Source organism: Mytilus californianus, unplaced genomic scaffold (assembly GCF_021869535.1).
Source record: "Mytilus californianus isolate M0D057914Y unplaced genomic scaffold, xbMytCali1.0.p SCAF_4, whole genome shotgun sequence".
NCBI classification, from domain to species: domain Eukaryota; kingdom Metazoa; phylum Mollusca; class Bivalvia; order Mytilida; family Mytilidae; genus Mytilus; species Mytilus californianus.
The window spans coordinates 83507514-83568936 of NW_026262690.1; the positions used below are offsets into that span (position 1 = coordinate 83507514).

A 61423-nucleotide genomic window follows, 5' to 3' on the forward strand; every position below is an offset into this window, starting at 1 on the left:
CTAGCTTGCCTTTTGCGCTCTCTGTTTCAGAAAATGACGTTATTGTAGGAATGAACTGTGTCTCTGTAAAAGACAAAACAGACATACCCGTCATCATTAGATTGGGATTTAATGGGAAAATTATACAGATCTATAAAAATCATGGTAGACAACTACTTACAAGAGATGTTGTACGATGCTGTACAACAACCAATGATGGTGCTATCTGCTACATTGATAGTATTAACAGTAAAGGCTATTTAGGAGATGTAGTATTCATCAGTCGAGATGCAATTATTCAATGGAAATACAGTGGAAACTCCTTAATTAATTCAAATAAACATCCTTTTACTCCTATTGAAGTTGTGACAACAGGGTCTTATAATTTCATAGTTTCTGACGAGAACCAGCATGCTCTCCATTTCCTCAGTACAAAGGGGGGATTACTGACAATCTTAGACTTAACAATGATTGGAGTGGGAGATCCAGGGGTTATGACAATTGATAACAATGGGACTTTATGGATAAGTAGCGAGGAACTAAACAAAACAATACTCAGCCCTGTGAAATTCTTTGGATTCTGACAGAAATGTCAGGTTTTACATATCCTGATAACAAAGTTGACAGTATCATTTTATGAAGAACTTTTCTATTTTTGAAGAGTGAAGTAATTGCAACTGCTAGTAATATAAAACAGATTTTGTTATATAAAAAAATTACTTGTAAAAACTTTATTACCGGTAATTGTTACTGTTAGGCAAATGGATGAATGATAGCATAACGATACAATTATTGTGCAACGGTTAACATTATCTAAACGTTTATGGTGGATGAAATCAAGCTATCAGTTAAAGGGGCATTAGCTACGAATTCGACAAAAAAATGGAATATATTTTATTTTGTTTCAAACATTTATAAAAGCGGAATAAAGAAATTATATTTTGCTATTAGCAGTCAGTTTGGCTCAATTTCGTCAAAATAACCTAAAACACATCTCTGGTGTATTATTGACTTACAACTCAATAATTCAACTCAATTGAATCCGTATTCATGCAACTTTTCAATTTGACCTTTAGATGAGTGGTTGTGCAGGTGTTCACCACGTGGCTCATTCATTAACAAGAAACGAATGTCAACATTGAAAACTGAAACAAGGAAGCGACCAGGAATAACCATTTTGTTGACTGATCCGGCCCACAAAAAAAGTACAGGTACAACGAGGAGTTACATATATGTCAAAGTAATAACATAAAATCAAACGGAGCTTCAGAAATCCGATTGCACGTGCTCGCTCTCTATTTATATTTATATTCATATTGGGTTATATGACCGTCCGCAGTCTTTGGAGGTCATCTCGATGAATAATTAGATGGCATCTTGTCTAAAATACGCAAATGCTGATACATTTTAGCGAGCCTATGCATTGTTAATTGAGAATAATGAAAGTAACTACTGCTCACCATTTATATAATAATTATCAGCACATAAGTCAAAGAATGCCTGAAATTTGTGCAGAAAACTAATTATTTCCAACTTTTTTAAAATTTTCATGTCAAATATTCGTATTCAAGTAAATACTATAACATAAGTGGAATGAGATTGTATATTTTCATGAAATTTTCTGAATTAAAGTAGGCTAATGGGAGTGAAATCAATCGTAACCACAATCCCGTTCTCTTTTCCTCGAATGTGACCTACGGAATAAGATTTATCACCGGATTTGTACTTACATGAGCAACACGTCGGGTGCCACATGTGCAGCAAGATCTGCTTACCCTTCTGGAGTACATGAGATCACCCCCGGTTTTTGGTGGGGCTTGTAATGCTCAGTCTTTAGTTTTCTTTTTTGAATTTTGTGTACTGTTTGTCTTTTCGTCGTTTTTCGTTTTTCGCCATGGCATTGTCAGTTGTTTTCGACTTATGAGTTTGAATATCCTTTTGGTATCATTCGCTTCTCTCTTCTACCGTATAGTATATTAACTTATCTTTGTAAACATCAGACGGTTATCAGTTGTGAAAAAAATACTTCCTAGTTACTGTTTATTCTGTCTCATGATTATGAAATAAATGACTCGAACCTCGGATAAGTTGAACTGTTATGTTTGGTTCACTTGACTTTGACGTATAGAGGTTTCATTCAATCCATTGTATTTACAAGATAACCTAAAAAAAAACATTTTTGCTTGTTTTATCCAAAAGATCTGGTAATAATGGGATTGATTGACATTTAAGAAATTGTGGGTAGGATTGCAGAGCCAAGTCAAACAGGAATTTTCCATTAGAATTTTCTGCTTTTTAGCACAGGAAGAGGTAATTAGAACAATAAACAAAAACACTTTTGTCTGCTTGAATTAAAATATATTAATATGTATGAGTACCATGAATTTTTGCAGAAGACATTCGCCTTGTAAACTAGAATGTTAAAATACTAACCTTATTGGTCTAATATAGAGAAGAGTATGTTTATATCAAACATAAGTGAAGCCTTAATAACAAAATATTCATTTTGATGCAAGCTTGGATTTCCTCCAAAGCAATTTGTTATCAGAGTTTAAATATATTTTTTTTATTCTTGAAAGTTTGTCAATTTTTTAGTAATTCATATGACTTTTTGAAGATGAAGACTGATAAAAAATTTAATATTGTTTTATAAATGTAAGACTTTAACTAAACAAGAAACATGTACTCTAAGAATTTATCAAATTTTTTACTAAAATTTGAACTCGTACCCTACCAATTTACTTTCTTTATAGTATCCACATTTACAATACACACATACATAGATCATTCTATAACAAACATCACTGTTGCTATTCATGTTTAGGTATCTAATTCTATTTTTGAACAATGAAAATTTATTCAGCCTGTTTATCAGAGAAATATTCTAAAATTATTCAACAATAGAACAATAGAATAATTAATAGAAATATTAGTCTTATTCTAAAAATATTCAACAATAGAATAATTAATAGAAATATTAGTCTTCACAGTATTCTTCTTGACAATATACATATAAAATGTGGTATGATTGCCAATGAGACAACTATCCACCAAAGTTCAAATGAAGTGGATGTAAGCAATTATAGGCGACTGAACGGCCTTCAGCAATGGGAAAAACCCATACCGTATTGTCGGCGGTAAAAGGCCCCGACATGAAAAATGTGAAACAATATAACTGAGAAAACTAACGGCCTTATTTATAACAAAACAATTTACGAAGAAAAAAATTGACTGACATGAACCAATGACAACCACTGAAAACATGTTCCTGACTTGGGACTGGCGCATAAAGAATATGGCGGGTTTAAACATACTTGTGAGGGTTCAACCCTCCCCGAACCTTGGACAGTGGTGTTACAGCCCAACATAAGAACAAACAGTTAAAATCAGTTGCAATTGGCTTAACTAAAAAGATCGGTAAGAGGCACAAAAACGAAAGACACAAAGCACCAAAATAAAGAGTACACGCAGTTACTGCAAAAGCTAATTACAACTAATAAATAAATCATGTTTTCTAAAACTTAAGTATCATCATTACAAATCCAACGGATGTAGTGTAAAAGACATCAATAAACAGTCTGAGAAACGCATGACTTTGTGCAATGCCAAAATATAAGTAAACAGTATCGTCAGGATGTAGGATCACGATTTATCATACCTGTACATTTAAAGCGATATATATATGATAAATATTAAGTAATGTTTTAATGTTTCAAAAACAAAATCAATGTTAACACTAATAAAAACAACATTTACTACTGTGTTGAATTTGTAACTTTTAAGGAAAAAAAACTCACGAAGATACCAGGATTGAAATTTTGTACGCCATTCGCGCCAGAGACACTCGTTTAAAAAAAGTTAACAAGGCCAAATAACTGTACAAAGTTGCAGAGCAGTGAGGACCAGAAAGTCCATAAAAGTTTTGCCAAATACAACTAAGGTAATCTATTCGAGGGTAGAACATCCTTAGTATTCGAAAAAATTCAACGTTTTCTAAACAAGTAATTTATGATTATGACCATTACGAATAAGTTTATTCAAAAGACCATTTAGTTTACACGGATCTTTTTTTAAATTTACGGGCTTTATAGACAATATTGCCGTAAAAATTAGGATGTGATATCCCGTTTTTAATAAGAACTCTACAAGTTTGTTTTGTTTATCCAAACCTGACCATTCCACTAGATCACTTATCTTGGAAATATGTTATATTAATATAGTATATAACAAATCTGGACAAAACTGATCAGTATTATCTGAGACGGGTTACAATGGTTTTGACCTGCATTAATTTATTAATTGTAGTACCCTGTGTAAATATAAATAGGGTATGATACCAAAGTTCAGTTCATTGTCTCATTCATTTTTTATTTTTTTGGAAATTTATGGAAAAAGAAAACTGGAGGTTCAGAAAGCTAAGTGGTTAGTTTTTGGTTAGTTTTATCAGTAACTATACATAGATTGTGCTTTGGTTGTGAGGAGTAATCGTTTAGACATATGCTGAATGTCCTATCAAAACATTGTGTTAAGGAAAAATCATCATTCTTAAATTTCGTGTATCCAAAGCCTTTTTCTGAATTTTTCCTTCAAGAACGCTCAAATCCAAAAAAAAGAAAAGCCAATGATGTATAAATACCTGAAAAGGTGAAAAGCTATTTAACCAAACTGGACCTTAAAAGAATAGCCAAAATCAGCTAAAGTAAGCTATGCCTGAGGGAGTTAGATTATCAATGACGCCATAGTGGTTTATTTTTTAACAATAAACCTTACAATTTTAGCAAACTTACTTAATGGGAAGAATAAACTCAATATTGGCAGAAAACGCATTCACAATTAAAAATCGTCATAAATACAAATAATTGTATTCAAAAAAGAAATATATTGCAGTTTCGACCAGGATGAATTTCTACAGGAATAGATTACCTTAGCTGTATTTTGCCAAACTTTTCGGAATTTTTGCTCCTCCCCTTTTTTGGTCAACTGCTTTAATAAGGGTGTCACTGGTGAGTCTTTTGTAGACGAAACGCGTGTCTGGCATACAAAATTACAGGCCTGATATCTTTGATGAGTTTTTAAGCCTTATGTAGTGACATCTAACTGGCACCTATCCCCATATATACTGGTATTCATCATCATCTTGTTGTCTTATTTGTTGTTGCTTTAATCTAATCTAAGCTAATCCAGAAATTTTGATTGAACACATAAAAATTGCCATTTTATTTCAATTCTGTTCTGTTTAAGATAAATGGAAATGCGGGAAACAAAAACCAAGAGAGCGGATCCTAAGCCTAAATCGCTCACCTTTTCCGTAACAAAAATGTTTATGAGAAACGAATTTCTTAATTTCAGATATACAGCTTTTCGTGGTCAAGTTTGTATATCTTGTGTTTCTTATCTGTTTGTCCTTCATAATTTCAGCCTATATAATAGTTTTCTAGTTAACATACAAAACATATTATGATTTTCAAGAAATTAGACGATGCATTTTAAACTCGTGTTTTATTTCTAGCCATGACGCCCATGCTGGTTGATTAAAAGGAACAAAAAACTCAAACTTGAGGATGAAGAGAAGATATTTGAAAAAGTTTTATGACAACAACAATAGGAGTTAAGTGATGGCAATAGATCACCTGGCAAATAGGGTTAGGTGACCTAATCATGGTGAAAACTGTGTAAATAATGGCTTGTGTCAGGGGGAGGAAAATGTATAAAGTGATCACAATATGATTATTCAATTCTGTAAATGCAATTGAACTTCTAGTTTCTGGTTGAAAATATTCACTCGTTTTAGTCTTTTCAACTCAAAGAAAGAATTGCAGTCTTAAATAAAATGGGCGCAGCTTGATATGACCGCAGAGGTCGAACCCTGAACAGTTGGGGCAAGTATGGACACAACATTCAAGCTTGATACAGCACTGAATTTGGATTGTAATTAAATATTTGACACAGCATAGGTTTCTGACACAGAATGAATGTGGTCTAAGAACTCAATTTTTTTTAATTTACCTATTCAAACCATATTATTATTATTTGCTTTTATATATAAATCAGAAATAACCAATTTAAAATGGAAAATTTTAAAGAAAAAAAAGGAAAAAAAATCCCCTCCCCCCCAATTTTTTAAACCCCCTTATGATTCATCACCCCCAAACTCAATACCAGACTTCCCTTTGTGGTATGGTACCTTGCAGTACAATTTCAGAGAGATCCATACACTTTAACACAAGTTATTGTCTGGAAACTGGAAAAATGTTTGTTTTTTGGCCCCTTTTTGGCCCCAAATTCCTAAATGTTTAGGGCAATTACCCCAAACTCAAACTCAGCTTTCCCTTTGTGATATGGAACCTTGTAGTACAATTTCATAAAGATCCATACACTTACACACAAGTTATTGTCCTGAAACTAGAAAAATGCTTGTTTTTTTGCCCCTTTTTGGCCCCTAATTCCTAAAATTTTGAGGAAATTACCCCCAAAATCAATCCCAGCCTTCCCTTTGTGGTATGGTACCTTGCAGTACAATTTCAGAGAGATCCATGCACTTGAACACAAGTTATTGTCTGGAAACTAGAAAAATGCTTATTTTTGGCCCCTTATTCCTAAACGTTTTGGGCAATTACCCCCAAACTCAATTCCAGCTTTCCCTTTGTGATATGGAACCTTGTAGTACAATTTCATAAAGATCCATACACACAAGTTATTGTCCTGAAACTAGAAAAATGCTTGTTTTTTTGCCCCTTTTTGGCCCCTAATTCCTAAAATTTTGAGGAAATTACCCCCAAAATCAATCCCAGCCTTCCCTTTGAGGTATGGTACCTTGCAGTACAATTTCAGAGAGATCCATACACTTGAACACAAGTTATTGTCTGGAAACTAGAAAAATGCTGATTTTTGGCCCCTTATTCCTAAACGTTTTGGGCAATTACCCCCAAACTCAATTCCAGCTTTCCCTTTGTGATATGGAACCTTGTAGTACAATTTCATAAAGATCCATACACTTACACACAAGCTATTGTCATGAAACTAGGAAAATGCTTGTTTTTTGCCCCTTTTTTGGCCCCTAATTCCTAAAATTTGGAGGCAATTACCCCCAAAACCAATCCAAGCATTCCCTTTGTGATATGGAACCTTGTGGTACAATGTCAGAGAGATCCATACACTAACACACATGTTATGTCTGGAAGTTACAAAAATGCTTATTTTTGGCCCCTTTTTCCTTAACTGTTGGTACCATTATCCCCCTCGCTTGCATAAAACATTATAAAGGGACATAACTCAAGAACGGTAAAAGCGACCCAAATTTGTACTTGATCTGAGTTTTGTTTTAATAAGCATTGTGTATAAGTTTTATAACATTTGGTTGAGGCAAACTAAAGTTAGAGAACGGAAACGAAAAATTTAGTAATTTTTCCATTTGTAAAGGGGCATAACTCTAGAACGGTAAAAGTGACGCAACTAAATTTCAAACTTGATATGTGTTTTGTGGTAATAAGCATTGTGTTTAAGTTTCATAAAATTTGGTTGAGGCAAACTAAAGTTAGAGAACAGAAACCAATTTTGGGACGTACGTACGTACAGATGGATGGACAAGGGTAAAACTTAATGCCCCCTCCACTACGGCGGAGCATAAAAAATATCCAAGTATGCAATTTTTAGTTTTTACCTCAAACATGCCAAAATTAAAATTAAATCTTGCAGGTATGTTTTTCTTATCATATTTCGACAGTGCATATCAAAGTATTTTAAGGAAAATGTATCACACTTCCTAAAATTTCCTTCTTTTGTTAACTTGTGTTTTATGAGTTGCTATTTTAATGACATAACACCCAAATCATGAATAAAAGTATACACTTATTCAGAAAATGAACACTTTTAACAGCACTTGTTTTTCCAGCAGATTCATATAGTGCCTGGTTATAGAATGACATAAATAAGAAACAAAAGTTGTTACTATATTTATTTGTACATATCACAGTGATGCCTACTGTACATATATATATTGTGTGTGTGTGTGTAAAACAAGTGAAATAAAGTCATAAACAAAATATACAGTGTACATACACAAACAAAAGTGATATTTTTAAACTATGGCACGCACAGAAAAATCAAAAACATAATTTCTAGCATTTCCTCTTCTTTCTTAACATATACTTATATGAGTGTGTAATTTCATCATTTTATATATGTTTTTCTATTTATCATTTTGCTGTACTGTGATAAAACACCTCCCTGATAACACATCTTTCTATATTGCTCAGTCCTAATACAATTTATAAACTAATGCCTTTCTTTATTCATTAAAATCACTAATAAACAAACTGTTTTCTATCTCCATTTGGTCTATATAACAAATTCAACAGCCTGTTTTTAAAACACAGTGCTTCCTTTCTCTACCTTTTCTTGCTATATACATAAACTTAGACTTACTTCTTTGATATATCTACATAATAAATTGTTCAGAGTATAGGATCAATCTAAATGACCTAAGCTGGACAGTTGAGAAGGTTGATAGTTTGTTACTTGCTTGCTTGTTTAATGTCCAGTGGCAAGTATGTCACCCATAATCAGGATACATTAACAATGTATAAAGGTCAATATCTTAGATCTTCTTTGCTCTGTCTGTATTCTTTTCTGTTAAACACTCTATTTAATTTACTAAGTGATTAATTCAGTACATCACTTGTCAATAATTCATTAACCCCACTTTAAACATTGTACAAGATTGGTATGAGTGACATCTAAAAACAAATTTGTGCTGAATTTATCTACCTATATGATGTACTGGCAGTTGTATTTACTATACATAATGAAGACTACCAAAACACAAAGACTACTGAGTGAATACTGTTTTCCCTTTCAGGAACATTCTCTATAAATCATATATGTGTCTCTATATGTCTTTCTATCAGCACCAGGTGAATTGATGGGATTCTATGAGCACCATTACACAACTTTATCAATGTTGCATCATTGGAGCATTAAGATGTCAATCAGGTAAATATGTGAAGTTTCATGTGCTCCTCTGCTTCCTGAAGACGAAAAAACAGTTTCAAATTACTTTGCTATAGGATTAACACACATTTTGTCAAGAGGTTACTGGTGTAAACTGGTTGATTAACCCAAAAATTGAATAATTGGACTGTTATGTAGTCTAAATCATCCAGGCTACACACAAATTATGAACACATACAACAGAAATAATAAAAAATCTGCTATCAACACCAACTTGTCAATTTAACAAAAAAACATTACAAGTAATATATGACATAAGCCATATTAGTCTTCTAAATTGAATAGTTCAATACTATTTTTAATAGTTTCTTCAGTATGATAAAACATCTAATTTAACTTTTATAAAACTGTCAGAGTGAAAAGGTTTGAGTTCTAAAAAATTGTAAACCTGATCACATGTTCAAGAAGCTTATCATAAACCAGGATTCTGTTGTTAATTGGTTCTTGTTCTTTTTGTTCAACTAACTCCTTAGTTTATTACTATTGAGTTAAATAAGTTAGCATTTTTTTTTTATAATTTGCCCTAAGATGTGGGTGATTGCTCATTGAAGAAAACCAAATAAGGATCAGTAGATGCACACTCTCTGGTCCATTATTCAGTAGACAAAGGTTTCATTTTTATTATCACAACATCTCTACATTTCATTTTTATATACATAAATACAAATGATCTCAATGACATATAATTTTCATATGTATGTGTCAAGAAATCAGTCATTCCAATAATAAAGTATTTTTTCTATCTTACCTGAAGTCCTTCCTTTGTTGATAACCAATCTTTACATCCTCTCCATAGACAACGGAACATTTTTGTGTCAGGTGTCACATGATCAGACATCACATGAGACAATAAATGAGGTTTGATTCCAAAAATATGACAACAGCCTTCAAACTGTAAAAAAATAAACATCACATGTCAGCTAATATCAATAAAAGCCCTTGTCAGTTTAATACAGAAAGGAGTTTTGTATTTATACATCTAAATTGCTGGAACAATAAGACAGGATATTAATTGAAATGCATGTACTGTGGATTCAGTTTTATCATCTGTATCAAATTTCGTGATTGTAGAATAATTTCAAGGGTACCTAATTTCTTGTTATCATAATTTACTCCAATCAAAGAAACTAAAAATTGTATTTCGTCCAGTACCGGTATTTATATATGTCATTTCTATTTATCTATGAAAATTGGTATTCCCAAATTTTAATGAATCCATATAATAATAATAGTTTGTATTCAAACTACCATTTCATTGAGGCATAAGCATTGGTTATAACATAACATAAATCTTGAAGGGTTCTTTTATTTTAATGATTGCAACAGAATCGAAAGGACTTTCTATAGTGATTTTTCTATTATCTCAGTGCTGTTTCAATGCTGTACCTGGGAAAATTGCCTTTTGGCTGTTAGTGGTTTTGACACATGCCAATGTGTGGTATTTTGACTACAATGCTTTCTATTATTCCTGCAGTGTTAAAAACAAACGGGGCACAAAGAACCCTCAACAAACAATATACCTCTTTAATAGCAGTCATATCTTATTTATCAAAACATTATTACTCATCAACAAACATAGACTTGCAAAGCTTTACTAAGTTTTCTATAATACATTTAAAATTCATAAATTCACTAAATTACCTGGCACATTGTTTCTTTATCTCTGTTGACAGGAGTAACTTCTACAATTCCATTTCTGTTACCAGTTATAATCTAAAAGAAAAGATTTACGATAAACATGTATTATAAAACACAAAATAAATATATCCAACTAGGCTATCACAGCTTAATATTCAGGAAAGACATATTATGCAACAGATAATTTTTTTGTAAGATGGTAAAATTTGATTTTGTATTCTTTTAAAACAATAGGTATTTTCTTTCAAAATTGTATTAATCAAATGTGCTACGTTTAAATATTTGGCTTACCTACTGTATCATGTACTAGTTAAACATGTGTGTAAATGCAAACAAACATGAGCATTAACATAGTAAAATGCACTGGTACCTTATCATCTATAACTGTCATCTGTGTAACCAGTCCTCTGTCTGCTCCATAATACAATGCTTTCAACTTGTGGTCCTTAAAACAATACACAATAAAAAATGAATACTGACAATCTTATGTTTTTGAAACATGTATATACAGTCATATTTTAATTTAAAGCAATTTCTTTCCTCATTTTATTGTGTTATTGGATTGCTGTTTCAACGACATATTTTCCATTTGTTCATCAGTTAGTGTTAAAATTAGAATAATTAATCCCAAAGCAACCTCATTCAAACTGCAAAACATATCCATTTTAAATTTGCCTTTAAGTCCAAGATGGTCATGAAAAAACTTATAAAGTATCAAATACTTGTTTTCTTAAAAACTGAATTGATGGGATTTTTTTCTTAATTCAGTGGGCCATGCTTTTTATGCTTCCTTTAACTGAGTAGTATTATCCATGTATCACATTCTTTTCTTGCATCATTTCAAGATGTAACGGTTATTCATATTGATTTTATTCTGTTGCTACTTAACAGACATTCACAAAAGGTTTCGTAGTTTCAGAATGCTAAGGTATAGATTGTATGAGCATAAGTTCCTTATTATTTTACAGAATGAACTTTATTTGATCTTACTTACTGCTGACAGGGAAAATAGGTCATATCCACACAGCTTGTTTTGTTTACATCTCAATGAAATTTTTCAATAAAATAAATGCCTTTAAAAATATGACCTACCTACCCTTTTCTTACAGGGAACCCTAAACAATCATTTTTATTGCTTAATTTTATTACCTGTCGAGTGTAACATCTGATAAATTTGTCAAATGATGCAGAGAACAAAAGATCTTCATACACACAAACAGTGGTGATGATACCTGCAGCCTGGGTATATGTCCAACTCATATCTCCGGTCTAAAAAAGAAGTCTAATAAGCATTTAAAGAATACATACAAAGAGAGTTGATAAAGTCTGGAGAGAAATTTCTAAATTAATTACTACAACTCTGTATCTGATAATTGTCATTTTCATATTGGTAAACCGTTGGAGCTTCTAATTAAATTCCAAAAGAAATCATCAAGAGACAAGAGACATTTTCACTAATTTTTGGATCATTTGGCCTTTGTAGATAGAGATAAAAATTTGTTGTCAGCATTTCCCTCCTCCATGCTCTCTTACTGCTGTAGCAATAGTGAGCATAGAAGTTTGCAGACAGTGATATAAAATTGTTCTCAAGATCTATGAATCATTCATTATTAGTTCTTAATGGTCAAGAATGTCAGAATGGAAAATTTTTGAGAAGTTTATGTAAATAGAGCAGAAAATGAGGATGCACACCAAGGGATGAAATACAACACATTTGCCCTTGTGGCCAGGTGGGCTTATCAAACATATTTTGAAAATAGATCAACAAGTCAATTGTCTAGGTTGCCAGGAATGTAACTTCTTAACCAATGGAGAATCGATTGTCTCTAATGAACATTAAAATAAATGGAAATATAAAAGTCACAAATTTGGGAAATCAACATTAAACAACTCCATAATTGGAGGTGCACACCTTCATCAGCTGTGAACTTACAAGGATCTGGGTTGAACATTGCAGGAGGAGTTTATCCCACAAAGTTGGTAAAATTGAGAATGGAAACGGGGAATGTGTCAAAGAGACAACATCCCGACCAAAGAGCAGAAAACAGCTTAATGCCACCAATGGGTCTTCAACACATCGAAAAAAATCCCGCACGAGGAGGTGGACTTCAGCTGGCCCCTAAATAAATATGTTTACATGTTCAGCAAAAATGGACGTCACACTAAACTCCTAAACATATAAATGAACCAAAATTAAAAAAACATACACAACTAACAAAGGCCAGAGGTTCCTGACTTGGGACAGGGGCAAAAATGCGGCGGGGTTAAAAAGGATATGTGAGATCTCAACCCTCCCCCTATACCTCTAGCCAATGTAGAATAAACAAACACACAGCAACACGCAGAGGAAAACTCATTTTAAAAGAAGTCCGAGTCCGATGTTGAAATAGGTAACAGAAGAAACTAACAGTGTTCCAGCTAGGATTTCAAAAGGGCAGGGAGCTAATCATGAAAAGGGCACTTTAGCACGCTGATTGATAATTCAAAAAGGGCATGTCTAACATTGTCTTTTATTATGTAAACAGCAGGGTTTCAGCTAGGATTTTGAGGGCTTTAGTCATTTTTGCGCGAGATGAAAATCAGCCTTATTTTGGGTAACAGCAAGGGACCAAGGACGTATATTACTAGCTATACATATGCCTAAGTCTTTCAAGGACCAAGATCTTTGAAGGCCTTAGAAATGCTACAAATTAGGCAGTTTTTGCATGATTTTAATGATGTGATGCTTATATATGAAGATTAGAACAAGGAATCACAGCATAAATGAAATTGTAACAACTACTAAGTATTTCACTGCATAATCATTATCCCTGTAAAAACTGACTGTCATGACTGTATATTTTAAATTTATCAAGAATAGATCATGTTTATTTTCGATTTTTAAACTAAATGAAAACTGGAAGTGACAAGAGGATAATTAATTCAGAATGAATCCGGATTCATCTACAGATTGGTTCGTGTTTATCAAAAAGGCAGGAAATTATCATTTTTTAAATGAAGTTGCTCAGTAAGAAATATATTTGTCTTCTTCGTTTAATTTGACACTAAATGATTTCGTATTTTACGTTTTAGTGTCTTTTAAATTTATAAGAATACTTTCATGCATGCGCAGTACATGATAAAAAAAGCACCTGTTTGACTCGTGAAAATATTTTTGAACATTTTGAATAAAGTTTTATTTTAATAATCGAAATTGTTGAAAGATTTTGATGAAAAGTTAAATAAAATGTGACGAAACTACTTCAAACGAGCTACAAATAGTGATCGTTTGAGAAATTTTGAAATTAAAATGCGAACTGTCCGGAGGAAAACATTTTTTTTCAATTGACGAAACTATGAAAACATCTATGGATTAACGAACTGCAAATTGTGGTCGTTTGAGAAATATTGAAATTGAAATGCCGACTGACCGGTTTTAATGGGAAAAACAATTATAATGTCAATTATGAGGTTTATTATAAATTAACGGATTAGTGACCCATCCGATGGCTATAAGCGGATTACCTGTAATCACAATTTATAACACCTGCTGTAAACAGGTAAATGTTAATTAGCTGAGGGTCAAAAACTTGTCAGAGATATGAAGACAGGTAGAAATATAGTATTTCATCAAAATAATACGACATTAAAGGCATGGTCTTGCAAAAAAGGGCAGGGCGTCTTAAAAAGGGCACAGGGCGTCAGTCGGGAAAGGACGGACGGACCGCCCTGTGAAAACGATCAAGCTGGAACACTGACTAAGCAAAATGACAATGATACATAAATTAACAAAGGACTACTAGCAGTTACTGACATGCCAGCTCCGAACCTCAATTAAACACTGATTGAAGAATATGTCTTCATCATATGGTAACATCTTTTGTAAATGTTGCTGAAAAATATCAAGTTTTGAAGCCTGGAAAAGTGGGGGAAATTTTTTTTTTTGCTGAATGTAGCAGTCTATCATATAAAATAGGTTACCACTCCCCTCTGTCCAACAGCATGATCAGCATAAACATTCTTTAATCTGGTTTGTATTTTATGCTACCTGGCCACAAATTTAGTAGCTTATAAAATAAAATTGAGAATGGAAATGGGGAATGTGTCAAAGAGACAACAACCCGACCATAGAACAGACAACAGCAGAAGGTCACCAACAGGTCTTCAATGCAGCGAGAAATTCTATCCCCCCTCAAAGTTTACTTTCAGAAATCAGGTCACCTGGTAGGTATTTTTTACAAAGATAGATTTCAACAATCAAGTTGTTACAAGTATTATCTCAGTCTGGTATATACTTTAAATATATTACAACACTGCAAAAATTTTCTTGATCAAATAATAAGTTCAAGGTAGAATAATATGATTAACTGTGGCATGTTTGAACAATGATTATTTTGACACTTATTTTAAAAGTGTTATCAAAAGGTTGGGCAACATGAAGATATAACTTTAAAAATGGCTCATTCTACATTAGTTAAAAGGTCCCAGATTATTCTAGCTTGTGGATTATGTGAAATAGATACAAAAATAAAAGTGAAATGTATGGACTGTGATCTTTATATGTGCCAAAAATGTACAGATAAAATACATTCCAAGTTTAAGAATGCTGATCTGCATGCCATTGTGGCATTAAAGGACATTCATTCTCATAATGATGAGACTGGTGCAAAGTCTGAATTAAAACCGGTCAAATGTAAAGATCATAGAAAACAACTATGCTGCATGTACTGCTTAACATGTGAACTATTAGTTTGTCCCATGTGCATAACAAAAACTCATCATCTGCATCTAATAGAAGAAATACGAACATTCTGTCAAAATAAAGTTGAAAAAATGAAAAAACAGAAAGATCAAGCTCATACTAAGACACAAAAGTTCATAGAAAAATTAAATTTAATGGCAGAAATTGAAAAATCAAAGTCATATGAGATAGAAAAAAAGATATTAGAAGAGGAAAAAAAAGCAAGGGAAGTTCAGTCACAATGTTTGAGGCTACTTCAAGAACATAAAGAAATCACCAAAAGACATGCTGAACAAATGTCAAAGAAACAATTGGAAATCTTAAAAAAAGAAAAGGATATTGAAATGGTAATGCAAAAAGTAGAAAATATACACAAATCACAAGACACCGAAAAGTTCTTGGAGATTGCATGTTATCTCAATAAAAAATTGGAGTCAATTGAGCATTCAACTTGTCGAAAATCATTTAATATAAAAACACAGCAGTATATTCCTAGATATAAAATCCAAACCAATTTTAAATCACTTGAAATGGAAATTCAAGTTGAAATAAAAGCAAAATATGAAATAAACATGTTAGGCATTACCAGTATCACAAGTGACAAAAATGGCTGCATCTGGATCACTGATGGAACGAAACAAATACAACAACTACAGGTAAAAGAAGAAATTAAAACCTTAAAATCAGTAGAAATGGACCAAAGCCTTGCTGAAATTAGATGTGTGAATAAAGGCGTTCTCATCACATCATCTAGTTTTCCTCAAATCTGTCTTTTGGCCGCTGATAATGAACTAAAAGTTTTCACAGATCTTTCTCCCAGTGAACCTTTTACTCTTCATGTTTCAGACAACGAAATTATAGCGGGACTGGATTGTAGCAGAATAAAAGACAAAACAAACCTTCCAATCATCATGAGATTGGGTTTTAACGGGAAAATCATACAGGTCTACAAAAATCATGGGAGACAACTACTTACAAGAGATGTTGTACGATGCTGTACGACAACCAATGATGGTGATATCTGCTACATTGATAGTATTTACGCTGCAGGCTATTTAGGAGATGTAGTATTCATCAGTCGAGATGGAATTATTCAATGGAAATACAGTGGAAACTCCTTTATCAATTCAAATGAACATCCTTTTACTCCTATTGAAGTCCTGAGTACAGGGTCCTTTAATTTCATAGTTTCTGATACGAATCAACATGCGCTTCATATCCTCACAGCACAGGGTGAACTACTGACAATCTTAAATTTAACATTAATAGGAATAGAAGAGCCAGGGGTTATGACAATTGATGTCAATGGGACTTTATGGATAGATAGCAAGGAACTAAACAAATTTATTCTCAGTTCTGTAAAGTTCTCTGGATTCTGACAGAAAGCATGGCTTTAAATCAAAGCACGAAAGCGCTGTAAAGGCAGTTAATTACAGGTTGTGTGTATTTTAAGTCCAGTTATATCATTATCTTGCATAGTACAGTGTACTTATCAGAGGTGGCTTTCAGTATTTAAGATTTAGAGTTCTCTAATGATATTGAATAAGTTTTATGAATGTCATATTCTGAGCACTATATGAAGGCGATTGTTCTCACTTGTTTATGAACTAGTGCATTATGTCCAGTTTGTACCTTTTTTATCTATGTTTATAGTCAAATTAGTTATCAAAGGTACCAGGATTATAATTTAATACGCCAGACGTGTGTTTCGTCTACATAAGACTCATCAGTGACGTTCAGATCAAAATAGTAACAAAGCCAAACAAGTACAAAGTTGAAGAGCATTGAGGACCCAAAATTCCAAAAAGTTGTGCCAAATACGGCTAAGGTAATCTATTCCTTGGATAAGAAAATCCTTAGTTTTTTCATTGGCAATCATAACACATCTCCTTATTTATATAATGATCCATATTCAACGACCTCAGGTACAAAAAAAATGTATGTAACTAAACTATGATGGGAAACCTTTGACTTCTTTCTTTATATAAACTTTTGATTTGGTACCATAGAACTATGTAGAGTAAATGTACATTGCAACATGTCAACTCTTTCAACTCCAAGCAAAATTATATTTCCAAGCATAAAGTAATTTATGAATGAAATAAAATGCTCCGCTGGGGTGCAGCTTGATACGACCGCAGAGGTCGAACCCTGAACAGTTGGGGCAAGTATGAACACAACATTCAAGCTTGATTCAGCACTGAATTTGGATTGTAATTAAATATTTGACACAGCATAGGTTTCTGACACAGAATGAAAGTGGTCTAAGATACTTAAAAAAATTTAATTTACCTATTCAAACCATATCATTATTATTTGCTTTTATATATAAATCAGAAATAACCAATTTAAAATGGAAAATTTTAAAGAAAAAAAAGGAAAAAGAATCCCCCCCCAAATTTTTTGAACCCCCTTATGATTCATCACCCCAAAACTCAATCCCAGCCTTCCCTTTGTGGTATGGTACCTTGCAGTACAATTTCAGAAAGATCCATACACTTGAACACATGTTATTGTCTGGAAACTAGAAAAATGCTTGTTTTTTGGCCCCTTTTTGGTCCCAAATTCCTAAACGTTTAGGGCAATTACCCCCAAACTCAAACCCAGCTTTCCCTTTGTGATATGGAACCTTGTAGTACAATTTCATAAAGATCCATACACTTACACACAAGTTATTGCCATGAAACTAGAAAAATGCTTGTTTTTTGCCCCTTTTTGGCCCCTAATTCCTAAAATTTGGAGGCAATTACCCCCAAAATCAATCCCAGCATTCCCTTTGTGATATGGAACCATGTGATACAATGTCAGAGAGATCCATAGACTTACACACAAGTTATTGTCATGAAACTAGAAAAATGCTTGTTTTTTGCCCCTTTTTGGCCCCTAATTCCTAAAATTTGGAGGCAATTACCCCCAAAATCAAGCCCAGCATTCCCTTCGTGGTATGGTACCTTGCAGTACAATTTCAGAGAGATCCATACACTTGAGCACAAGTTATTGTCTGGAAACTAGCAAAATGCTTATTTTTGGCCCCTTATTCCTAAACTTTTTGGGCAATTACCCCCAAACTCAATTCCAGCTTTCCCTTTGTGATATGGAACCTTGTAGTACAATTTCATAAAGATCCATACACTTACACACAAGTTATTGCCATGAAACTAGAAAAATGCTTGTTTTTTGCCCCTTTTTGGCCCCTAATTCCTAAAATTTGGAGGCAATTACCCCCAAATTCAATCCCAGCATTCCCTTTGTGATATGGAACCTTGTGATACAATGTCAGAGAGATCCATAGACTTGCACACAAGTTATTGTCATGAAACTAGAAAAATGCTTGTTTTTTGCCCCTTTTTGGCCCCTAATTCCTAAAATTTGGAGGCAATTACCCCCAAAAATCAATCCCAGCATTCCCTTTGTGATATGGAACCTTGTGGTACAATGTCAGAGAGATGCATACACTTACACACAAGTTATGTCTGGAAGTTACAAAAATGCTTATTTTTGGCCCCTAATTCCTTAACTGTTGGTACCATAACCCCCAAAATCAATCCCCACTTTCCCTTTGTGGTATTGAACTTTATTTTAAAATTTCATTGAGATCCATTCACTTAAACTAAAGTTAAAGTGCGAAAACTAATGTGTCTTTGGACGACGACGACGCCAACGTCATACCAATATACGACCACAAAAATTTTTTTGCGGTCGTATAAAAAGGAGTTCCTAATTAAGAAATAAACTGATTCGCTGAGCGCAGCTGGATACACCCGCAGAGGTACTACCCTGAACAGCTGGGGCAAAAATGGACACAATATTCAAGCTTGATACAGGTCTGAATTTGGATTGTAACAAGAAATGAATGTAACAGGATGCTGTTACGAAGTCTCCCAAACGAAGCTCCCATAATTCATAATTCCCAGGGTCGCCTGACATTGGGCAACTTCCAGTGAAAATTGGTTTGGTCCAGTAAAGTTATATGCATTAGTGATGCCTGGGGACTAACCTTGTATATCATTCAAATCATCTTGGCATGACAAACCAGAATATATATGGTTTAGGGGTGGGGATCTCAACCATTTACAAGATATTAGAACATTGGGGGTGGGGGGGGGGGGGGGGGGGGGACCCCTGGGGACTGACCGTATACGTCATTCAAATGTTCGAGACATGACAAATAGGAATATATATGGTTTAGGGGTGGGGATCTCAACCATTTACAAGATATTAGAACTTTCTCAAATGGCAGGGGGTGGGGGTGACCCCTGGGGACTAACCCTGTATATCATTTGATGTGCTTTATCATGACAAACCAGAATATATATGGTTTAGGGGTGGGGATCTCGACCATTTACAAGATATTAGAACTTTCTCAAATGGCAGGGGGTCGGGATGACCCCTGGGGACTAACCCTGTATATCATTCAAACCATCTTAGCATGACAAACCAGAAAATATATGGTTTAGGGGTGGGGATCTTGACCACTTAGAAGATATAAGAACTTTCTCAAATGGCAGGGGGTGGGGGTGACCCCTGGGGACTAACCCTGTATTTCATTTGAAGTGCTTTATCATGACAAACCAGAATATATATGGTTTAGGGGTGGGGATCTCGACCATTTACAAGATATTAGAACTTTCTCAAATGGCAGGGGGTCGGGATGACCCCTGGGGACTAACCCTGTTTATAGTTCAAACCATCTTAGCATGACAAACCAGAATATATATGGTTTAGGGGTGGGGATCTTGACCACTTACAAGATATTAGAACTTTCTTAAATGGCAGGGGGTGGGGGTGACCCTGGGGGCTAACCCTGTATTTCATATGATGTGCTTTATCATGACAAACCAGAATATATATGGTTTAGGGGTGGGGATCTCGACCATTTACAAGATATTAGAACTTTCTCAAATGGCAGGGGGTCGGGATGACCCCTGGGGACTAACCCTGTATATCATTCAAACCATCTTAGCATGACAAACCAGAATATATATGGTTTAGGGGTGGGGATCTTGACCACTTACAAGATATTAGAACTTTCTTAATGGCAGGGGGTGGGGGTGACCCCTGGGGACTAACCCTATATTTCATATGATGTGCTTTATCATGAAAAACCAGAATATATATGGTTTAGGGGTGGGGATCTCGACCATTTACAAGATATTAGAACTTTCTCAAATGGCAGGGGGTCGGGATAACCCCTGGGGACTAACCCTGTATATCATTCAAACCATCTTAGCATGACAAACCAGAATATATATGGTTTAGGGGTGGGGATCTTGACCACTTAGAAGATATTAGAACTTTCTTAAATGGCAGGGGGTGGGGGTGACCCCTGGGGACTAACCCTGTATTTCATTTGATGTGCTTTGTCATGACAAACCAGAATATATATGGTTTAGGGGTGGGGATCTCGACCATTTACAAGATATTAGAACTTTCTCAAATGGCAGGGGGTCGGGGTGACCCCTGGGGACTAACCCTGAATATCATTCAAACCATCTTAGCATAACAAACCAAAATATATATGGTTTAGGGGTGGGGATCTTGACCACTTACAAGGTATTAGAACTTTCTTAAATGGCAGGGGGTGGGGGTGACCCCTGGGGACTTACCCTGTATTTCATTTAATGGGCTTTATCATTTAGAACATTTTCAATTAAAAAGATTGTGTCTATCACAAACGGTTTTCAAATTATAATCATTTGAAAATTTTAAAAAATAAAATCCCATAGGGTTCTATAGTAAAACCCTCTTTTCTTTTTGCCCCTCAAAGTACCCCTTTATAAACCCAATTGCACAAACAAAACCCTGATTGCACCACTAGACATGTTAGTCTAACATATTGTGAAACCCTAAGTTAATCTGACAAGCGGTTTTGGAGAACGGGTGCGGACAAGTTCAAATTTAAAAGCGGCGGAAGAAGAAGAAGAAGAAGAAGAAGAAGAAGAAGAAGAAGAAGAAGAATAAGAAGAAGAAGAAGAAGAAGAATAATAATAATAATAAGAACTGAGCAAAAACAATAAGTCTTCCCAAACTTCGTTTGGGAGACTTAATTAAATATTTGACATATTATAGTTTCTGAATAAATGTAATCAATGAACTTGAAATCGGTTATATGAATTGAATTTATATTCAATTAAAGATTTCTTGCTGTTGTGCAATACACTGTGCTGTTGTGCAATACTTAATAAATCTGTTGCCAGACTATAAACAAATAAAGTTCAATTTCTTCTCAATGTCATATTTGAAATTTATGAAAATCAATAGGGAGATTACATCAATAGCTATAAATAATTCACCAAAGTTTCATGTGAACTGCTTAAAGCATTTTTGAGTTGTTGTCCAAAAACTGGAAAATCCCCCCTTTTTTAATGAATAAAACCCCTTAACTCAGAAATGTAAAATCTAAAATTTATAAAATTCTAAAGGGAGCTTACGGATTGATAATTTAATCTTAGATGTAAGATTTTTTTATTAGTTGTTAGTGGCTTTGAACTAGCTGTCAGTAACTGCGAGTACTCTCAGATTTGTACTTAGTGTCTTTTTGTTGTTTGGATGTACAACTACCTGACCACGTCCACTTGTATTTGTATTTATCCATCTGATGAGTTTAGCCTCTTTCAACTGATTTTTATAGTTCTTTCTTATATTGTACTGTTACACCACTGTCCCAGGTTAGGGGGAGGGTTGGGATCCTGCTAACATGTTTAAGCCCGCCACATTCTGTATGTCAATGTATGTGCCTGTCCCAAGTCAGCAGCCTACAAAAGTGTAATTCAGTGGTTGTCGTTTGTTTATGTGTTGCATATTTGTTATATTTGTTCATTTTTTTACATAAAATAGGCCGTTAGTTTTCTTGTTTGAATTGTTTTACATTGTCATTTCTGGGCCTTTTATAGCTGACTGTGCGGTATGGGCTTTGCTCATTGTTGAAGGCCGTACTGTGACCTATAGCTGTTAATTTCTGTGTCATTTGGTCTCTTGTGCATGTGTGGAGAGTTGTCTCATTGGCAATCATACCACATCTTCTTTTTTATATTTACATCAACAGATATAAAAAATTCACCAAAGTCAAGGTGAGACAACAAAACTTAGTTGTAAGATCTCTGAATTTTTCTCATTGTTGGAGATAGTACGGTGACAGTAACACCTGTAACTGCTTAAACCCATTTCTTATGCACTTTAGTTTGATAAACTCACTGAATATCATACCACATCTCCTTATTTTTATATGCATTACAATTTACATGTGCATGTAATTGTAAATATATATATATCAGAACAAAATTCATTGCGTCACTTTTATTTATGCATCCTTTGGCACAATACAAGTTCTAAAATTACACAACATAAAACAACTAAATGTTATTTCAGATGAAAGTTTTGTTTCAGTTCCATTCATAGGATTTATTAGAATTTTGTATGTTTTGCCAAGTCCAATAATTTGCTCTATGTGACATAGAGACATAGTTGACTAAATCACCAGGTGTCGAACATTCAAGAATTTTCAGTGTTTCTGTTTTTATTTGATGAAAAGGTTGCCTGAGCTCTAGGAGCTTTAGGTTTTATCACAGGATAATCTGTGCTGTCAATAATAATCCAAGTCGTAGGAAACTTTAATTTGAAGTTGGATGGTGAAAAATACCTGACTAAACCACTAGATGGCCAAGTGTTAGCCTCACACCACTGTTTAGACATAAAAACAATCCATGTATACACAATATTCTTAACACTAGATTCAATCTAGAATCTAGACAGTTCAAAGTTGGTTGTATGATGCCTCAATTTCATCAAAGTCATAAAAAAACTGATTTTCAACTGACACCCTATCAATTTGAAATATATGTATCTCAAACAATGTGCTGCTGGACCAAGTGTGGTCAAAACAAATAAAAATTTAGTATACAACTCTAAACCCGTATAAAAATGCATGGCTGTGTCACGTGTCTTCATTTCAAAATTCTCTGCTGAAAACATAGGCATTGATGGTGTTTGCGTAATTCCATCTGTGAAGCTCAACATTAGCTCGGCAGTTGGTGGTGGACAGTCATAAATCCTTTCTGCAGTATGAATGACTTCTTCAGTAAAACCAACTTTACAATCAAAACTTTCCTCTAGATTTCTACTACAATATTCATCAAGTTTAGTTCTTTTGTTTTCACAGGAAACTGCCCTGATTTTTCTTTTTGCGGACGATTCAGTCTCTTGCTTGGTCCAGGAAAATAGGCTGGGAATTGCAGTAGACTCAAGTCTCTGTATGGTGGGTTTGCGCCCTGAAAAAGGTTATAAAACATTAGTTTTTTTATAATTAAATGAACTTCCATTAGCAATGTATACTTTGTACTACCTGGCGAAATATTAACTAGATTTATTCATTACAATCTGGATAAAACTATGTTTGCCTGATTCAATGTATGTTTTGTAAATCCAAAGGACAAACAATGAGAGACTTATGCAACAAATGTACATTGTTTGTACCTAAATAACTATAATATAGATGAGAGCATGTCATTGTTTTGTTCCTGTTAACATTGTCATTGATATTTTTCAAGAAAGTCTATGAGGCATAGCTTATGCATTCCTGTCATTACTACATTAGCATAATTACTGCTAAAATAATTCTCAGTATGATATACCTCTTGTAAGAAATTGTTATAATTGTAGCAATCACCAAAAAATCTCAAACAGATCACATTGAATCGTAATCCAAAAAATTATGACGTTTGAATTACCCACCCCCATTTATTCTAAAACGATAATTGCGGTTGTAAACAGACTTTGGTTTATTCGCATGGCGATTACATATATAACTATATATTTCACAAAGAAAATAGAGTTTTACCATGAATAGTTTCCTGCATAGTCTTTTTCAGTAAAACGTGCCTTGCAAACAACAGCTGATTGAGATGGACTCCACGATATCATCGTGTTCTCGTCCAATCTGCGTATGGGCCATGGCGTTGATCCAACTTTTCCTTCTTTTTAAGTCATTTGGAAATGCATGTCCTCCTCTTAAATGACATCCAGGTACACAACAACAAGTATTTGGCATCGTTAATTAAAAATATAACTGAAATAGTTGCACAGTGCAGAAACCGGAAGAAGAGGAACAGGATCCGCTACCACGGCGCCACCTATTCAGGAACGTTAATTTGCTACTTTATATAACTGCGAAAATAACGTTAGACGGGTTCACGTGCATAAACAGAAATGCGCTTTAAATTGTATAATATAATTCATGTTCAGTCGACCTTTAATTATTATATCAACGACTGAAATGATTTATAAACATCTAGATTGCAGATAACACTCGAAATTAACCCGAGCTCTTTCCACACGGAATTCAAATAATTCTAGTTTGTCAATCGGTTGACTGCTTATAATGCAAAATACTAATATATCAAAAGTTTTTAAAACTAACAAAACACAATGATCGTTTCTCTATTTCCCAATGTAAATGAAATGAAACAAAAAACATTTTATATCGCAATAAGAAGAGGAGAGAATTCAACATTTCCGGATCTACTTGGAGTCTAATGACCCCCCACGTAGATAAGTTGGATATCGCGGAAGGAAGGATTAACCCGGCAACTAGAAAGGCATTAAAGCACTGCCTTTAAAAAACTGATTTCAAATTGAGCAGTATTATTCTATCAAGAACTTACATAAAATTCACATTAAGAAAGAGAAACAGTGCAACTCTGTCTTAATATTAAACAAAACATTGTTAACTTTATTAACAGTAAAATCAAAGCAAATAAAAGATTGATAATATGTAGATACACAAGTTAACATTCTTATACCATGCATGTATGGCAGATGAAATCAACACATGGGGGGTCTCAACATGGGATTTTGGGTACAGTTGTGCAGCTGGGATTAAAAAAGCACCCCCATTCATATATTGAATAATTGTGAAATCCCTACCTATACATATACACAGCGAAATCATAACCCATTCATATATTTATCAGCTCAAATAGTACCTATATGCATATACAATCTTATTATATATTAAACACTTTTCAACAAACTGAAAAATTATGACCCATTGATATAACACAATTGGTCAATTACTACCTATTGATATATTTCCTCTGTAAAATTGCACCCCATTGATATATTTGACGTATCAAAAAAGGGACCCATTCCAGCGGCACATATGTATATACCTTCATATAGGAAGAGACTCCCTCTGTGAATCAACATTCATTTGATATAATATTTGGCAAAACAATGACACAATGAATATTTTTTTACCAACTGTATTTAAATTCTGTATGAATTGCACTACATTATTATATTTCTGCACTGTTTTTAAATTTGCTATATAAAATATAAATCCAAAGTATAGCTACATTTTTTAAGAATGTTAAGTGTGTAGGACATCATTATTTTTTTATCAGGAGGTCAGATATTGCTTTCAAAAACTTGGACCCTATGTTGAAATCTAAATGACATTAGGTGTTATAGTGTCACTGGATTGCTGTCTTAATAGTATGTACCAAAGATCTCCTTTCATAATATCTCATGTGATATGTAAATACTGATAATTTAAAATTGTATACCAAATCTTAGGACAATATGCAGAGGATTGCTAAAAACTGAACATAAAATTATGAAAAATCATACATTTCATCAAAAGCCCAAAAGCCATAATTGAGTCAAAAGTTGGGTCAACCAGAACAATCTTGCATTTGTTTACAAAACCAGATTGTAACAGAGCATCAAATGTTCCCAGGCAATATAATGAAATTTTTCATATCACTTACATTTCAAATAGGCATATATCCTGTAAAAAATAACTGTTTTCTGCTGATTTACAAATCCATCTATGATATTGCTGATGTCAATAATTGGTCATTTCACACTGATAAGAAATGTAGGTAGGAGTGCACTTAAACTGTTGATTTTCCATATAATTTACATTTAAAAGAGATATTACTCTCAAAAAAATATAAAAACCATGTGATTGTCAAACTGGTCTCAAATATTGCTGATATAATTCTTTGCTATAAATTTCATGGAACTCTGAAGAGAACTGTAAGCATGAGAGAGCTTATAATGCTGATTTTCCATGTTAATTATATTTCCTAGGAGGTTAAGTTCAACAAACCTCATTTAATGTCAAAAGAAGGGACAGACAGACATTACTATTTCAATATTCACACCTCTACTACTTTGGGTATGGGGACAATAATGATAGTATATTGACAATTTTATCTCAATTCTATATTTGTACAATGTGAATTTATACATCTTTTTTACATTGAAGTGCAGAAAAATAATTCAACAATAAAATGTTGCTTGAAATGTTAGTCTTTACAGTATGTTGCCTGAGAGTTTTGTATCTATTTCAAACCATAGCAGATGAATGTGTAAATATCTGAGACTTTAAATCTACATTGTTTGTTCCCAAATTGGCCTGTAAATAATTAGCTCCAAGAAACCTGAAATGCTCATTTAGGTAAAAATGTGTTATATTGAGATTTTGGTAAAAATTCTAGATAAAATTGATCAGTATTATCTCAGAAGTGTCATAAATCACATAGGTTTTAAAATTGTATTGAATTCAGGACAATTTATCAATTCTAGTTTTTTGTATAAACACATAGATAATCTATGATTCCAAGGTAAATTTCAGTATCTCCTTGATATATCATATTAAGTGTTGCTTTGTAGGTCATGATAACCTATATGTTCCAGAACGGTTTTATAAATTTTATAAAAAGTTGAATATGTTTTAAATACTTGGATGGCTAAGTTTTACAATAAAACAAGTGTAAGTGAAATTTCTTGTAAAAGAAAATCCTTTATCTTATCAAAATCTTCATAAATGTACTGCCGTTAAAATATTGTCTTCCCATACAATAATTTGTCAATATTTTTCCGCAAGCAGTGACCTTAACTACAATACCACTCGTTAGAACTTTAGCCACTGCACAGCACAAGTGCAAGGGAAAAACCGTGATGACAGAATGTAAACAAACTTGCACTGGAAGATAAATAATAACAACTGATTCTTAAATACACAGCTCTATCGATTCACTTATTTTTCACATGCATCACACGCTTTAGGTTGCAATTCTGCAAATATAGACAATGCAATTTCCCATAGGAACTCCTTTTACGGCTAAAACTGTACCATTTTACTTGGAAGTTTCGTAAAAAAATCATATACTAGAATGGAAACCTCATATGCACTACTATTTTTTTCAAAGGTCAAAATATAGGGCTATGCGGCATATTTTCAACATTTATATGCCCCGAACTTATAAGAGTTTAAACTTATACTAAAATTCTGTATACCCCTCTCTTCACTTTGGGTCTTCCACAGATTTCAATTTGGCCGCTATTCATGTGTAATTATACTGGTAACATTCCCAAGCTATGTCTCTACGGGATAAAACATAGAGATCATATCTGGGAACCAGTAGGTAAACAAAACAAAATATCTATGAATATTATGTATCTCCCCAAAAGAGGCGTGGTTTGTGAAACAGCTGTATTTACAAAGTGCAACCTATATGTTGATTGTTTATCAATGTCATGATCCCGTCAACTTCTGCAAAAAACTTGAAAGTTAATTAGCTTGCGATCAGCAATCACTGAATGAAATATTATTTGTTGATAATACGTTATAGATTCGTACATAATGTAAAATAACTTGCAAACATGACTTAGTTGAGCATACATGCATGCATTGTTTCAATAATTTCGATAGCATTATAATTTCACGAAACTCGTTTAAGTTGTCTTTAAGTAAAAGTATCCATTACATAGTGGCTAGAATCACACTCCCCAATTTAAGATTTTTCTGATTTCAAACTCATTCATGTTGGTAACTGGTCCTCGTACTCGTAAAATTTCGTGCAAAAATCACCACTCCAGTACCCAGCTTTACATTAGTTATAAGAGGATCTAAAATCTGAGTCTATAGTGCTAAAGCAAACTTTTGGTAACCATAATATGTTACAAAAATGTTTCCAAAACAGAATTCCTGTTAAAAATATTTGAATACTGTGAATATCTGACGGTAACTGCTTATAAACCAGAACCACGAACACCGTTACCTGTAAATTATGTTCCATGACTGTTTTATCTCCAGATCCACTGAATACAATACTGCCATCAACCTGTCAAATATTAGAATCATTAACAGTAACGCTACATAACGATGTCATGTGTAACAGTCTAGAAATTTTTTTCGAGGGGGGGGATGGGGTTGGGTTATTTTTCATGAGTGACATTCAGGTTTAATATTTAGGCTCAAAAGTCAACAAGAGGTCAGTAAAGATGTTGTTTTCTCTATTTTGAAAAGAAAATCAATATAAGTTACAGTTTTTTACTTTTTCAATGAAAAAATCTGTTATTCTAAGTAAACAACATTGTAGTTTGCAGAAAAATTTGATAACATGATTGATAATTGGTGTTAAACACCACTTTGAGCACTATTGGCTATATCATGGTGTCAGTTTTTAATGGTGGAGGAAGCCAAAGTATCCAGGAAGATCCACCAACCTACGGCAAGAAAACCAGAAAAAATTGAAAATTTGTTTACCAAATCAGTTCAGTTTGGAACCTATCAATGGGGTTTGTCACAAGAACTTTCAATTCAATATGATTTTTGTTGTTCTCTTCATTTTCAAACTAAAGAACGCTTAGTGGGCAAGCTCAGAATATTCTAGGCTCCTTACATAATTCATATGGCTTTTATTTCCCTCGTAAAAAATAGTCCCTTTTTAAAAAGTTTCTGCTTATCAAATTATCATCATCATTCTACATGTAAATGATATTGCTGGGGAGAATGGTACTTTTCTAAATTTTTATCAGTTTCAGGAGTGTTTTCAGATGAATTTAGACATCATGAAATATAACAGTATAATTTCTATGCATATATATATATAATACAAGATATTTTAAAGGAGGATTAAGTTTAACAGCATTGATTGAAAAAATAAATAAATCATCATTATTATTTGGGGAAGAAGATAGCAATTAAAAATAAATATTTTGACAAGTTTAACCAAGCCTGGCACATTTACCAGGAGGCAATACAGGATAATTTGATGGATTAGAAATTAAAAAAAATTAACAGACATGAAACTAAATTTTCTTCTTTTTTTTTCTTTTTGTTTGATTTACATTATTATTTTTTTTATTTTACTTAATCACCTTTTTTTTTTCTTTTTTTTTTTTTTAATTGTTTAATTCTTTCTACTTTTTGTCCTTTTTTAATAAGTTACCTTTATAAAATCCTGACAATTAATTGAAGTCAAAACTCTAATTTGGCATTAAAATTAGAAAGATCATATCATAGGGAACCTGTGTACTAAGTTTCAAGTTGATTGGACTTCAACTTCATCAAAAACTACCTTGACCAAAAACTTTAACCTGAAGCAGGACAGACGGACGAACAGACGGACCGACGAACGAACAAATGGACACACAGACCGAAAAACATAATGCCCATAAATGGGACATTAAAATAAGGGTGCCATCCTGTTGTAAAAAAAATAGGTTATTTATACAAATCACACTCTCCAATTTGAAATTTTTCTGATTTTAAACTCATTCATGTTCTGAAAGGTGGAAACTTTCATCCATTTGAAGAGGATCCAATAAAAAAAAGCATAACAACAAGAAATAATAAGGTTTTTTTTACAAGTTTCCCTCCCTACAAGATGGTATCCCATTTCAGATTTTTTTTCTGTTTATTAAACTCATCTGAGGTTTTAATTAGTGGAAACCTTCATCCATATGTGAAAAGGATGCCACAAAAAAATGAAGTTGCTAACATGATGACAGCAATGAGATGGACGAACTAATTGATCAATGGGTCAATTGCATTATACCCTTGAGACCATTGAGGTATGTAATAGCAGTCACTGCAATTTTTTATTTCATCTAGGAATTTACCTTTTCATGTTTCTGTCAGTGAACCAATTTTATTTATCACATGGCTATAAAAACACCTTTGCATTTATCCTACAACTATGTTTTAGTAAACATATCAATTGCCTAAACTCTTAGCATGACCCTAAGCTTTGATATGACTTACCTGTAGTGAGAATACAGTTTTTGTATGCCCCTCAAGAATACGTATCAACAGTCCAGATGTGGCACTCAGAACAAATACAGTGGAATCATATGCCGCCACAAGAATAACTTTCTGGGCCCCTTCTGTTGCTGAGGATATACAACTGATGGGTCGATCAGAACAAACATATGCATCTATATTTCTATCAGTCTACAATATACAAAAAAATTTTTTTAATAAGAAATATATTTTAAGTCAAAACAAAAATTTACTAGACCATAATTCTATAGATTTGTTGTGACAAGATTATGATTTTAAATTTTTTCACATGAACAGCAATGGGAACTAAATTTTATTCATTAATTAATAGTATGGTGGGGGAGGACCACCAAATATCAATAATGTAGGTGTAGTTTAGTTTCGAACAACTTTTCATCAAATAATGCATTAAATTTCTAATTAAAATTGTTTGATTGGATGTGTTGGAAAGAAAAAGTGCTTTCTAATCCCTAAGTATAAGTTTACAATAGCCACTAACATGATTAATGACCTCTGAAAATAGTTATAAACTAGAAGTGTCAGAATAATATGAATGGTTCCTCTCCCAAAAAAAAGCTTGAAGCAACATAATTTTTAAGGTCCAAACCCCGTAATTTCGGCAAAAATGAGCAAAGCGGGACCAAACTGACACTTGATCTGTAACTCATCGTAGTAAACTCACTATAAGGAGGCATAAAAAGCATGTTTTCTCTTAATATCTTTTGGGCATAAATAATTTTTTTCTAGATATTATATACATAGCAAGTACAGACCACCTGGTGACCTCTAATTATTTCTTTTTGGTGAACTTGCGTTGATGGATTGCAGACTAACTTTTCCCCCATTTATATTTATTCACAGTAAAGATTGATCAATATGATGTAGATTATTAGTTGATCTATACCGGTAAATATCGAGAATATTTTCTTGTTGTGAGGTTGCTGTCTCATTGATATATATTTTGTGTCATATAAAAAAATTGTTTTTGGTGTTATTGATATTTTTTCTCTATCATTAGTTGATTTAAATTTTTTCTTCAAAATTATTTTTTCTAAATACAGTTGACTCTTGTTCTCGAAGTCAGCCGGATCAGAGAAATATTTCGAAATGCCTGAGTTCTACTTAAAGTATACCGGAAGTTTGACAGACCAAGGGACACAACTCTAGCTTTGCTTGGTAAGGCTAAAATAAATCCAGAGGAATATGGGTAAGGGATCTATATTCTGGTCTGAGATCGAAGTATCTGTTTTTTAAGGTCTTTTATTATTATACATGTAATAAAATTACATTTTATTTTGTCTCTTACTTAATTCTGTGTACCGTTACAATTTTTCCTGCAGTTTTTAGCCTAGAGAGTAATTTCCAATCAATCTCAGCGTGATTTAAAGTGGACAAAATTGTATTAGATTTTAGAAAATTTAGATTTCTTTGCATTTTCTTTTATTTCAATCGTTATCTGCAAGAGAAAATACAAAAAGATGAAAGATTCCGACTGAGCAGTTTTGAGTTAATCACTAATTCCTAATCCTTACTTTATGCACAACTAAACTCATTAATGTATTACGGTTAATAGTTTTTAAAACATTTTAAATACTTTTTCATAAAATATCATGAAATTTCAACTCCTCCAATTTAGACTCATCAGGAGTGATACATATATATTTATATGTGGAACAAAGTTCGGGACTATGGGAAAACTTAAGACTCATTTGAATTTTTGAGTCAACCGAGTTCAAGACAATTAGAGTTAACTGTATTGTATTAGTATAAACTGACCTTTGTACTCCAGACTAATATAGATCCTGTATATGTACCAATAAACAACTTCCCCCAGTTATGATGAAAACACTGTAATTTTTCCTCCAAATTTTCTGTCCGAAACAACTGTCCAGTCTACAAACAAGCATTACATTATAAAATATAAAGTGATAAAAGTTCTTTCAACTGGAAAGACAGACTATGTTCCATCTCCATTTTGTTTCAGAGAACATTTGTATATTATTGTATTATTCATACACATCTATTTCCACGAATTTTCCAGGATTGATAAACAAATCTAATTAACACATTGAGAAATTTTGATAATCATGGTTCATATGTACTCACAAAATCCAGGAGAAATACAACTCCATGTAAAAAAAATAATACAAAAATCAATAAAAAGAAATTAAGATATTTGTTTAAAGTATTACATTTTTTATTACATTATCAAAATATAAAAATTCTTTCAGTTTAAAACATTCTGTATTTCATGGATACTATACTTTATATATAAGTTGACATATATAAACTCACATTAGCATTGAAGCCTAATAAATGTTGTGAGGGACCTCCTGTGTACAGACGTAAGGAATCATTAGTTCTCAGGACAAACATACAACTGATCTGATGTGGGGAGCAGTCAAATGCATGTAGTAATTCACCAGTCTGTAATATAAAAGAAACAATAACTTGCCATTTTCTGAAATAAAAAAATGCTTACCCTATTAATTAGCCATCCCCATCCATTGGAATATTTATATCAATCTGATGAGTAAAGCCTTTTTCAACTTATTTTTATAGTTTTTTCTTACGCTGTGATGTTACACCACTGTCCCAGGTTAGGGGAGGGTTGACAAACATGTTTAACCCCGCCACATTTTTTATGTGCCTGTCCCAAGTCAGGAGCCTGTAGTTTAGTGGTTGTTGTTGGTTCATGTCTGTCATATTTGTTTTTCGTAAATTGTTTTGTTATAAATTAGGCCTTTAGTAATCTCAATTGAATTGCTTCATATTTTTCATGTCGGGCCTTTTATAGCAGACTATACAGTATGGGTTTTTCTCATTGTTGAAGCGATACGGTTGCCTGTAATTGCTTACATCCACTTCATTTGAACTTTGGTGGATAGTTGCCTCATTGGCAATCATACCACATCTCCTTATTTTTATATTGGTACACTTTTCCCAAAAGTTTGGTAGTGAAGGTAAAGCAAGATCTTACACTTTTGTCAAAAATGTTTAATTAATGTGGAGAAGTCTTTTAAATAAAATTGTATAGGGTTGGAAGGCAATACCAATAAATAATAAATAAGGTGGGGATTTGAATAACACTTTAAAAAGCATATATTTTCTATCAAATACACATACAAGAAGGAGAAAGATGGAAGAAAGAGGAATCTTTCAAATCTGACATTAAATTTAAATCCAAAACTTGTATTTGCAATAAGACTTAAATTCCCACAGTTGTAAATATAAATGAAACAAGAATTTTGTAGTTCATCATATCTCAGACTACTGTAGAGGAAAATTGGGGATAGGAGAGGTAAAGAATGGGGAGGAAAACTTTGTCTTTCTCACACCCACTATCATAAAGTTTGAATAAGAAACCTGTTAAAATATTAGCTTCTAAAAAGTAGTTTGAATCCATTACATCAATATATAAAATATCTGATGTGCCTTAAGACCACCTCCTTTCTGGTTAGTTTTTTAATTATATCATACAAAATTCTGTTTTCGATGGATACACCTTACAGCTATTTATCCACCATTACTGGACATCACAGAGGTTCCATTAAAATTTTAACATCACAAGAGAAAATGACTGATGTCACAAAGGAAAAGTGATTGTTGAATGAAGTCAAAAGTTCAAGTGTTACAAATTCTCTGGTCAAGTGTCGCCGATTCCCAAATAGCAATAAGGTCTATTGAAAGGGATGCATAAGCCAAAATGTAAACTACTGTATGACAGGAAATTCAAATAGCCATACTTGCACTGTGTTCATTCTAATTAATTTAAGGCTGATATGCAAAATTTTTTACATACATGACATATGCTGCATTTCATACTGTTTGATTTCCATTAATATGATTTTGCCATAATAAAAATTTAAAAAAAAACACAAAAACTGCTATATATGTATTCAGGTTTACCAAATGACATAACAGAATATCTGAGAGTCATCCATATCCCCTTACCTTAAAATTGAACTTTCTGACAGAATTTCCAAGATAAGACACATAGATTTCATCTCCAACAATTTGAATACCAGACACCTGCTGTTGAGGACCAGTAAATCTCCTTCGATCATCGAGTCTAATATCTCTGCATTCTTCTTTAGACAAACTTGATCTTACTGCTGCTTTCAGCGATGCCAATAAATTAGGGTTTAATTTGAACCTACAGTGGTAAAAAAGTTTTTTTTAATATCGTACCATTTATTTAACAATTTTATCATCTTCTTATGCAAAAATAATACACAAGTAATTCAGAAATGCAAAGCAGCATTTATTCATATCATGGAATATCATATTAAAGCATCATCATATTTTTTATAAAATTTTCTTTCTTCCAAAATATGCATGTAATATTTGCCACTAGCTGCATTAGACCTTTAGCAAGCAACAGTCAGGCTAGCTAAAATTTAATGCCATTGCCATAATGCATTTTATCATATACTTGTATAAAATATTACTAAAATTTTACAGTTCAATAACATTTAAAAATATTAGAAGGCTATGAAAGGATTACTAGGTTTATTGATCAGATTCCTAACAATTTCCTCAGCGGGCTGATAAAGGAACCTTTATTGACTGCTTCCGGAATGTTATCACATGCCTTTCCGTTAATTTCCGTGACGTTTATCACATGCAACGTCGTGCATTTCCGGAAATTTGTTCGAAAACGACAACACAGAGCGGAAAACCGCAAGTGATTTAAGACTTTTCACAAAATGGTTGAGGAGCATATTTTCAAACTAAGTTCATGATAACTGTTGTGACAAGATAAATAAAATGCTTGTAATATCAATAAAAATAATTAAAGTTAAGAAATTTGTATTTGATTGTCTGTAAATTATTATCTAAAAATTCATGGAAAGACAAAATTTTAATTAATAGTTCTTGTCTGTATTTCTTCTGTTGAAGTATATGATAAAAAGATAATTACATGTCATATATCATATCAGACCCTTTATCGGCCCTCATTCATGATATCAGCCCTCGAGCCTACGGCTCTTGGGCTGATATCATGACCTAGGGCCGATAAAGGGTCTGATATGAAAAATGCCATGTAATAATCTATACGTATCATAATTAAAACAATGACCAGAAATGAAATTTTTTTTTTTAAAATGTAAGTACTTGTGTTATTTTCTTGACATCAAAATTTGCATGAATTTCAATTTTCTACCAAATTAAATATCAAGAAAACAGGAAATTTGTATTGATTTTTAGGACGGGAAACAAAACAAATGGAGAATGTGTCCATGGGTCACATATGATGCCCCGCTTGCATATAATGTTATAAAGGGGCATAACTCCAGAACAGTAGAAGTGATGCCACCCAAATTCGAATTTGACCTGTGTTTTGTGGTAATAAGCATTGTGCAAAAGTTTCATTACATTTTGTTGATCATGAGGCAAATTAAAGTTAGAGAACGGAAACCAATATGGGACGTATGTACGTACATACGGACATACAGACGGACAAGGGTAACACTTAATGCTCCCTCTGGTGACAGCGGGGCAGAAAAATATGTGTTATAACAAATTACCTATCTGACTTGAATATTTAATCTGTTGAACCCTGTGCTCCATGTTTACTCTGCTTAAATATGGTCAACTTTAAACAAAATCTCTCTTTTTTTTTGTTTGCTTATAAGGTGTAATTAAAGGAAAAGCTTATCAATGTATTCTGATTCACTTTCTCACATGTTTATGTATCAACTTAAAACACTTTCAACTAGAAATGATGGACCTAATACTTGGAGCTAAATGAGGCCCTTACTTTACCTACTCCTATCAATGAAAATTGTTTAATACATGAATGGTCTCTACTGTACATTTTTCCACATTAATACTTTTTTGATATAGGATTGTCTTTTATCCACATAATTTCATTAACAGATGACAAATTATTCATTCATACCAATTCCATATATAACAAACACTTTTATTACTTCATTTATAAACTTAATATTACTATAGGATTAATTGATTGATTGGTGTTTAACGCCACTTTCAGCACTATTGTGCTATTTTATAACTGAAAATGTTAAAAAAAGTAAATTCTTTCAATCCCTTCAAAACAATTTAATTTTATGGAAAAAAAAAAATAAAATAATATAAAAGTCTTGTCACTTATGTGCAAAATTATCAATAATGTGACTATAATGTTATAAACATGTCAAATTCAAGAATTTGATATTATCAAAAGTTGTTATTTTACACCTACTTTATGGTAAACTTAAACATAAGCAACATCCTTACCCTTAAAGATCTTTTACCCAGATCAACCTTTTTGTATAAGACATCTTGAAATATATATTAAAATGTTGCATATATACCTTTCAGAAAACTTGTCTTTAAATTGTGCTCGACTGTCGTCTGATTCCGTTTCTAACTGCACTTCTTCTAGTAACCTGTGTGGAATGACTTCTGACCCCTTTTCATTTGATCTTAGATCTTCTGACTTCTTGTCAAAAAACATGATATCATCTTTGTTGTCAGATATTATTTCTACATCAGAATGTCTGGATTTCTGGGCACTCTAAAGTGATTAAAATAGCAAATACTGTTTCAGCTTTTTCCTTTATTTTATATAAAATTATATAAAAAAGTATAAATATAACTGTTTTTATCATCAATCATATTACATCAGCCTAAATAAATCTGAATAAGAAAACTAAGACTACCTTTTATAATAAAAGCATACATAAGATACAGAAAATAAAATCATGGATTTGATAAATGTGTCTCAAGATTAAAGTAATTTGAGTAAAATAAGTGTCATACATTTTCTTTACAAATTCTATGATAATCTCTTAAAATATCATTTGCCTAAATTCAAAAAATTGAATGAATTCTGTATATTTTTTAAACAGGAATGTTACAATCCTATTCAATTACACATGATACTTGTTATTCCATGCACAAGGTCCTCATGCGTATAATGGTTTGTTTATAAATTTTGTGTTTTGTTATCATTAATCCTTACTTTTTTTAATTAACTTTCTCATCGTATAATTTTCTTGTATGGTAAGTATTTGTTTTTATGCATATGTTGTATGATATGCAAAGTAAATTTAATATGGACAGAATAGCCACATCATTATATGATTTTCCAGCAGATATATATAATATACAAACTTAGTGTAAAATGCTAACCTTAGGTCTGTGTCCATGCTTATGAGGGGCGTCTTCATCCTGAGAGTTATAGTCTGAACTTGAATCTAAAATACAGCCCTCTTTCTGTTTACGAATTGAAACTCTGTCCCTTTCTTTCTTTGTTTTTAGTCGTTTCTTGTAAGGAGATGAACACCTTCTTTCCTCTAGTTTCTCAGGTACAGGACTAACCACAGAACAATCAGCCCCTTCCCTCTGCTCACCATCAGATACAGTAATCAAAAGTTCAGATACATCAGGCTTATTTTGTTTACAATACAGTCTGATTTTCTCACCTAAGGAATTATTACTTCCAATACTTTCAAAATTAGAATCATGGTCTCTAACTCCAGAATCACTTCTATCATCTGTTTCCATTCTTATTTCTTCCTTATTTGAACGACTGGATCCAGATGGTGGTTTGTTGAACAGTAACTGCAGTTTATTATACATGTCTTTGTTCTGATCTCCGTCTACCAATAAAAAAGACATACCATCATCTTTACCTTTCCCAGATTTAAACTGTTTCAGCAGTTCTGCCTGATCCATCCCTTGAGACAGACTACCCATGTATTGAATATTTACTTTTTCTCTGTTATCATATATTTGTCTCATCACGTCAGATTTTTCTACATCACTACCCTTCCCATCATTCCTTGATGAACCCACATCACTTCCTTTTGACAAACTAGTATATTCCTCCATATGAGAGGAAATCCTTTCACCTTTTGGTTCCTCGTCTTGTTTCGTAATCCTTAATTCATCATTTCCTGAAAAAGTTTTAGGCGATGTTTCAACCTCATGTTTATGTATTTTTTTCACTTCTTCCCTTCTTGGTGAATTAACTGGTGTGTTTTGAGGAGATTTTGTCTGGTCAGTGTTCATTAGATTACTGAGAGTTACAAATCCAAATGATTTTAGGTAAGTTGTTTGATTACTCTCACTATTCTTTTTTTCTCCTTCTATTTCAATTTGTCCAGCTTGTCTATTGCTAAGATTTTGGTCTTTGGTTGGAGTAGGCCGTAATGGAGACTGCAGATGCTTCACCACATCATCATCAACTTTTCTGTGTTTTAAGGCAACAGGAGACTGTGTTCCTAAAGGCTGTGTCCTTGAATGACTTTGAGCTTCATCCCATTCAGGGGATTTTGAACGAGATGGATGATATTCAGAATCAGGTTTTTCAGCAGCTAGCCATGATTTCTTATGCGGTTTTTCAGAATATTCATCCTGCACAGATCGTTTAGGTGAATCATTGATGACTATTATATCACTGCCATGTTTCTGATCATCACTCATCATTATGACATCCTCAGATTGTCGTTCTGAACTCGGATTGTTTAATATTTTCTCACTATAAACTTGATCCCTTTCTAAATTTTTCTCTGAACTAAGGAGTTGTTTATCATAAGATGAATTCAATATTCTTTGTTGATCCAGCACTCGCTCATTTATAGTTTTAGAGGAGGTAGTTGATAAATTTATTTGTTTTTCATTATCTGAGATTTGTTCTTGCAATGAACCATACCTTGATGTCTTCTCCATATTTGCAGCAGATGACATATCAGCCCCTTCATAAAGTATATCTGAAACTTTTATCTGGGTGATTTCTTTTGACTTGTCTATTATCTGCTGTTGTCCTGGTGACATTTGACTATGTGGAGACAAAGTGTGAACAGAAGGCATGGCAACATTTGACCCAATTCTGACAGGTGAGATTGAGGCTCCTTGAAACTGAGAAGAGTGAACAGACTGAATACTACGAGGGGGTAGCATCATGTGTTGTTGATTTAAAACATTTGGTGGCATCTGTTGTTGTGATATATTTGGTGGCATGTGTTGTGATGATACATTTATTGGTGTGTGTTGTAATGATACATTTGGTGGTATGTTTTGTAATGATACATTTGGTGGCATCTGTTGTGATGATGCATATAATGACATCTGTTGTGTTGATACATTTGATAACATTTGCTGCCTGATATCAGCCGTATTTATTGATCTCAACTGCTGATGTGAGGATTCCATCAAATGTGGTGGAATATGTTGAAGTGAGGTGTGAGTTGAAATTGGTGGCAGATCTGAAGGTTGATTGTACGATAAAGTAGAATCAAAGGATCTTTGTCCATATGAAGGGATTTCGTTTTTATCTTTTTCGTTATTTTGTTGTATCGAGTTTAAAACTTGCAATCCTTTCAAAATATGTGGTTCTATTTGACCTATTGGATTTCCAAACTGATATTCTGGCCCCGACCTTGAACTTTGACCTAACCATGAGTTCTCTGCAGAGGACATAGGTACAACTCTACCACCAGATGTAATTCCTGAATCCTCAGTGGCAGATAATGGTGGAGTAGGTCGATCAGATATATCTGAATCATGTCTTGAATCTGGTCTTTTTTGTTTATCACGAGCTTCTGCAATTATATGTATAAAACTCCGCATTTCTATCCAATTTGTATAGATTCAATTTCTTCAAATAAATAGTATATTTCAAACTTTTTTTAAAAATTTTGGCATGCATTCAAACAATTTTTCTTTACATGCACATGATGCAGAAGACTATAAAAAAAAATACTGAAGCACCATAGTTGCAAAAGAAGAGTTGAAATCAGTTTGGATTCGTAGTAGCAAAAACTTTCTTGTGGTATCAGGAACTTTAGTGTTTTTTTGTTGTTCTTTTTTTTTTTTGGGGGGGGGGGGATATTTGAAGATGAATACAACTGTCTGATGGCAATTTTATCTCAAGCGATGGTATACCATACATTTGCCGAAATTGCATGCAGTCTTTTAATTACTGTTGTGATCTTAAACTTCCACCAAGTCAAAATCAAAAGGCGTTTTTTTTTTTCACAAAAGGTGCATTTTTGATTTATAGCCCAAAAGATATTGTCTGGAAATGAAACTTTTTCCAAAATTTTATTCTATATACCTGCACTGTGACCTTCAACTTTGTTCTCATGATACAGAGAAAAAACAATAAGAGTTTTGTTCCTTCCAAGGGTCACTTCCAAGCTAATTTTTGTGAAGGTTTGATAAAATAGTTCAAATGAAAAAAGATAATTAATTTTGTCCCATTCACAGTACATCAAGATTGATAAATATCTGATTTATAACTCAAAAGATAAGTACCTACCAACGGACGGAATTACCAGTTTTTCAATCTTTTTTACTTAAAAGGCCCACAGACCTGTCTTTATTTTGTCAAAAGTTTAATGTAGTCTTTGAAAAAAAACAATGAATTTATGAAATGTTGTTATTTTGAATATCAGCAGCAAAACTCCTGAAATAAAGGTAATTTAACAATAAATGATTCACCTTGTAGAACATTGATTCTTCTTGATCTTAAGTTTTCTTCATCCTTTTTCAGCTGAAATAATTGAATTCCTATAATAACTGTATACTTGTTATAAGTTTTAACAAACAAATAAGGAATTGATACATATCTTGTTCTATAAAACTATACAGTTTCACTTGTGGTGTTGAGACAGAGTAGAGCAATGATTTTTATTATGAAAGTGCTGCTATATTTTTACAAAACTAGGACAAAGTTAATATGAATTTCATTGTTGTTTGTTGCTGAATACCAAATTTGTTTTTCGTTTATTGTTTTGTACATAAATAAAGCTGCTAGTTTTCTCATTTGAATTTTTTACATTTGTCTTTTATGGGCCTTTTATAGCTTGCTATGTTATATGGGTTTTGCCCATTGTTGAAGGCCTGACAGTGAGCTATAGTTGCAAACTTGTATGTCATTTGGTCTCTGGTGGAGAGTTTTCTCATTAACAATCATACCACATTTTCCTATTTTTATATTGCTAGGAAACTCAATTTGTTTGACAATTTTTTAAGTATACTAGACTTGAAAAATCTATGAGCAAACTTTTTGTTTCCTTTCTTGATATCTGTTGAGCTCCTCCGTAGATTCTTCTATTAGTTTCCGTAACCTGGTAATATTCTGATCGACGTCCTGTAATTCCTGACGTGTATCTTCCTCTTTAATACTGATATCATATACAGTATCAACCAAACTCTCCGCTGTGGAAGTCTCTGATGGTCGCCTCATTCTAACGTCTCGACTGATAGTAGGTAAACTCATGTCTGATGATGACATCACTGTTATAAATAAAGTACTGTTAATAAATTAGCAATAGCAAGCTCAAGCAGTCATGGCAAAATTTTAAGGGCCATGCACTTCTTAATCCATGATAGTCTAACAGCTCTTAATCCATGATAGTCTAACAGCAAAGCACAGAATTTTCAGTATCAATTATGTATACATCATATATATACTGAACCAAAGATTTTATGTAGCAATTTCATCTTCAGTGCAAAAGGTTAGGGGTTTGATCAATAAAAAATATAACAGCACTTAATTGATATTATTGTTGATTGCTTAACATCCATAGTTTTCATATTACAAAAACACTTTTCCTATACAGCCTGTGTCATATTTTTGGAATGTGATTATTAGAGTTATGTTGCTTTGGACAACATCAACATGTTTTGACCTACTGAATCTCATAATGTTTTAGGACAATGTATTTATCTGTAGATAACCAGTGAATTTATCTATGAGGGTGTGGATGGGGGGTTTACAGAATAGAGAATAATGGTCAAAAAATATAAAGAATAGAGAAAAATGGACCAACAAATAGAGAATAATGAGGTTCTAAAATATAAAGAAATAGAGAAAAGTGGCCTAAAAAATCAAAGAATACAGAAATGAAGGACCCCCCCTCCAGACCCTCATTTATTACAAAGTCTGCTTAAATGTATAAAATATTGATAGTTAGAACCTTGACAAACAACAAGATTTTGTTATACCAATCAAATGCTATATATGTGCCCTCACAACTAAAATTCAACAATGACATGTAATAAACATACCTTGAGGTTGAGTCAAATATCCAGATGAGGTAGACCAAGTTGTTACTGTTGTAGTGCTGGTTAATGCTACAGTCCCTACTGTACAGAATGGTTCAGTCTTTGGTATCCCACTACCAAGCCATGTAGAAACAGAGGGAGCCACTAATATCTTTTCTCCAACTGATTCATGGCCTGATTCTGTATGATATGTCTGCTGACCTAATGAAACACCATCAAACCAAGAAGTCCCAGACTGTGTCATATTATCTGATTTTATCTGACTGTGTGGTAATAGTTCTCTGTTATTCCACGGAAGACTTCCCGTAACAGTAAGAGATGGTTCAGATTGAGAAGTTTTGTTCTGAGATACGGAGGAGACAACATTACTCTCTATGCTACCTCGGTAACTTGCCAGTCCTCCATCTGATAGTTTGTACGGAGATACTGCAATCTTGTCATCATCCTGTCTTCCACTGGAACTGAGATTTGTAACTGTGGATTGGATATGCTTGTATTCATTTGATTTTAATTGTAAATGGTCCAGTTTTTCAGGTTTTTCTGAAATTTTCTCCCTTGCTTGTTCTTTACGCCATAATTCTAACGGGTCAATTGATGTCACTGATTCTAACTTGGTGTTAGTTTCTGGATTTGATCGCAGACTATCACTAAAATTAAAGTCTTTAGTTGTATGTAAACTTGACAAAGAATTAGATCTACTACGAAAATTGGTAATGCTAGTTTTAATAGGCCCTAATACATCACTTGCTTTGGTCTGGTTGCTTTTTTCTTTATGATCTACATGAGCATCAGATATGAAAGTTTTTTCTTGTGAATCAGTGATAAAAGGCATCTCTGTTTTAACTCTGTGTCTGAAGGAATCATCCTGGGATTTCCTTGGAATATCTGCTCTGTGAGCATGTGGACTACTGACTGGAGAATCCCTTAGGAAATCAGTACTGTGATCATGTTTCTGTGGACTACTGAACTGAGAATCCTTCAGGATATCAGCTCTGTGAGCATGTTTCTGTGGACTACTAGCCTCAGAATCTCTCTGGATATCAGCTTTGCCAGCATGTGTCAGTGGACTACTGACCTGAGAATCACTTGGAATATCTGTTTTGCCAACATGTTTCTGTGGAGTACTGACCCGTGATTCCCTTGAAATATCAGCTCTTCCTGTATGTTTCTGTGGACTACTAACATGTTTTACTGGACTTCCAGGACTACAGAATTTTTCTATGAACTCTCGTTCTTCTTGGCTATACTGCGGTGATTGCGGGCAACTTGATCTATCAGGACTTTTCACTGCACTTGCAGGCTCCTTTTTAATTTCACTACTTGATAGAATCTTTGTTTTCAGTCTATTCAATTCATTCATACTCTCAATATCTGAAAAGCCTGCTTTTGATTTTTCCCACTGATTCAAAGATTTATCCAAAAGTTCTAATTTGTCAACACTGGTGGACAGCTGTGAGCTTATTCCTGGATAATCATCAGCACTTTCTACTTTGATATTAGACAATAATAAATTTTGCTCAAGCTCATCAATATCTGGCTTGATATCAGCCTCAATTAGTTCTGCAATCTGAAGCTGGACTTCTGGTGATAACTCTTCCAAACCAAATTCGCCATAATGCTCAAGGTTATCATACAACCCTGACATCTGCAAGTTAAATCTCGGTAAAGATAAACGGTTTTGTGATTTAGCATATGTTCTCAAAAATTCTGCTAGCTGTTGTCTTTCTTTACGAGATCTAGGTGAATTTACCATTTTTAATAAGGATTCCCGGCTAGTAGATTCTACAGAAGATCGCAATTTAGACGGTTCAGCTGAATCAGTCTCTCTTAAGCCTATATTTTTCTCTGACATAGCCGACTCATCCTCTTCACCTTCATGTAGAGTCAGGCTTTCTTCATTTATAAGAGATTTATTTGTTTTGTCTTGTTGTGACTGACGAACTTCTAATTCAATCTCTTTTCTTATTTCATCAATATCTCTAGTTTTGCTTGTTACTTTTGTCTTGCCTGCTCTGGATATTGACTGACTAGTTGATTTTTTCTGTGAACTTTTTTCAATCTGAGATTCATCAGGGCTTTCAATGCTATGTATATCTATAATTTTCCTAGGACTAACATCCTTCACTTTGTTACCAGAGGACCTGCTAGGGCTCTCTACCTTAGAAACTGGTTTCTTATTCTTTGACTTTGTAGTAGAACTTACAGGAGTTATTTCCTTGACAGAACTGCTTGAATTTTCTGAGACATTTTCTTTCTTTGGAGTAGTGGATGATATTTTATCGCTCTTTTTCGATCTCATATCAATCAATTTTAAAGGCACATCTAAATCTGTATCATCAAGAACACCTTTGACATAACTTTTATTTATTTCAGCAAATTTAGCCAACTGTTTATTTATTTCTTCATTTTTTTCTACTTTCTTTCCCTTTTGCACATCCTTCTTTGCTTTTTCTCTCCTATCTCTAAGCTCTTTACATAGTTTTTCTGCTCGTTCTAATACTGTGTCACCTTCATCTGACCTTGGAGAAGTTTTACTACCACTTGCTTTTTTCTTTTTAACTTTTGCCTCTGGTTTTTTCTTAACATCGTGTTTTCTGTCTTTGTCTACTGATGACCGTTTTGTTGACATTTCAATATCTGTTGTACTATCAGCTTCAACAACAGGAGACTCTTGTGATCGACTCTTACTATTTTTAGTTGTCCTACCACCAACTGGATGCTCTTTTTCTGGAATGTCACTACATCTTTTCCTCCGTTTTGAAGTAATAAAATCCTGACTCACTTGAGGCTGTGACAAATATCCTGATGTTTCCTCTGATTCATCCTCAAACCTGACAGATTTTCTATTATCATCTACATCAATTCTACGTTTATCAACATCCTGATCCCTTTCTGGTCTAACATATTCATATCTATTGTACCTTTCCCTGCCAGAATATTGTTCATTTGACTCTTGATGGCTAGGCCTTCTGTTTCTATTTTTGTCCTGGTATTGGAATTCCATATCATCAGGAGTCTGATTTGGGTGTTCCCAAGGATCAGGCGAAGTGGAATCCCATGGTTGTCTCCACTGATAGGGAAACATCTGCATCATTCCACTTTTATGCCAATAAGGGTTTTCCATGCTGTCTTGGTAATTATAACCTTTTTCATAGAACTGACCATGTCTGTTTCTGTAAGGTCTCCTGTTTCCAAAGAATTGACCTCTAGCTGCAGGTTGAGAATATGACCTCTGGTGTCCTCGTGTGTCTCTACCATAACTTGTTTCCATTCTGTCTGTTTCTGAATGAGGATCATCATCTTTTTCACTGAAATAAATCGGAAAAATTGTGAAAATGTTACAATTTACATGAAGTTGCAGGTGTATCTTAAAAAGGGTGCAAAACTGTCTAGACTCAGGACAATTTGGAGCTTGACATATGTCAAAGTCAAATGTATACATAGTGTTTTGATGAAGAATATTTGTTGACCTCTATATGTTTTGAAGTTTTTTTAGGTGTTGGGTTGCTGTCTCATTGACATATACTTTACAACTGCATTTATTCATACATATCTGGAATTGTAACGATTACAACATTTAATATATTGTTTTAAACTATATGTTTTATCTTGAAAATCTGGATCATATGATTTCAAAATTCCAGTCATTATTAAATTGTATCCATCTATTCCTTACTCTGTGTTGTACAAAAACTTTTGTCATTACAACATGTACAATGTACATGTATTACATTTTATTTCACAGTAGATCAATATTATAAGCGTAGGTACTAATTTTTTACGAACTTCTTGAGTATAAGTAAACCATGAATTAAGCATTGAACAATATACAAAGCTTCTAAAGGCCTTAATGTGACTGTCATACAAGTGAGAGGTTTAGCTAGTTATAAAACCAGGTTTAATCCACCATTTTCTATATAAGGAAATGCCTGTACCGAGTCAGGAATATGACAGTTGTTTTCCATTCGTATGATGTGTTTGAGCTTTTGTTTTTGCCATTTGTTAAGGGACTTTCCATTTTGAATTTTCCCTGTAGTTCAGTATTTTTGTTATTTTACCTTTTTTGTATGAAGAACTTGTAAAAAATAGGACATGAAGTTAAATTTCCTAAATCAATGAAAATTGGAAACGCATAAAATAAACTTTAATCTGAAGTAATACATGTATTATGTGTGTGTGTGACATTGACAAGCTTTTCTGTAGAATTACTTACATACAAGCAGTTCATACTTGAGAGAACCTTAACTAAATATCTGTTGGATTTAAATATAGTCATTACATACCTAGAGTGTAACCTGGATTGTATTTCCTGTGGATCTAAGGTTTCAATCTGTACTCTGCTTTCCTCTATAGCCTGTTTGTGTTTGTCTCCGTTCAAATGTTTTCCATATTCTATAAGGTTTGGAGATATTGTAAAACACAAGGAACATTTGTGTACTGCACCCCTGTAAATAAAACACACATTATGTATCTTATTTTCATTGCATAAAACAGACTTTAACTATAAAGCATCTCTTAGTAAAAACAACGATTATGGTTAGGGATTTTAAAAACAAGGTCTTTAAATACTGAATATTAAAATAGCCAATCCTTTAAAAAGATTCATTAACTTTCGCTAAAAATATATATATTTATACATGCGTTTCTGCTAACACAACCAAACCTTATTTTCTTTCTTATTATGCATGTTCTAAATGTTAACAATTTAAGTGTAAACTGTTGATCCAATGAGGTATAAGTAATTAAAATTTTGCCTATCTTTCTACCCTAATTTATTCAAATGGAGAACACTGGAAATTGGGAGGATAAATACATTCATTTGGGGTTATGACACACGTTAACTTTGAAGAGGAAGCCCACGTAGCTTGAACATTGATCCCTACCTCCCAGGCAATGAGCCCTATCAGTGGAGCCCAAAGCCCTATCACTGGAGCCAGGAGCCCAAAGCCCAAATCCCTAATATGTAAAAGTAGGATGGAGCCAGAAGCCTGTGTTATCCCCCAACTCATTGTCCTAGCTAGATCAATATAATTGAGAGCGCAATACCACACCTCCTTCAAGCTGTCCCCACTGTCCTATCATATAAAAAAGTGTGCCTTATTTATAAATCAAAGACAATAAATATATAATGAGAAAGGATTGAGAAAAGTAGCAAGAATTCAGTGATTTTCACACTTTTTTCATAAAAATAAAAATATTGTTGCATCCCTTAACAATGCATTCTTTCAAGTAAATGTTGTCTCAAAATTAAAGTTTAACCCAATTATTTATTTGTTGATTACAAGAGATGAATATGCTAATATTTAGATAATTGCCTTTTTGAAATAAATAAACGCCACCCAAATTCGAACTTGATATGTGTTTTGTGGTAATAAGCATAACATTTGGTTGAGGCAAACTAAAGTTAGAGAACGGAAACCAATTTGGGGACGTATGTTTGTACGGACGGACAAGGGTAACACTTAGTGCACCGGCGGTGACTGCGGGGGCATAAAAAATAATAAAATTTATTTTTGATTGAAAGAAATAATGATTTAGAAAACCAATTTTATTTATAAATATCGATATGCACATATATTTATACATAACGTTTACCTTGCAACAACTCTACAATAGAGGATTTGAGTAACCATATAACAACTACATTGTCATTTGTATAAAACAACCCAGCATGTGCAGATATATACAGCATAGGTACATTGTAGGAAAATTTAACATTTATTTTGACCAGTTTCAGGATTACGTACCCTTTTGTTGATTCAATGCTAAACATATGAAATTTTTATAGAAAATCAACAGCCCTTCCCTATGTTCTCTTATATTTGACAATTCCGTATTTAATAGCAGTAATCCCCTATGACAAACTTTTAAATAAAGATATTAGTTAAAACAAGTCCAAATATGGACTTATTCAAGTGAACCTTTTAGAATGTCCTCCTTGACTTTAGTGACTCAGCATGAGTTTTTTGGGATTGTTAAGGTAATTTAGGACTTTTTGCAAGCAATAAACACTAGCACAACATGGACAAACAAGTGAGTAATCTATATTTCAAGTGTTATAAAGAAAATTTCTTTAATAAAGTCTGTGGGTTTTCTTTAGGCTTTAGGCTTGAGCTGCCAAATAATCCACATTTTCTATTAAATGCAATGAAACAATTAATATAATTGCTGTAAACGGCGTTTCCTTTTCAGATATGTATAAAATGTCACGCCTCTTTTGTATTTTGCTGTATTGATATAATTGTGTTTTGAAAATTTCATAATACACAGACTTACAGAAGGGGTTAAGAACCTTAAGACACCTGAAGAAAAGTGAGGGTAGCTTTTTTTATTTATACAGTATATGTACTACATGTTTTCCATAATAACATGTTGTAAGTTTTATCATTAGCAGATACATTTGTAATAATTACTCACTTTTTTCTCTGTTCAATTTTGATGTGGTGCATAAGTGACCATTCATGATCTTGTAATTCCTAGAAGAAAAAATGTAGGTGAAAGTAAATTAAAATATATGTAGCAAAGTTGTCATAACTTCTTTGTATATTTAATATAATAGATTATACAGAAAGATACTTGTTGGACGAATAGTGTTTTGTAATGCTATAGTACACAAATATCAATAGGTTATTTCTTTTTTAAATTGGTTAAAATGATTATATATCACTTTCAACTTATTAGGCTTTGCATGGGCAGCAGCCAATTGAACTTGATGAGATACAATCTTTAATTGGCAAAAGAAAAGTGTGTTATAACAGAATCAAATCAGTATAAATTGACAAATGGTCTATTGTAAAATGTATTTTATTTCAGTGCATATTTCACAAAGGATACATGGACTTCTATGCAACATGGATGTCACAGCATACAAGAGTATTAATGTATATATGAGTCATAGTTTGCTATGTAAAAAAAAATTGCATGCAAATTTGTATTCATAACTGTAAAACTGCAATTGACACCAGGGCTTCCAAAACGGTCGTATTTTCCGGACAAGTCCGATAGATTATATAAATGACTTGTTGTGCCTAGGCTGAAACAGATATTTTAATATAGTTCAGAAAAAAAATTGAAGTTTATGCGATCTTTTTGACCTGACCTTTGGCCTTAAACAGCCCACATTTCAATTTGACACCAACCTTTTCAGTGACATATGAAATCTTACATATGTCACATGACTGTTCTTCAGTACTTTCTGTGTTTTCTGTTCCAGACATCTTAATCTGAATACAAAATTATGGATTTAAAAAAATGAAAACAAAGAACTATAATAATACTATACATATTCAAAAACTGTATATTGGTGCAGAAATCAAGTCAAGGTTTTGAAAAAGTTTACAAAATTCAAAGTACTGGTATATTCTTCAACAAAATTTTAAAGCTAGAAAAGATGTTATTCCAAAACCGTGTACAAATGAATAATAAAACAGGCGAAAATCTTTTAATTTTACATAAAACTTTAGTACAGCATTTATACATGTACAATGATGTAGTAATCTCCCTTTTTCATTAATCTTCCAGAAAGGTTTTATGCAAACAGTTAAAAAAATAGATGTAATAGACGTAAAAAAAAATACAAAAGAGTGAAGAATTTTTTTTAATTGACTGCCAGAAATTTCAATTTTACACATGTTCATGAGTTTGTTATTAAAAAGACATACACGAATAAGTTATTTAAAAGACTGTTATGGGAATAGTTTTAATTTTTCTAAAGAAATTATGCTGGAAATGTTGATTTATTGGTAAAACCAAGACTATATAAATCCTTGGTAAATCAGAAATGTATTGTTCAGGCCTCAACCATGAAGACAATAATATACATGTAAGGTATTTTCAAAAAGGTTGTACTGTCATTGATAGTGTAAAAATAATTGATGACCTTGGCAAGGTAAATCCTTGGTCTGGTATAGTAATAGGTTCTAATTATTTCCTGAAGTGATTTAATTTTGAAAAAAAATAAATAATGATATATCTATATACAATGATATAGCTACTTATACAGACTTTGTCCTCTTTCCAATGTAACACATGCCCCATATTATTATACTTTTATTGAATGTTGAAGTAATCAGTGTGTTTCATGAAAAAGATTGTCAATCATGTCAATCTGTTCAAAAGAATTTACAAATATGCAGACTGCAATATCATTCCTCATACCTTCAAACCTTGTACAACTGCAAAAGTTTAAAGGCATGGCTGAACCTAGATAAATAAAACTTAAATGCGTTTTATGTTCATGAAAATTAAGAATTTGTATCTGTAACTAATCAATAATTGGGTCACAATTATTAGGGATTCACTTTAGACAATACAAAAAATTGCATAAATTTTAACTTGTTAATTACCTTGTCTAAAATTTTGGTACATTTGTTAATTATCTTTTTAACAACTAGCATGACTAGTACATGTTACTTGTATTTGGAAATACCATACAAGAAAAGTTTGATCTAAATAAAGAATTAACAACCTTATTTTAAGGAAAAGTATGATTTTTAAAAATAAAGAATAAATATAAGACCCTTATTTTAAGGAAAAGAAATCATTAACTTAAATTCTTTGAAAAAAATAATTTTTAAAAGCTTTTTTTCAGGAAAAGTATAAAATAAAAAGGTCAATAAAAATGCATTAAACACCCTATAAAAACTCCCCTTATCAACCCCGTATAGACATTATAAATGATAAAATATCAGGAAAATAAATGAAAACGAGGCACCTTCTAAAATTATAATATTTGAATAATTCGATTAGAAAATGAAAATTTTTCCAACTTTGGACACCAGAATAACAACTCAATAATGAAATTATGGAAATGAAAACTAGCTCTGAGCACCATACAATCCTTCATCTTTAATGACATATATATTTCTTAAATTCAATATTAAAAGACAATCCTAGTAGGACTTTGAAAAATAGTAAATCTATGTTTGAACAGAGAAATGCCCCCAAAACAAGCATTTACAGGTAAACCTTTTCAAAACAATGTAATTGAAAAATTATTTAGTTGCATGTCCCTTAATCTATTGGTCCACGCCGAAACATGCCATACATAGAACTCTTATATATCTAGGTCCAGTCTTTCATGCATGCTTTTAAACTTTTACAGGTGCACAGGCAGAGATGTATATGTATATGTGCTGTACATGTCTCTGGCTCAGGTTATTTTGTACTTGAGTCAATTTTGTGGTGTAAACATGACCATATTTGGCAATATCTTATAATGAACCTTAACATACGAATGATAATTCAATATCTCCGGCACTACAAAGGATATTATATAAGTCGAATCAGTTCAGTGTTGGGCTTTTTTTTCTTTATGGGTCCCTATACTTTAAGGTTAGGGTTAATTTATGGTTTGGGTTAGGTTTTAGGGTTAGGGCTAGTGTCAGGGTTAGGTCAGGGTTACATGTAGGTAAGGGTTAGGGTAAGGATTAAGGTTAAGGACAGTTTAGTAAGCTCCATATGGGTTGGGACCCCTATAAAAGAAATACAATGCCCAGTGTTGTTCCAATAGTTTTAAACTTGTATACATGACATTATGGAAATGAGATTATTTGATATACATGTAAATGACATATGTATGAAGTCTGAGGATTAAAAAGATTGATATGTCTGTTAAATAATAATTCACAGGTTCATGGCTAGATTGGTCTAAGTTACAGTGTGTTCTTTTCGTTTGTAATTGTAGATCTTTGCACTTAATGATTTTATTTTCTACATTGAACTAAACTTTGATTTATAAAAGTCATACTAATCATTAATGGGCAATTTTTTTGTTTGTTTATTTTAAAATATTGTATATATTTATTGTTTATCTGTTTATTGTAATAATGATTATTCTGCTCAGCCATTAGTGTCCTGATTGGCATAATAAAATATCTTGTATCTCATGTCGATAGGGTATCAGGTCCGTTCGCTCCCAGAACACGTTTGCACCCTACACATTCGCTCCCCACTCATTCACCCTTTTGGGTTTGTTAAAAATATCAATTCTTGAATTTTCTAATTGAAATATATATATTTTTTTTGTGATGATGATAATTCTTGAATGTGACTTATTTATGATTACTGTTATTTGGTATTTACAAAGCTAATTTGATATTATTGTTATGTGTTTGAAAATCATGATTGTTGTTATAACTATAGCTTTGGTGTAGTAACCTTAAATATTTGCTTGCTCATTAAAAGTTGCTGTCATATCATTGTGACGAGTTTGATAGCCGTTTGATATCTTCTGCCTTTCTTTTACAGATCTTAGATGAGGGAACTTGGGCTTTGATCGTCATGACAATATCTATTATTCATTTCGTCAAAATAATTCACAAAACTCTAAACGAATCCTGTGTACCATGGTTTATGTTTTTAGAATGTTTCTTTATTTTAAAACAATGAAGAAAAAATAATATCTTTGTTTTATAGCAATATCTGCGACTCATTTAACAAAAAATCTTACGAGAAAAATGTTTTGTAAATACAAATAAATGGTAAAACAATGGAATCATTTATTTCAGTTAAGTGAAGTCATTAACAGTTCTGTGTAACTAACTATCAATTTCAGTCATAACATTTTTGTGTGAAAAGAACCCTAGAGCTATTTCTGTTTTAGGAGCATACGATTTATTTTAAAATACCAGTTTCATATCTTTTGATTGGTCTCTCTTTCTATAATGTTTTGTCAATTATATTTACATTTGTCATTCTCCTTTTTATAATAGCATTATAAATGTATATTAACTAAAACACAATTAAAAAATTATTCATAACAAAACCTTTAAAACGGTACAAACGTGTGGGTGCAAACATGAAAGGGGGCGAACATGAATGGGAGTGAAAATGATTTTTGGGCGAATGGACCCGGATTTCTGCTTAGATAGTCCCCTCAGAAATGTTACAATGTAATACTCTAATTCTAATAGGGATCCTTTCCATGTTCAAAATTAATATGGACCATGGGAGTCTCATTTATTTCTCCAAAACCCCTACATCACATATCTTTTTATGTTATTTTTCGGTATGTAAACAGGATAAAACATGCATGGCGATTATTTATGGCTGGGAAAGTTTTACAAAAAAACATCTCATTCATATGTGCAGTCGATGACAATCATCTTTCATAAACAGGAAACACTGATGCTCTGAACAAAAAAGAGCATGACACGACGATGCATATTTACTTGTATTTTTTCTGTAGTGCGAGGTTTTTACATTTTATCTTCGATACTTTTCTTGCTTTTTCGTATGTTCATGTAAACTTCCGGTTTCCGGAAAGCCTTGGGACAGACCTTATCAATGCTTACAAACCATTTTTGGAACCATGAGGCTCACTAAAGAACTGTTTTATTATAAAATTAACAAAGTAAAATGGTTAAAGACTGTCTGGAAGACTAGAGGAAAATACAAAAACCCTCCCCTGAAAGTGCCACAAGCTATAGAACAATTAGGTAGCAAAAAATTTAAAAAAAAATTCTTACTTTGTCATTGATCAAGGATTTGTATAGTATACTGTTACTAATCAAATCCTTGCATTGATCAAGGATAATTTTTCATAGATTTATTATAGTCCAACCACTAGGTGTATGTCAAACACAGACACTTGTTCGATGTTGTCTGTGATGTTAAAAGCAAGGATTTGATCATTTGTATAGTGTTGATAGCTAGTATACTGGTATATAAATCCTTAGTCAAAGCAAAGATGTGTGTTTAAGGATTTCAAATCCATATATTATAATAGACCTTATCGCTATTTGGGAATCTGCGCAAACAATTTCGTCGTCACAATAGAAAATGTCTGACGCCATACAGGAAAAGTGATTGTTGTACATGTTGTATGACATCAATAGTCTAAGTGTCGCAGATTCCCAAATAGTGATAAGGTCTATAGAGAACTTTCTAATTTGTGCCCTTTCCAGTAAGTTTCCTATTTCACAATAATTATGTTACAACTTCACAGTAAGAACCGATTGTTCGATGACATTGGTAATGTCAATTGACCTCGGGTCAACTGGTGTATGTAACTCATTTATTAAAAACAACTCAAGATTGGTGTATGCAACAATGTTCCATCAGAGACCATGCAATGATATAGATTTTAGCAACTATATGTCAATGTATGGCCTTCAACAATGAGAAAAGGCACAGTCATTTTAGGTGCTGATACTGTGTATTAATACAATGTGACCTTCTGTTAAAACTACATTTGTATCTAAAACTTTCACTTAAAAGTATCACATTATGTTATTATGTTATAATATACTTACAAAATGCTGACTTAATCTTTTACCTTCGTCATTTGAACTAGGGTGGATAGTTGTCTCATAGGCAATCATATCACATCTTATTTTTATATTAAATTTAGTAGTGAGAAAATTTAAGCCATTAGACAGACAACCCTAATGATGAACAAGATGCATGAATAATTTTTTGTAAGATCACTTCTAAGTTCTCACACAACAGATTACCATACAGTGTATGCAAACTGTCCTCAAACAGATTCCAATCCTTTTAACTTAAAAATCAAGGCCTTACCATTACTGCATAATAGGACGTTTTAATGTTGCTTGATTAAATAACAAATTAAAATATTAACATTGGATCTTCATCTTATTTAGCCTGTGTTTTGAGTTAAAACATATATATCATGAATATCAAATGTTCTGTCTTTACAATTTTTTTAATGGCACAATTTTAATGTACATGTATGGGAAAACTGGTTACCATTATAAGCATGTACCTTCCTTCAAAAAAGTTCTTTGATATGTAAAATGTTGTAAACACATTCAAGATTATGTACTATAACACTGTATTTGCAATTATAATATTTAAATGCCACTCTAATTCATATTTAGTGTAAATATACAACAGATGAATACAGATTTTGTTCTGCAATATGAATATGACATGGCACATTTTAAAGTCTGATTGATTGTTGTTTGCTTTACATGGATGATGGTGTGGCAAAAACATTTTAAGGAAGAAACACTTATTGGCTTTATGCAAAATGGGTTGCATTACTTGCATTCATTCAGACTCCTGTCTATATTAAAACATTCTATGTCACTTGCATTCCTATTCTTTAAAACTTGAATACAACTTTTTATTCAGTTCTTTGTTATGCCCACTCTAGAATTGGGCTATTTTGCTATTCTAGAAGTGGTGATAAATTGCAATCATGAACAAGGGTCAATCTATTCATCCAACAAATAATTATGTCAAGCTTCTCTCAGGAACTACTGCAGTGAATGACTTCATATTTGATTTACAGCTTGACAGTGATGAGTTGTATAAACGTGTGTGCTTTTAAATCTGTCATACACCAACATGACTTACCATGCTTACTGTTTGCTAATACTTTGACTTTTTCAAAATATTTAATAAAAACAAAATATTTTTGTCACTTTTCTTAGGAACTACTTATTAGAATGACTTCATGTTTGGACAACTGAGTGACAGTGATGAGTTGTATATAAATTGTAATTAAGGGTATGCTTAGCATGACAATTAATGCATGCAACTTCTTGTTAAAATTTGTTGTTCTGCTAAGATATGAATGTACTTGCCCGGTATAAAAAATTTTAGGTTACTTGTAGTATGCAGTAAACTCTTTCATGTTAAGTTGTAAAACACATTCATGTTTTAGTCCTCTTGAATCCAGAGTGCACCTATTAAAGACTTAAATTTTTTTCTGCTTTATAGGTGTTGACATTGTTGATCCATTGGAGGAATTCAGAACTGATGTAAAAAAAGAATGGAAACCACCAGCTGATGACCCACGGTTCTATGAGGAACCTAGCCCTACAGAGCATCCGCTGTATAAAGAAAATCCAGTTTCATGTTATAACTATACAATCAAATTTTTGCAAAATATTGATCAAGTTTGTGTTCTTACAAAGTCACAGAAGCTTGATGGATTACCACAAAATGTTTCCAACTTGGTGAACAAGATAGAAATACCCAACAAAGAAATACTTCTCAAGCGTTATATAATGCATTCACAGGAATGGGTCAGTACTAGGGTTAAACTCCCTCGAAGAATTGATAAAGAAAATTTGAAATTCAAATTTCCAAGAGAATATGGTATTCCTCCACGTCAATCAATAGGCATATTTCTGACAGATCTAGTGAGGATGTGTCAAAGTACAGCAGCACAGTTCCCCAATGCTGTTCAAGGGAGACGACTCATTCATTCACCATATGTCAATACACATTATATGTTTAATGATGAGAATATTTTGATACGAGGAACACCAAAATACATGTTAGGGTCAAATCAAGATTTGCAGCCATTTGCTGATCAAGAAACAATTGACAAATCTACTGAAATGGCTTTGCCAGATTTATATCCTGTAGAGCCAACAATTGATTTGATAAAAGAGCATTTTTATAATGATTCTACCTGCAATGGTTTTAAATTACCATATGCCTTTAGCAGACCACATACTTTGTTCATGCAGAACAGTGATCATTGGAGCAATGCTGACAGACAGTGTAGATCTCTTATGTTCTGTTTTGCATACGCCACTGCTAGGGCCAGAGAAAGATTTGGAGATGATGTTGTGAAATTGCCAGAACCTGTTAGTGTTCAGTGTGTAAACATGGATCAAACGACTCTTAACTTTACATGCTTTCAGTTAAACACTCTAGACATAAATACAGATGGAGGAATCAAGAACTTTGTTTGGTTTGATACAGGTAACCAGATATTTAAAAAAATCATGCCACAGCCTTGGAAAGAAGATGAATTTTTTCATAAAAAACATTATGGAGACTTTGAATCTACACCATTGGACAAGATGTTAGCACTAGTTTTAAATGGGTTACCAGAAACGGCAAATTTATGATATATTTTTGAATGGCATTAAAAAAGTATTTGTTTGAATTTATTGATAATAAGTTTGACTTTTTGTCCTATCAATTTTGTGACATTATGTCCTGTGACTTTTTTGTGTCACCTATAAATTTATATAATTTTGGATTAGTACAGTACACACAAGGTGATTAAATTGCTAATCTTTCGTTATGGTGGTGAAGTTTTCAGTGTTTGCCACTGGTTGTAAATATTCACTCTGAAATACTTAAGTACATTTTACATTACAGGGTTGAAAATCAGTGTGTTATTACTCAAAATCATCAGCTATAATACCAGCACATTTGAGCAGAATCACCCTGTGTGTACTGTATAAAAATGACATTCAAAATGTTACCATTCCAGAGTTTTCTTCTTTTTTTTTTTCATCTATCATGTCTATAGACCTTATTGATGCAGAACAAAATTGAAGAAAACAGTTAAATTTTCAAAGAAGACAGAAATCTGTTTATTGTTTACTTCATAAAAGGGGTATTTTTCAGTTTTCGTTCAATGCTTTGGGCAGTTATCATGAAACTTTGGTGACTGGTTTATATCTATTGAAATAACCTCCCTTAAGTTTTTCATGAATTTCTGATATGACATTGAGAAGTTATTGAACTTTATTCTTTAAAAAAGAGACGGGCGTATCATGCGCTCATGGCGCAGCTGTTTATTAGGGTTATTCATTGACAAAACTTGATGCTTTAAAACATGTTGATTGAATATGGTAAAACAAGGTGATTGTTAGTAATTAAAGGTGATAACATTCTGATCCTAAAATGATTGATTTTTGGTGTTTAACACCACTTTCAGTACTACATTGTATGAGCTATGTTGTGGCATTCAGGTTTTCGGTAGGAAAATTGCCAATCCTTGTCATCAAATTAAGATTGGAGTGGAATGCACAACACCTGTCATGTGTAGGGTTTGAACTCTCAACCTGAGTGTTGACAGGCTAGTGATACAGTAGGAGTAACTACTTAGACCTCACGGCTCCTGATAAAATGTGTTCCCTATTATTTGCAAATATCTGTAATAAATCTCCATTGAGTAAAATTGGACACAATCACTTTTTATGTTGTAAAGTTGTATGACAGTTCAGCTGTCACAAATAATAATTCTCAAACTACCTTTAAAGGGGCATTAGCTGTCAAATCCATGTTCACTCATTCAGCTTAAGTTCTCATTTGATTTATATTAAACCAAGAATTTTTATAGTAAAATATATCCCATAAAAAATCCTTGATTAAACATACTTAAACGTATATCCAAAATACAATAAAATGCTCCGCTGGGCGCAGCTTGATACGATCGCAGAGGTCGAACCCTGAACAGTTGGGGCAAGTATGGACACAACATTCAAGCTTGATACAGCCATGACAGCACTGAATTTGGATTGTGATTAAATATTTGACACAGCATAGGTTTCTGACACAGAATGAATGTGGTCTAAGAACTTAAAAATTTTAAATTTACCTATTCAAACCATATCATTATTATTTAATTTTATATATAAATCAGAAATAACCAATTTAAAATGGAAAATTTTAAAGAAAAAAAAAGGAAAAAAAAATCCCTCCCCCAAATTTTTTGAACCCCCTTATGATTCATCACCCCCAAACTCAATCCCAGCCTTCCCTTTGTGGTATGGTACCTTGCAGTACAATTTCAGAGAGATCCATACACTTGAACACAAGTTATTGTCTGGAAACTAGAAAAATGCTTGTTTTTAGGTCCCTTTTTGGCCCCAAATTCCTAAACGTTTAGGAGAATTACCCCCAAACTCAAACCCAGCTTTCCCTTTGTGATATGGAACCTTGTAGTACAATTTCATAAAGATCTATACACTTACACACAAGTTATTGTCCTGAAATTAGAACAATGCTTGTTTTTTGCCCCTTTTTGGCCTCTAATTCCTAAAATTTTGAGGCAATTACCCCCAAAATCAATCCCAGCCTTCCCTTTGTGGTATGGTACCTTGCAGTACAATTTCAGAGAGATCCATACACTTGAACACAAGTTATTGTCTGGAAACTAGAAAAATGCTTATTTTTTGCCCCTTTTTGGCCCCTTATTTCTAAACCTTTTGGGCAATTACCCCCAAACTCAATTCCAGCTTTCCCTTTGTGATATGGAACCTTGTGGTACAATGTCAGAGAGATCCATACACTAACACACAAGTTATGTCTGGAAGTTACAAAAATGCTTATTTTTGGCCCCTTTTGGGCCCCTAATTCCTTAACTGTTGGTACCATAACCCCCAAAATCAATCCCAACCTTCCACATTCTGTCAAGATAAATTGAAGGTCATGAGAACTGCCTGAGACATGTAGACCTTGCAAGGATCAAATATTATTTATTATTCTATTGATTGTTTTGAGTGAGAAAATTCACACGACAAAAAACTTTTTTAAGCAGTTGCTGAACCATGAAAATGAGGTCAAGGAAAAGGAAACAATTGATGAATTGAATTTTATAACATAAGGCATCTGTATACAAGGTATGAAGCATCCAGGGCTTCTACTTTCTAAAATATAAAGCTCTATACAAATAGTTAATGCAGTCACTAACGGCACAGCCATATTATCATCCGTGTGTGTAGCATGCGAGACAAATAATAGTTTGGAAGCTGAAAATATCAGCTAATATCATGAGGAACTCATATAAGAGGCCAGTTGTGTTTGCCCATGATTGAAACATTAGGTTACCGACTATGAATAAAGTCTCAGTGATTGTAAGAATGTTGATTTTTTTTTGTGTTATGGTCAAAAGCAACTTATTGTTTTTTATTGATGTCTCTAAATCCATGTTGAAAACAAATGTCCTGGAATGTTTTGTTGCAAAAAGAGTGGGACCCGGTATTTATAATGCAACGTGTTGATGGCTCTCACATATGTTCCTTCAATAACATATATATATAGAATTAAATAAATGACAAATTTCAAAGATTGCCGCCCAAGTAGACCCAAAAAAATATGAATTCTACACTCATCTATTAAGACCTACTAGCACTGATATCTTGGATTGATGTTTATTTATACATCCTAAGCATAACCATTTCCCCCTTCTGATATTGGTTGTGCTTTACATAGTTCACCTGTGAAATATATACAATGTAAACAAACACCCAGTTTTGTTATTCTGGAAGGTAAAAGCACATACCCAGTATCAAAACATTTTATAAGATATCTGACCATTAACTGCTGTGCAGGGTGTTGATCCACCTCCTTATTTGTCATCATTTGTCTGTAAGCAGTTTATTCTTGTTTTTTGTTGCTTCAAATGAATAATTTGGTTCCATGTTTAAAACCCTATGTGCTGGATAGGGTATGGAAATATGGTCATCTATGAACTTTTCCCATCCAGCAGAAAAACCAACTTAAAGAGGGGTATCTGTTCAGCTGTGATGGATGAATAAATATGCAGCTACATTTGTAAGTCTGGTCATATGCGATTTTGGAAGAGTTGCCATTAGACATTTGCATTCTATATTGACCTGTCTACAGTTAAAGACCTTATGTTGACCTCTAGAAGTCTTTTATTATTTGTCCTTTGTGTTAATGTCTCAATGACGTAAACCCTTTTTTACTAAAATATTTTGAATTTACTTCAGACTTAATGTTTGCAAATGTTGAAATTAAAATAACTATGCAAATCGTTCAAAGTCAATAAAACATGACTGAAGGTGCAGAGCAAGATAACCTCCATGGAAATGTGAAATGCCAATGCTTATAAAACTGCATACCAAATACCATTGACCTATCAAAGTGGTTTCCTTTAAACTCACCTAAACTCAAACTTTAACTTGTAAACTATGTAAAAGATTCATCGTCAATGAACCATGATGAGGGGTATGGCCATATAGTCTCCATGTAAATGAGACTTGCAAATGCCAATACAACTGCATACCAAATAGCATTGACTTTTAAATATTAGTCCTTCATCTTCAACTGATCTAATTACACAAACTTCAACATGTAAATAAAGCAAAACATTCAGTCAATTAATCATGAAAGAGGGGGAGCCAAACAATCACCATGGAAATGAGATGTGCCAATGCTATAAATACATCTGCATACCAAATATCATTGACCTACCACTAATAGTTCCCCTTAAACTGACCTAATCATAAACT

The 61423-nt window shown here is 33.0% G+C and overlaps 3 protein-coding genes and 1 long non-coding RNA gene across 4 annotated transcripts in view; 2 read left to right on the forward strand and 2 right to left on the reverse strand.

Annotated features, from left to right (window-relative positions):
- Positions 1–929, forward strand: part of LOC127737113 (uncharacterized) — a 2037-nt gene extending 1108 nt beyond the window's left edge. Inside the window, exon 1 of the mRNA XM_052247646.1 lies at positions 1–929. This exon is cut by the window's left edge and continues 1108 nt beyond it. Within this exon, the coding sequence (XP_052103606.1) occupies positions 1–563 (563 nt within the window). The 3' untranslated portion in view covers positions 564–929.
- Positions 930–7919: 6990 nt separating this feature from the next.
- LOC127738724 (uncharacterized) lies at positions 7920–53689 on the reverse strand. The gene is made up of 19 exons (XM_052250061.1): positions 53618–53689; positions 49586–49669; positions 48864–48922; positions 46730–46891; positions 42450–45754; positions 41443–41675; positions 40878–40929; positions 37563–39976; positions 36743–36945; positions 34374–34575; positions 32715–32846; positions 32196–32312; positions 30402–30590; positions 28414–28476; positions 11776–11895; positions 10997–11071; positions 10630–10701; positions 9737–9880; positions 7920–9005 (listed from the first exon to the last, which is right to left on the reverse strand). The coding sequence occupies exons 2-19, from the start codon at positions 49661–49663 to the stop codon at positions 8967–8969; spliced, it is 7659 nt and encodes a 2552-aa protein (XP_052106021.1). The 5' UTR covers positions 49664–49669; positions 53618–53689; the 3' UTR covers positions 7920–8966.
- On the reverse strand, positions 22628–24959 carry LOC127738740 (uncharacterized). The gene is made up of 2 exons (XR_008000156.1): positions 24183–24959; positions 22628–23613 (listed from the first exon to the last, which is right to left on the reverse strand). It is a non-coding gene; the product is annotated as an uncharacterized LOC127738740 (long non-coding RNA).
- Positions 53690–53712: 23 nt separating the features above from the next.
- Positions 53713–57318, forward strand: LOC127738734 (39S ribosomal protein L37, mitochondrial-like). Its single transcript, XM_052250074.1, has 2 exons — positions 53713–53884; positions 56136–57318. The coding sequence occupies exons 1-2, from the start codon at positions 53758–53760 to the stop codon at positions 57278–57280; spliced, it is 1272 nt and encodes a 423-aa protein (XP_052106034.1). The 5' UTR covers positions 53713–53757; the 3' UTR covers positions 57281–57318.
- The last annotated feature ends 4105 nt before the right edge of the window (positions 57319–61423 follow it).

Bases quoted from the DNA above. Each gene is read 5' to 3' on its own strand.
- LOC127738724 (XM_052250061.1), bottom strand. From the start codon at position 49,663: ATGTCTGGAACAGAAAACACAGAAAGTACTGAAGAACAGTCATGTGAC. The intron at 46,892-48,863 runs GTGAGTAATTAT...TTTTATTTACAG, and splicing joins AAAATTGAACAGAGAAAAAA to GGGTGCAGTACACAAATGTT. The intron at 28,477-30,401 runs GTAAGTCATATC...AATATTTGACAG, and splicing joins AAACTGTATTCTCACTACAG to GTTGATGGCAGTATTGTATT.
- LOC127738734 (XM_052250074.1), top strand. From the start codon at position 53,758: ATGAGGCTCACTAAAGAACTGTTTTATTATAAAATTAACAAAGTAAAA. The intron at 53,885-56,135 runs GTAGCAAAAAAT...TCTGCTTTATAG, and splicing joins ACAAGCTATAGAACAATTAG to GTGTTGACATTGTTGATCCA.